Below are 70,872 nucleotides of genomic sequence, written 5' to 3'. Positions count from 1 at the left end.
TGCTGTATTGAAAGCAAGCAATATTTGTTTAAATACTCATAAAAGGCAATTGAAATGAAGAAAATAAGACTTAAACTGATGACTCCAAAGCAGCATGACTGAAACACTTCCCCATTTGTTAAACACTGGAACTTCTCTCAACTGCAAACCAGGATGTAAACCAGGCAGCTTTAATGTCATATAACTGAGTTTCACTAAAAGAATCATCTTAACATTAACATTATTATTTTAGCAAGATATTATTAGTTTGAAGGCTCAATGTTACAAACAAAGATGTTTACTTTGAAAATCTAATTATGATGTGATTTAAACATGTTTCTGTGCAGCTCACGATAATTTATTTGATTGCAAAATACTTCCTGTTAGAGTTCCATCACATCTTGTCAATACATTCAATAATGAATGATTACTTACCTTCAAACTGGATATTTTGGCAGTTTTGGGGAGAGGTGGTGCAGCTATAAATTCTCCCCCTTCGATTTTGTGAATATTGTTCCAATGGGGCACTGACGAGCACACTAAAGAAATAAATCCAGTCAATGATGTAAGTCCAGACAGTGAATTGTAGGTAAATAACAATAATCTCTATGAACAGTTCCAGTCTGGTTTTCGCCCAAGTTTTACTGCTATGCTGATGACACCCAGCTTTATCTGTCCACTAAACCTGATTCCACTCTTCCTCTATCCTCCCTCACCTTCTGCTTAGCTGAACTTAATTCATGGTTTTCTTCCAATTTTTTTAAACTCAACAGTAACAAACCAGAGCTTCTTCTTGTAGGCTCTAAATCAACACTATCCAGAACTAATAGCTTCTCTATTACTATCAACAACCTGCTGTTCTTTCTTCTTCTGTGAAAAGTTTGGGTGTCATCCTTGACAGTACTTTATCCTTTAACTCACACATCAATAATGTCCCTCGCTCTGCATATTTCCAATTGTGTAACACTAATCGTCTCTGTCCCTTTCTGACCCCACATGCCACTGCCATGTTCATAGCCTTGTTACTTCTTGCATCGATTACTGTAATTCACTTCTTTTTGGTCGTACTCAAAAATCCATCAATAAGCTTTAACGTATCCAGAACTCTGCTGCTCGTATTATCACCAGGACCCCTTCTATCCATCACATCACCCCTGTCCTGAAGCAGCTTCACTGGCTTCCGGTCAAACATCGCATCGATTTTAAAATACTTCTGCATACATTCAAGGCTATTCATCTTCTCTCCCCTCCATATCTCTCTGATTTGGTTCAGATCACCATCCCATCTCGGTGCCTCAGATCCTCTTCTTCTCTCTCTCTGTCCGTTCCTTCCCACCGTCTTGTCACTATGGGGGGCAGGGCCTTCAGTTGCTCTGCTCCTTGACTTTGGAATTCCCTACCTCCTGATATGAGAAATAGCACCTAATTTTCTCTTTTTAAGTCTAGACTCAAAACTCACCTATTCAAAATAGCTTATTCCACATAACCTTTCCAATCTGCTAACTTTTAATCTGTTCCTTCTATTATGTTTCTCATTATTGTGTATATTCCCTGCTTTTATGCCTACTTTTACTACTTTGCTCTGTACAGTGTCCTTGAGTGTTCTGAAGGGCGCTTTTAAAATAAAATGTATTATTATTATAATTATTATTATTTTTATTTTATTATTATTATTATTATTATTATTAAATAAACACTGTATGTTTTCTGTTAAGAAGTATTGTTTAATTATCACTGTAAGGCATAACAGAGAGGCCAGTTCAAAAAATGCAAAATCTGTAAAATAATCTTAACTACGCAGGTGCAGACCCACATCCAACATAACAATGCATGTCCTGACTTACTCTGACTGTCTTTGAACCACCTGGTAGCCAAAACCAGCAGAAGAGTTACTCAGGGTCTTCCAAGCCACAGGATCAATATTGAAACAAAGTGCAGCATTTAACACTGAGAATTTTTAAAAAAAAAAAAAAAAAAGAAGAAGAAGAAAAGAAGAAAAAGAAAGAATGACATCAATAATCTTACTTACGGTCATCGAATAATGTAATTATAGCCTTTCTCAATATAATCACATTTAGGAAATTATATGTAGTCTATGTTTTATTTTCATACTATGTCTTGACTACCACTATAGCAGAGATGTCAAAGTCATTTCACACTAGGACCACATACAGCTCACAGACAGGGAAAACGATGTGTTGGTTGATTGGGCTGGACAACTGAAACTCGTCTTTGTGTCAGTATATAGCTGTTTAACTACACACTCTCTGAGTGTGTAGTTAAATACAAAAGAAAAAAGAGTGCAATTTAAACAGTATGTCTCAGTTTGTATACATGATAAAGAAATTTTGCTGTAGTAAATGAAGAACATCTTGTCAGCATGACCCTTTGGGCTTAAATTTTAGATAATCAATGTGTAAAACAACAAAGTTCTTTTAGATCATTGCAGACTGTCCTGTAATTATACAAGAGAACCTTTTGTTGATTCACATAAATAATAATTTCTTTGTTTTCTTTTACTGGACTCATTGTAATAAAAATAAAGATTAAGAGAAGATATTGAAAAAACAGGAACTTTTCTGTAATTTCATTGTTCATCTATTACTTATTTACTTTGGTGTGGTACAGTTCTCTTTCTTTATCAGGAGGAAATGCTGTAAAACCTATGAAAATATATTTAAAAGTCTTAAATTTATGCCCTTTTTCACTTGATCCAAAGCCATCCAGTGGGTCTTATTGGAGTCTTTGCCAGGCATATTCTAGCCCTCTGGCCTTATGTTTGACACCCCTGCCCTACAGTGATTCCTTCATTACCACTACAGTGCTCTAAAGCCAGATATTTTATAAAGCAAAAAAACATCTTGAAGATTAAAATTTAAAATCAGATTCTATCTTTGCTTCTTATATCTTCCCCCATTTAAAAAATACAGACATTTAAAGCTTTAAAGGATGAAAATCATTGCTTAACTCTACAATTAGTTTCAGGATATTCCACAGTATAAAAATAGACAACCTTTTTGTATGCATGTGCTTACTTACAGTGCTAAAAAATAAAATAGAATGGAGAATGCTGCTTGCGTGCACATTCTCCTGTCCTCCCTAACAGCCAGACTCATCAATATGTACCACACCCACATGCAAGTAAAGGAAATGAAGTCTCTGAGGGAAGTAAGTTTGATATCACAAATGTACATCCCCAAAGAAGAAAATCTAAATCAGTAGCGTGCACTTTAGATAATAAAAACAATATAGAGGCACGGAAATTGTATTTTTATATGGTTGCCATTAAGTGAAATTCTGATATTGTTGCAATACTACATAACCCTTGTTCTATACAAGGCTAGACCTGAATTTTTGTGCCAATTATTTTTATGACACAACTTACATTTATCACACTTCCTTTTTGGGGGGGTCATGCTACAAACAATCAATATATTTTTCTGTTCAATAATGAAAGCTTAATTTGATAGTTTTGCAAAAACTAGATGTATTTAGACATAGATATTTTATAATACTGACACCCTCTCAAGTTCCTCTTATCACCACTGTCTCTTTAGATTACTGTAATCTTTTGTATTTAAAGATTTTCAGTACATAGAGAGAATAAGTTGGAAGGAAGAGTATGGTGTGTCATGGTTGTGAAAAGTCTTCAGTTTTGTGTCGCCCTGCATAAAACAAGGAGGCATATATAATGACCGCATAAACTACTAAATCATTTGGGTTCATAAATCCAGTTCTACAGGTTTTGTGGGGTTAATAATTAAGAATGTATTACTTCATGAAATTTTCACAGTGCATTTCTACAACAGAAAACATCAAAACATGTTAGTTATAAAGTTATTTTTAGAGTCAGAAGTTGACTGAGCTCATAACATTTCAGCAGGTAGTTTGATTCACAGAGGATAAAGTGCAAATAAGGAAATGGCCATCACAAAAGAATTTCTAGGTCATATGGTTTCACTTTATATTTTACCGTCAATTTATTTTTTGGTTTTTAATACTAAAAGAAATGTTTTTTAAATAGAAAACTGTGGCTGTGTATACTTACAGTCATTTTTCCACAGGTTGTACTCATTCATAATTAAAGAACTAAAGACAAAATCAGAAGGCATAAACTTGTCTTACCAGATGAAAATAGTGTAATACAAATTATCCAATCCATTGTATTGCTTCCATGAAAAAAACCCAGTCTGTTTGTTTTTTTAATTTGACTGATACAGTGGGTGAGGCATTACTTTTGCTCTGTGTCACAGGAGTTGTTTAATCCAGAATACAACAGTCATAGGGTGACTGATGAAAGGTAAGGCAGGTAACGTTTTCATGGGAGGAGCTACAGTATTGACAGCACTGTCTGTTTTATAAGACACACTGCTGTGGTGATGTTTAATTTTGATCCATTTGTTCAAGTATTTTTTTCTAAGCGAAAAAATTTAAATCAATATAAACTGTTAATGATTAAATAAACTGAATCGCGTTTAGAAGATTAAATGCCTGTGTTCATGAGAAGCTGAGTATCACACTGGAGGGGAAACTGTGGGACAGCAGGTTGAATGAAACACATGCTTTTTGTGAAAGGAGGGAAAATGTTAGTATTGAAAATGTTTGATTTCTTTTTGATTTCTTCTACTAAATAAGTGGTTATAATCATTTTCATACACACATTGCAAATGTGCTCATGAGAGTTGGCACTCAGTCTTCTGAAGGTCATAAGCTTCGTTCGGCGTGACTGTCCGGACTGATATATTGTAGGAAAATGACTTAGAGTGCAGAGGGGTAACTGCAAACACGCTTACAGACATAGATAATAATTAGACTAATTCTCTAGGTCAGAGGGTCCCGGACATGACATTCTAAACCAACTTTGAATCACTAGAAGAACAATGGATAATAACATTAGATTATCTAGGCTAGGCAGAGAGGTGTTTGGTTTTTCTGTCTTTTACAGAGGAAGGAGCAGACACCAGACGAGGTCACGGAGATATGAGGATCCTTCGCAGCAGACACCGAGACTGCCAAGACAGCAATTGGGGTCAAGGGTCATGCCGTTTGGGCTCCTGCTAGTCACCTCAAGAGGATCCCAGAAACACAGCAATAACCGCGAAGGGGTTGGCGGAAATCCAGAAGCACCAGACCAAGGAGGGTGTGACCAAGAAAGGGGGACACGGCTGTGACCCCAAAAGAAACATGGATCCCGGCCAAGGGGCAAAATAAATCCCCTGATCTATGCAACGAACCGAAGGGTAGTCTAACCCCTAACGTTGAAGAAAGAAGAGGAGAAGAGCGCAGAGAAGAGCGCAGAGAAGAGCGCCGAGAAGAGCGCCGAGAAGAGCGCAGAGAGTCGCCGATCCTGGAAGATTAGTTGTTTAACTGTAAAGAAGGTCAAAAGCCCCTTAGACAAAGGTTCTAGTCTGAGCACAAAGGTAGAAGCAGGAAACAACCAGAATGGGGATTGGGGAAGCTGAAAGTAATGGGAGATCTGAGAATTAGCTTTAGTAATGGTCTGTGATTTGTGATTTTTATGTTATGACAATTGCCCAAGCACAGCAGTCATCCCATATGTGGTCCACCCGTTAAAGGGGGACAGAGGGCCAAAGAGGGAAAAGAAGCATAGAGAACTGACACCTAGTGGGTAAAAAGGGTGTGTGTGTAATGTCTGGAGAGATGTGCTGCACTTTCATTCCCAACAACACAATCCCAGATGGTTCTGTAACTAGAGCCCTGGGAAGACTCAGAACATCATGTAAGAAAATTAATAAATGCATGAATATTTGGAATTGATAATCCGTTGGATGACGTCTGTCCTTGGGCAATGGAAGGGGTGTATTAGGTCCATTAGGGTTTCCTTATTCGTTTTTACAGCTAGTTGGGTAATTTGTGGTGGTGTGCCTTCTATCTGAGGATTATTGGTAAGGTTGGTTAACAGGGCTGTTGGGGATCTGAAAACAACATGATGATGCTTGATGACTTTAGTAGTGTTGATCTGATCTGATCAGATCAAAGGAGGGACTGTTGGGATTAAATAATTTGCAGTGCCTCAATAATGCTATGCTTTTTTATTAGTAAGTGTTATAAAGTTAAGATAAGATAAGATAAGACGCAAAAATTTCCCCGTCGTGGGATCAATAAAGTCTTATCTTATCTTATCTTAAAGTTATATAGTGTAGTATTAAGTGGACACAGCCCTGAAAAATAAAGGCATGAGACCATGTGTCCTTGGGGAGTAGAAAGCCGCAGACTCTCGTTCACACTTGCCTGGGAAAATGTAGATAAGAGGGGACGATCTCTAGTGGAAAGTTACTGAGACACTGTTATTTAGACTAGAATGAGAGAGCTTCTGTAATAAAACTGTCAGTTTATATAGGTGGTGTCACACCACCATTTTGAGATCCACGGCAGCGTGTCATGCAGGACGCATCTCCCTTCTAGAAGTAATAAAGTGTTAAATGGTCTACTGAGCAGTGTTTTGTCTTCCATCGGATGCCTCTGAGGAATCAAAAGAACTTGGTGAAGTGTTGATATTTACAAAACACTTGTAAAAAGATTGGTTATTGCATTATTTTATACAATCATATGAAATAACTTGATTCACAAACAAAATAAAACCTGTTTAACTTTAATTTCTTTTCACAGACTTGATGTCACGATCCTGGGTCCTTTTGACCCAGCGTTTTGTGTTTTCTACTAGTGACATTTTGGGTCTGTTCTTCCTCCGGTTTAGTGTTGTTCTGTTCTGCCGTCTACTCCTGTGTTAAGTCCGCGTTTGCTAGTCTGTGTCTTTGTGTGTATGTGTTTCCTGTTTTATTGTGACGGTCTGTGTCTTATCTCAGTGTGTTCAGTTTACTCGTCCCCTGTCTCGTCAGGTCTGATTACTCCCAGCTGTGCCCTCCTTTTGTGTCTCATTCCCTCGTTATCCTTCGGTGTATTTAAACCTCGTGTCTGCCTCTGTTAGTTGCTGTTTCGTCTGTGTTGTTCCCCTAGATGTCCCTGCGTCTCTCCATATGTGTTTCCTCGGACCTCCCTGCATCTTCGTTTCTGGTTTGCTTTGTTAGTTTTCCCAGTTTAGGTTACCTGTTAGTGTCACTCGCCATTTCGGTTTATTTGCCTTTCTGTTAATAAATTCTTACCTGCACTTGAACTGCTGCTGCCCGGTCCTAATTAACTTCCACACGGCTTGCACCCGCAAACCGTGACAGCACGAAACAGCCACCATGGACCCAGCAGCAACAAATCCTTCCGAGGGGCTCCGGGACGACGTCACCTACAATGTGGAGAATCTTCTCGGCCTGTGGCTGGAGCATCCACCGGAAGAGCTTCGCCGCGCAGTGGAAAGCCGGCTACAACGCCTCTTTTCCGGCCTGCCATGGCTATTGGAGTCTCTTTCTCCGACCATGCAGGCTTTTCTCCGGCACACACCTCACCTTCTCTCCGCCACCCCTGCCTCGCTGCCCGACTCGTCGGAGGTGAACTTGCCCGGCCCGTCGGAACCATCTGCGGGGAGAAAACGCCGATCGCGCCGCCGGCACGCCACCCCACAGCCGGACGTTCGGACTTCTAAATCGCCGGCTGTGGTGAGTGAGGACTCTTTTCCATTTTCGGACTGTTTGACTGTTCATTCAGGGGCTGTGTTCTGTGCGGCAGATAACGATAGGAACGGCTTATCGCCTGCTCTGCAGCTCTCAGCTCAGTTAGCTGCCCCGCAGTCATTCTCAGCTCAGTTAGCTGCCCCGCAACCACTCCCAGCTCAGTCTCCAGTGCCACACTGTGCTCAGTCTCCAGTGCCTCACTTAGTTGCCCAGCCTCCAGTGGCTCACTTGGCTGCCCAGCCTCCAGTGGCTCACTTGGCTGCCCAGCCTCCAGTGGCTCACTTGGCTGCCCAGCCTCCAGTGGCTCACTTGGCTGCCCAGCCTCCAGTGGCTCACTTGGCTGCCCAGCCTCCAGTGGCTCACTTGGCTGCCCAGCCTCCAGTGGCTCACTTGGCTGCCCAGCCTCCAGTGGCTCACTTGGCTGCCCAGCCTCCAGTGGCTCACTTGGCTGCCCAGCCTCCAGTGGCTCACTTGGCTGCCCAGCCTCCAGTGGCTCACTTGGCTGCCCAGCCTCCAGTGGCTCACTTGGCTGCCCAGCCTCCAGTGGCTCACTTGGCTGCCCAGCCTCCAGTGGCTCACTTGGCTGCCCAGCCTCCAGTGGCTCACTTGGCTGCCCAGCCTCCAGTGGCTCACTTGGCTGCCCAGCCTCCAGTGGCTCACTTGGCTGCCCAGCCTCCAGTGGCTCACTTGGCTGCCCAGCCTCCAGTGGCTCACTTGGCTGCCCAGCCTCCAGTGGCTCACTTGGCTGCCCAGCCTCCAGTGGCTCACTTGGCTGCCCAGCCTCCAGTGTCCCCCGCAGCTCTGTCGCTCATTCCGTCACCAGTCTCACACACTCACTTCATGCAGGGAGAAGGTCTAAGTTCCTCCCAGGGAGATTCCTGCGCTTTAGCTGCTTCAAGCGAAGTAATGCACTCCAGGGCCTCCCCAGAAGCTAGGTTTCACCCCCCAGCTGTTTCTGGACCCCTGAAGATTAAGCAGCTCTCAGAGAACTCCTCCGTGTCAGTGTTGCCTGGGCAAAACCAGTGCTCGGTGCATTGCCAGTCACCTCTGTGTCAGCTAGTGGCCTCCATGACCGCTGGCTCAGTCATGGCTTCCGCTGGAGGGTCCGAGGGACCGCTCCGGCCTTCGTTTTCTGTCGTCGCTGGAGGGTCCAAGGGACCGCTCCGGCCTTTGCTTCCTGTCGTCGCTGGAGGGTCCGAGGGACCGCTCCGGCCTTTGCTTCCTGTCGTCGCTGGAGGGTCCGAGGGACCGCTCCGGCCTTTGCTTCCTGTCGTCGCTGGAGGGTCCGAGGGATCCGTCCGGCCTTTGCTTCCTGTCGTCGCTGGAGGGTCCGAGGGACCGCTCCGGCCTTTGCTTCCTGTCGTCGCTGGAGGGTCCGAGGGATCCGTCCGGCCTTTGCCTCCTGTCGTCGCTGGAGGGTCCAAGGGATCCGTCCAGCCTGCAGCGCCTCCGTCTCCGGCTTCCACGCCGCCGCCAGCTGCAGCGCCTCCGTCTCCGGCTTCCACGCCGCCGCCAGCTGCAGCGCCGCCGTCTCCGGCTTCCACGCCGCCGCCAGCTGCAGCGCCGCCGTCTCCGGCTTCCACGCCGCCGCCAGCTGCAGCGCCTCCGTCTCCGGCTTCCACGCCGCCGCCAGCTGCAGCGCCGCCGCCAGCTGCAGCGCCTCCGTCTCCGGCTTCCACGCCGCCGCCAGCTGCAGCGCCGCCGCCTCCGGCTTCCACACCAGCTGCCGCCTCTTCATTCACGCCAGCTGCAGCGCCTCCGTCTCCGGCTTCCACGCCGCCGCCAGCTGCAGCGCCTCCGTCTCCGGCTTCCACGCCGCCGCCAGCTGCAGCGCCGCCGCCTCCGGCTTCCACGCCGTCACCTGCGGCCTCTTCGTCTCCGGCTTCCACGCCGTCACCTGCGGCCTCTTCGTCTCCGGCTTCCACGCCGTCACCTGCGGCCTCTTCGTCTCCGGCTTCCTCGCCGTCACCTGCGGCCTCTTCGTCTCCGGCTTCCTCGCCGTCACCTGCGGCCTCGCCGTCTCCGGCTTCCTCGCCGTCACCTGCGGCCTCATCGGCCTCGCCGTCTCCGGCTTCCTCGCCGTCACCTGCGGCCTCATCGGCCTCGCCGTCTCCGGCTTCCTCGCCGTCACCTGCGGCCTCATCGGCCTCGCCGTCTCCGGCTTCCTCGCCGTCACCTGCGGCCTCATCGGCCTCGCCTGGTCCGGCTTCCTCGCCGTCACCTGCGGCCTCATCGGCCTCGCCTGGTCCGGCTTCCTCGCCGTCACCTGCGGCCTCATCGGCCTCGCCTGGTCCGGCCTCCGAGTCTTCAGCGTCGCCTGGTCCGGCCTCCGAGTCTTCAGCGTCGCCTGGTCCGGCCTCCGAGTCTTCAGCGTCGCCTGGTCCGGCCTCCGAGTCTTCAGCGTCGCCTGGTCCGGCCTCCGAGTCTTCAGCGTCGCCTGGTCCGGCCTCCGAGTCTTCAGCGTCGCCTGGTCCGGCCTCCGAGTCTTCAGCGTCGCCTGGTCCTACCCCGTCGGGGTCCGCAGCTGACCGGCCACCTTCCAGGCCACTGGCCAGGCGACATCGCCGTCGTGGGCGGCCCCCGGACCGCCTCCGCCTGGGTCGCCGCCGCTGCCGTCCTCACGGCCGACCCCCTGAACTGTGCCCACGTCGGCGCCGCTGCCGTCCTCACGGCCGGCCCCCTGAACTGTCCGGGCTCCTGGGTTGTCGGCCCCCGGGCCGGCCCCCTGACCTGGGTCCACATCGCCACCGTGGCCTTCCGCACGGTCGGCCCCCGGAACTGTTTGGACTCCTGTGCGGTCGGCCCCCTGGCCGGCCCCCTGAACTTTTCTGTTTTGGACTCTGTTTCCTTGGGCTCCAGTGTGTTTCTTTTGTTGTTTTTTGGTGCTGGCTCGTGTTTTGCTTTTGGGTTTTTGTCCCTCTTGTGCTCCTGTTTTGGTTTTGCCTCGAGCCCTCCGTCCTGGACCCCCACCGCCCGCCCTGGTCGGGTTGTTTGTTGTTTTGTTTTTGTTTTTTCTCTCTGGCTGTTTTGTTTCCTTGTTGGGCTGTCTGGGGCCAGCCTTTGACGGGGGGGTACTGTCACGATCCTGGGTCCTTTTGACCCAGCGTTTTGTGTTTTCTACTAGTGACATTTTGGGTCTGTTCTTCCTCCGGTTTAGTGTTGTTCTGTTCTGCCGTCTACTCCTGTGTTAAGTCCGCGTTTGCTAGTCTGTGTCTTTGTGTGTATGTGTTTCCTGTTTTATTGTGACGGTCTGTGTCTTATCTCAGTGTGTTCAGTTTACTCGTCCCCTGTCTCGTCAGGTCTGATTACTCCCAGCTGTGCCCTCCTTTTGTGTCTCATTCCCTCGTTATCCTTCGGTGTATTTAAACCTCGTGTCTGCCTCTGTTAGTTGCTGTTTCGTCTGTGTTGTTCCCCTAGATGTCCCTGCGTCTCTCCATATGTGTTTCCTCGGACCTCCCTGCATCTTCGTTTCTGGTTTGCTTTGTTAGTTTTCCCAGTTTAGGTTACCTGTTAGTGTCACTCGCCATTTCGGTTTATTTGCCTTTCTGTTAATAAATTCTTACCTGCACTTGAACTGCTGCTGCCCGGTCCTAATTAACTTCCACACGGCTTGCACCCGCAAACCGTGACACTTGAAGCCACATATTTAGCTGAGACGTTGGCTTTACTCAGTTACTGACTTTTGTTTTCAGATGGATCTACTTTAAATTAAAAAATGGGGGGGGGGGGGGGGGAGGTTTAATGAAAATATAGTTTGGGGTTATAATATACACAAAAAGTGACGATACGAAATATTCAGCTATTTTTCTACTAATTTGATGAAAACTGAATAATTTTTGTTTGATTAACATTTACCACAATATAGCTCGTCCAAGCCTGTTCTCTGAACTGTTTCATACCACGTGACAATGTCCAAATTCTGTAAGTGGCAGGCAGTATTATGAGTTGGTCAAGCAAGTCTGGATTAAATATCTAGCTACTTCATTTACATGGTTGTTTGTTTCTATATAATCTTGAAAGAAAGAAAAAAACATTAGATATCTTCTGATATGCACATGTCACAATAGGGGAACCAATTTTATTGAACCATCTTGCCATTGCTGATTCATGTTATCTTCCAGTTTAAGATCTAAACAAAATCCATCTAAAAATAATTCATTTATGTGCCTTGTCTTAGAGTATTTGTTGCTGCATTTAGTTCTAGTTTTTTGTGTTTTTTTTGGGGGGGGGTTGATAGTCTTTGTCTCTTGTTCATTGTATTTACTTTCACTTCCCTTGTCTAATTTTGTAGTATTAGTTACAGCTGAGTTCCCCAAATGTTTCCTCTTTCATCACTTCTAGGATTTATCTTGGTTTCCCCTTGTCCTTTGACAAGTTCTCCTACATAACTGTGTTCTTCCTAGTCCTGGTTTCTCTTGTGGTTTCTAGTGCTTCCCGGGGCTTCCTGGATACTTGTATTCCCTGTGTTTGTGTTCTTTATGTCTCATTCATTTGCTTTACTCCTCATTTTTTAGCTTTGTCTCCATTTGGGATTCAAAAGCATTAAAAGCTTGTCTTTTATTTGCTGCCATTTCCTCCAACACTTTAGCACAGAGGGTATAAGCACTGTCAGCAGATGTGGAGAGACAGCTGGATTTGGACATGAACAGGTGGTCCTTGTATTCAGTTCAGTGTGATGAGTCTGTGGATGAGCTGTTTTCGCACGCATGGTGTCTGACGACTTTTCCACAAAAGAGGAGTTTTTGACGTTACTGTCACTGAAAACCACCACCAAGGGAGTTGACATTTACAATGCAGTGAAGTGGTACTCTTTGGAAAAAAGAAAAAAATCCACTTGGGATTTATTGAACATTGCAAAGCGAACCCAGACTTTCCTAAAGTACTGAAACAGATAAACATTTAAATGCCTCCATTGGTGTGAACCTCAGTGGAAACATTTCTGCATAAAGCTCTCAGGTTGAATCTATGCAGTGCCGCTGACAGAAACTGTGCAACTCATTAGCATTAATAAAAGATGGTGGATTTATGAGCTCAGAAATCTGCACTGTTTGTTGTTAATTTGTTTTCATAAATTGTAAATTTAGAGAAGTTCAAGTCCTCCAAATATGCTGGATCACATGCTGTTGAAATTTATTTATCTGAGTTTTACACATTTTTTGAAGTGTTGCTCAGGAGTACAGTACAGCATAACTATGCTGTTTATTTTTTGTGCATGTTCTCTATATGTTCATGTTCATTTTTACCATTTTGAAGTACAATAAATACAACATTCAGATATTTGTGAATGACAGTTTTTATACACAATATGTGCTCTTGGTTAACATGTTTCAGTGTACTACATGGAAAATAAGCATTCACTTGTTTTTAGAAATTGGCTATATAAATAATTTTTGCTAAGGATGAGTAGCTCTCTAATGCTTTTTTGTGTAAAAGTAACTCACAGAACAAAAAAGGTTGGAGACCCCTGCTCTGTCCTATAATTAACAATATAAATCATTAAATGTTGTGTTGATGGTTCTGAAAGATAAACTTGTAATGTTTAGAGTCCTAAGCTTTTAATCATAAAAAGAAAGAGAATATATAACTATTTATGCATTCAACAATATGTTGTTTTTCTAATAAAATACACTGGAAGATTAGTTATGTATGAAAAATGAATGATAATGATGAAGCAATAACTTTATCTTTTATAAATATTACACATTTTACAATTTATTGAACAACGGCATCCACATTGTTATTGGCACTTTGCACATCTGCAGCAGTTAAGTGCTTTAAAGCATATAAAATATATTAAATTTCATTCATTATACATTACAGGGAGACATGAAAGGTTTTTTACTGTACAATAATGTCTACAAACATACAGTTTGTACAAATATAAATACAGAGGTATTTCATGGTGGACAATTATTATTATTCTTTAAAAAAAAATAGTACAGTCACTCTAAAAACTTTCATACCATAATTCTTTACAGGACTGTTTCAGAATCACTCTACATCTACTCAGGTACTTCACTATATTCAACCTCAACCATTTTATTTGAGTATCCTTTTTCTATATTGTGCATTTGTTACGACTGTTGTCGTAATTTTAATATGTAAATTTGAGTGTGCAGGTGCTCCTCCATGATTGGTGCATCCAGGGTGGACGGATCGTACCGATTGGCTAATGACCGGGAGGCAGCGCATAAGAAGACACCGCCAGGAACTGCCAGGTCATTCATCCTCGGCCCAACCCAACCAGCAGTGTGTTCACTGTTTAACTATGTTGGTTTAATGTAGGAGCATGTAGGGGTGGACCACCTTTTTGTTTAATTAGTTTTCTCCTGTTTTTGTTAGGTAGGGAGGAAATTAATTGTCGTTTGGTTTAGTTCTTTTGACTAGGTAAGTTATTTACTCTTGAGATAGGCTACCTTTTGTTTGTTGTTTTGGCCTTGGGTTCACCCCGAAGTTAGAATTTGCTCCCTTCCTTTGTTTTTTAAATTCACTCATTGTAAATAAATCACTGTCACAAAGTATTAATTGTGTGATGTGCTGCTTGGGGTTGGACGGGGATGAATCACCCTTTATGTTGTGGTCTGGCTGCGCCTAGACGGGCCATAACAGCATTAAATTTAACTTGAAAGCAAATGACTGTATAGCAGACACTTACTACTATAAGTGTCTGTTATACAGGATAGTAATTCACAACCTTTCATATTGTGGCCTCTAAAAACACTGTCTTCAGGTGGTCTTCAGGTGCTTTTGTTAAATGTAAGTATTCTCTGTGCAGACAGTTTAATTTGAACAATTTTATTTACTTTTTGGGTCCAGAAAAAGAGAATAAACAATTTCAGATTTACTTTTCAGATCTCTTCAGTTCATTTCATGTTCCCATTGCGAAGGTTCCACATAGCAGACAGGTCTGGCCCGGATCTGGTGTCAAGCCAGCATTGCTGGCTGACCTCTGGAATGGTAAGTGGTATGTCATCCAGATATGAGCCAGGTTTGGCGTAGATGGCACTGTTTATGTGATAGCATGCCACATCTGGCCCGATTGTGGTTTGGTTTATGTGGCCCAGGCTCATAGAAAACAGGTCTGGCCCGGATCCGGCATCAAGCTGGCACTTCTGACTGACTGGTGTCATGGCAGGGTATATGTCAACCAGATGTGGGCCAGGTCTGGCAATGATGGCACTATTTATGTTCCTATTTTCCTATTTTAGTTAGAAGACCCAAATGCCATGTTGCAATACTATACTGCTATGGTCGCCAACTTTATCCATTTGGGCCATGTGTAAGCACATTGTGTGGGCCAGATCCGGGCCATACCAATTTTGCTATGTTGGGTCCTGCCCACCAGGTAGGAACTTCTATTGTAAGTAAATGGGCGAGCAGGGGAGGGATTTCAGACCTTCTTTGAAGACTAGATAAAGATCTACAAATATGAACCTTTGTTTTTATCCTGTGGGTGCGTCTCCACCTGGACCATCTTCCGGTTCTTCAGTATTTACCTTGCTATATTTACTCTTGAAAAATCCAGCCTAGAAGTGCAAGGAAAAACATAAAAATCAAGCAACTGTGCATAAAAATTATATTAATGAAAAGAAAATTTAATTATTAGTCCATGTTCTCTAATAGCTTTTCTTTTGAAAAAAATTAATTGAAAAAGTGTGATCATCATCTCACCTTATACAGGACAACTGTGAGTAAAATCAGAAAAGCCAACCCTCCCAGACATCCTCCAATGATCTCTTTGATAAAATCTGGCTCAGGGTACACTTCTACCTCTGCCTCAATCTGAAAGATGAAGTGACAGTTTGTGAATAAAATGGAAACTATTATTATTATTATTATCATTATTATCATCAATATTATTATTATTATCATATATTACATCAAAATAACACTATATACTATATATATTACAAGTGCTTACCTTGTGAACAGGAGAATTGTAGTCAGACCCTGTTGAAAAGTAGACGTACTTGCTTTGGTCGTACTCCAGACTGACTTGGCTGGTCAAGAGGAATTTAGCAGATTGAAGTCCAATCTAAGAAAAAATCAAGAGGTATGAGCTAAATTTGAAAATGAAAATAAATATATATAGGAAAATATATGTATGAGTTAGTAGTACCAAGTAAGGAAGAGGTGTGAAATGAAAAAAAAAACACAAAAAACCTAATGTAGCACTTAACATAAACGTCTCATCTGTTACCTGCTCTATCCACTGTGAAGTGAGGTTTCCAGAGATTTCATACGTCCTCTTCTCCTGCCTTTCCAGAGATGTCTTGCACTCAAACACTCTACACATGGCCACAGAGCAGTCCTGTGGATCATTTAAAGAAGACTAAATGCAACAAAAGTTGATCCATTGTAATGTTAAATCTACAATGTTTAGACTAATACTTACCACTACTTTATTTTTTTGGATCTGAGGAACAAAGTCTTTCACATGTGGTTCTTCATAACTTCCTCTCTTACAGCCTGCAATCTATAATACATTTGATTTATGGTCCCAATGTTACCACATGTATGCATTACACTGCTAAGCATGAGCCATTTTTGTAGTCAATACCTAAAACAACATACAATACTGTGTACAATCCTTGAGCCACCCATCATTTTTCCATGTTTTGCAACGAAAATGGAAAATAGTTGCAACAATTTACTGAAAAATGCAAACATACATCGATATATAGTAAATAATACACAGTGTGTAGACTTTGGCTTGAAAATCAATATTTGGTATGGCCTTCTTTAATCTTCAACACAGCAAAACCTTTAGAAAGCCTGAAGAACTATTACTCAAGACCACTTACATACATCTTTGATAGCAAAATATAAAGAAATGAAGGGTGACTTAAGACTTTTGCACACTACTGCATATATATTTACCTGTAGGTTGTTCGGATGCACCCAAATGTCTTTTCCCCCAAGCTTCACTGGAACCTTGATCCACACAGTGAAATTATGAAGTGCTCTGATATCATTTGTTACCTAAACAAGAAAAGAAAACAAGCGCTAAGCATAATAGTTGGATCTAAATCATAGAATTACCTTTACAAAATACAGATATATACACATGTCATGCGCTACCGTGATTGATTGCTGGACTGGTTTCTGCAAATCATTCTTCCCAAATGTGAAATTGTTGTAGCTGGGGGAGCTAAACAGACATATTTTAAAGATTGATTAAATACCATGTATTAGAACAGTTGTCACTTTCTATTTTTTGTTTCCTTTTCTGTTACAAAGAGAACAACACATACCCTTTAATTGTCATAAAAATGCTGTATTTTACATCAATCAATTTCTTTTTGTAGAGTTCACTTGTAGGTGCATGCTCCTGATTTCCACTGAAAGAGAGAAGTGAACATATTTATACTGTATCTGTGGGTCTACTGCTTAAATGAAAAGTACATGTAGCAGAGAAACAGTACCTGGTGGCATTTGCAGTGACAAAGATCTTCCTCTCAAATTGACTGTTGGTGTCAATCCCATAGAAGACAATGAAGGAAGCCTTAATGGAATGAGAGAGATGAGTGACTTCTCTTTGTCCTTAAGTTGTGCAAAAGTCAGAAAAAACAAATTGATAAAAGATTTTTTGTACAAATAAAATTAAAAAACAAACCTTAGTTTGGCTCTTGAAAATTGGCTTGTCAATAGTGCAGTCTGTCCTTCCTCGTGATAAACCATCTTCACTGTCCAAGGACTTGCACTCAATTCTTCCCTTTTATTAGGAAAAAAAGATTCTAGATGCTTTGGAAGAGCAGCAGATCAGTGATGAACTGATACAGACTTGATCCTGATGCCTTACCTGCTGACTCATGAACTTCCTGTAGGAGAGTCCAGCTGGGTACGTGAGAATAACACGGCTGTTGTAGGAGTTTTCTCCTCTGTTCTCCACTGTGACTGTGACATTCAAAAGTTCATCAATGCCCACTTTAACCTCTGAGGATCTGTGGAGTATGAAGCCAGATGAGAATAAAAGGAGAGGAAAACAAGACGACAGCTGAACTAAAAGCACAAAATGCTAAATTTAGGGTAGTTTTTAATTGAATGTTAAAATGGTAACAACTTACAGATCCTAAGGGATGTAGTATATTTACCAAGTTAACTTATTGCATTAAGATGTTAGCATCTACTGATTAGCCATCCATTCACTTTCTACTGCTATCACAGCTAACATTGGGCAAGGGCCAGCAGTATACCCTGGACAGATTGCTAGTCTGACACAGGGTAGGATAATGCTTAAAACTCTTTAGGAGGCAACATGGTGTTTATCAAATTGTACAATATTTCAGCTTATGACCTAGTAAAATTGGAAATAAAATATATAAAACAGGTTCAAATAGAGAAAAGTTAATTTTTGTCTACATTGGGAGGTTTCTTAGCAGATAATCTCAGCTATAATGAGTGATTCTCTGATCAGTTATATTTCTTTATATTGCAGTCCTTTAAATAGCCATGCTTTATTGTGCACCACAACACGATGAAATAGCATAAAAACTCAACCTGACATTTGTACAGTCATCCCACTAACAGGGGAAAGACAAACTGCACTGAGTATCGGTTATTTAATTATCGTAGCAAGCAGAAAAATATTTTTACACATCGACTCTCCAGGCAAATAGACATGAAAGAGTATTAAGGCCACATTACAAAAAATATATATTATTCATTATTAAAAAATTAAGTCTAAATTTCGAGAAACAGTTGAAATACTATTTGGGGAAAGAACAGTTTAAATGTGCAGATAACAGTTGTTGCCACAGCTGCTATACCCTCTACAAGATGCCTTGAGTAGATGAATTAGTGAACCATCGATATCTTTACATCTGTCCATTACCTGCCATTTCATTTTGTACTAATCCACTCTTCCTCTTGGTTCAAGGACTTTTGGACTTCTTTTCGCCTCTTTGTTTCATCGTTTGTTTTTCTTGTTCTTAGTTTCGTATTCTTTTAGTCTGTTTCCTTTTGTGTTCTGTTTGGCGTAGTGTTGCTTCAGTATTTCCTCCCCAATTAGGTCAGTGATGTCTTCATGTTGTGTATCTGCCGGTTTCTCTAGTGATGTCTATGCATGTCTGTTTGTTTGCTCTCGCGCCCTGTCTCCTCCCTTGCTTTCTCTCTCCTCCCTCTGTTACTTGGGTTCCATCATTTTGCGTCGTAGTGTTTGTGTTCCTTGTACTTCCTGTTTTACTTTGATAGTTTTCTGTCTCATGTGCCTCATATTCAGTTTTGCTTCCACCTGTCCCGTCTGTTTGATTGTTGCCAGCCATGTTCCCAAGGTGTTTCCTCTCTGCCCTGATTCCCTCATGTATTTAATGTCTGCATCTCCCTCTGTCTGGGGTCGTGTTCTCCCTCATTCCCCGCTGTGCCTGTTTGTTTGGTTTGTATCCCTGGGGTCCTGCATAAGAGCTGCCTTTTGTTTTGCCTACGACTCTGCATTTTGGGTCCCCCAATCCTGCCAGCTTCACACAGTGCATGACACGATTCTGAAGTACGATTTCATTGACTCAGAGGGTACAGTAGCCATGGCAGTTTGTCTTGAAACAACAATTGTAATCTCTACATTTTGAATTTTCTCAAAATAATAAATTACATTTTTTTCTTCTGTCCCTCATACACCATCGTAAACAGATTTATTATTTGTGTTAGTGTTTTTCACTTTTTTATTTTTGTTTCTTTATTTCTCTTTCCAGCTTTGTTGTGACTTTTTAATCATAAGGAAGGAGAATTTTGACAGAGTAGCTATAAATTTTTAATTTTGGATTATTGTTTTGGTTTTATTTTGGAGTCCAGTCTTGGTTTTATTATTCTTGGAATGCTTTTAAGTTTTGTGACATAATTGTCTTTTTGGTTTTGACTCTAGGTTATTCTCATTCTTGCCTCCCCAGCGTTTCCCTGAGTGTGATTTTTTCTTCTTTCTGTATTTCATTGCACTCTGTTGTTATTTCCTCAAAGAGATTTTTCCATTCCCTTGTGTTTTGGGATTTGGTCTTTTCTTAGGAATGTGTTATAATTTTTAACTTAGCAATTAGCATTAAATTAGGCTTTTTGTTGATCGTGTCTGCTTCCTGTGTTCTACATGTTGGGTCCTTTCAAATCCATGAGCCACACAGTCGCCTGACTGTGACGCAAGTAAAGCTTAACTTTAGTAACTGGGCCTCACCTGGTGAAGTTGAAATCCACCTTCAGGTTATCATTGCAATTCTTGTCAGTGCCACAGTTGATCTCAAAATTTAACTGTGGAAGAGAGCATGGTGTAAAAGAAAAGTATTTACATTATACATTTCACTCATTATAATTTCATTTTATTTTAAAACTAGAAAGAAACTATTTTATTCTACTTAAAGACTCCACCGATTTCTGTCATTTAGCAATGCTGCCATTCTCGTGGTCTTAAGATATAGCAGCGGTCTCTATGCTGCCTGCTAGCAGTGACAGTGGCATTGGCAGAACTTAATACTTTACACACAGTTTCTGTCAGAGATGCCTTATACAGATGGAGATATCAGCACAACAACTGTCCCAGCTATAAAGTTTTACATTTGCATTTGAGTCAATGGTTTTGTAATTATACCTCTGTACACCATTAAAGTCAGTGTTAAATCAAACAATGTGTGACTGAAGTGCAGATATTTAGCTTTAATTCAAAGGGTTGAACAAATGTCTGCATTAATGGTTTAGAAATGACAGATCATTTTTGTACAGTTTCAGAGGCTGAAGAGTAAATGTAATACCTATGGACCTTACTATGTATTACTGTGTATTCCACAGCAACAATGAATGTATTCTCTTTTATAAGTTAGGTGAGTAGTGTTAGCTGGTTATGTCACCAAGCTAAGCAGCTGAATGCTTATTGCTGTGAAATGGACTAACATTAACCAAAACTTTCTGTACTGAAGATAAAATTCTTTCTAACGATATTCTTGATCCACTTCTAAAAAGGATCTTGGTCCTCTGTAGATGCAAGGACTCTAGTTAGAAAGGCTTGAATATTTTTAATTCAGTGTTTTCAGTTAGAGTTTGTCACTACTCTTTGAAGACCTGACAAATGCACAGGTTCTTCTCAATGCCAGAGTTACATAAAAAGTAAAGGTAAAAGTATTAACTGTACACTTATAGTGCACTTTGCTTACAGGATAATTAGTTGCTGTTGGAGCATGCGGGGAAAGACTTGGTGTGAGATTGTTGTCGGAAGGCAAACCATAAAAACTGAATTTAATCTCATTGGAAAGAGGACTGAGAGCATCTTCTGGACAGGCCTGCAAGAAGAGAGCAATGTCAGTGTTGCAGGACTATAAGACTAAAATTTTAATATTTTGTTTACTGACTTGAACATCTGTTGGTTCATTTGATAATTGTTATGTTATTAATAGAATTTACCTCAATAAAAAATGTTACAGTTAAACACTTTTCCCCCAAGGTGACATTAATTGATCCAGACTGCTCTTGTTCTTTCTCACTGAAGTAAGCTCGTTTTTTTGAAGGTTTGCGAGTGGTATCCAGTGTTAACATATAATCAATCCTTGCTTGAGCTGGAATAGATCAGAGTTTGACTTAAATGTTACAAATGCACATGCATACATAAAGTAAACTGATGAATGGTTTAGTGATTTAGAAACAGATAAGAATAATAAACCTGCACGTAGCTCTATTGTAGACAAGCTGCTCATGGTAAAGCAGACTTTAACTGTGTTCTCCAATGGTTTTGAGCAGTCTACATTCTGAGTAGAGATTTGGTTTGGGCTGAACGATACCTCAGACTTTACCTCAACAATGGGTCTTGATCTGGAAATAGACATAATAAGGAAAGGACATGATGAACTAGACATGTGAATGACTATTACCTTTGTAATTAATACTAAGCTGACAGCTAATCTTCATTGTAGATGTTCTGATCAAGACTTCACAACTGTGTACACTATTATATTTCTATCAATATCTCTGCTACTAAAAGTTTGGGGTCAGTGAGAGATGTTAATTTTCTAAGTAAAGAACATTTTCTCTTATTATATGGCATTGACCAGATATGTTTTAAACTAAATTTAATGATTTAAGGAAGCATTCATTATAAATCTGTAATGCTTTCTAAAGAAGTATCTACAATCACCAAGTTTGTTACTGACACCTTGGTAGTACTGGGATGGACCCTCCTTTGCTTTAAACAGAACGGCCTTAATTCTTAGTCGCATAAATTCAATAAGGTGTTGTAGTCCTGTTCAACCACATCCCAAAGGTGCTATTGGACTGAGATCTGCTGACTATGGATACCATTGTTGTTAGACACCAGACTCATCAGAGGAGGCAGTGTTTTTCCAATCTTCTATTGTCCATTTTTGGTGAGTCCTATGCCCTTCTGCATACCCTGGGCCTAACAAGTGGTTATGTGAGCTACTGCTGATTTTCTGTCTGTTCAATTTAGCTTGGCTAATCTCTATGTGTAGCTGCATGTGTGCATCACCCTTTTTTCTTTGCAAAAGAAAAATGCCTTTTTTCCTGTATTCTCCTGTACATTTTGAAGTAAACTGTGTTCTGCAAACGTAATTTCTAATCACATTAATGTGCCTTTTTTATAATTAGAAATTTTTACATTTACACTAAGTTTTGAGCAGTATTGTATTCATTACAATTGCACCTTCACAAAAAAGTACCAGTGACAACAATAACACATGGCTGGACTATCTTTGACTTACCTCAGCAAGACAACTCTACCCTTTGAACCCACCGCTAAGTCGGGCAGTCCATCACCACTCTGGTCAAAAGCCGACTGACTGATTGACAGGCCAAAGAATTTCAGTCCTGACTGGACCTCAGAGCCAGTAATTCTCTGTGTGAATGAACATATTTTAATCAATAAAGCTGCAGGTTGTATAGATACACTTTTACATCACAGATAAGTTTAATAATCTTTGCGAGTACTTTGATGCCGTGTACCTGTGAGTAAGTAGGACTGATTCTTTCGCCTCCTTCACTGTGGAATATGTAGATGCTGCCTTCACCATTATTCTCCAAAGGTGCTCCAACTGCCAAATCCCTGAATCCATCTGAGTTTAGATCAGGCAGTACAGCAAGAGAAGAGCCAAACCTTCCTTTGGCAGCTGCATGTCCTCTTAGTACTAATGGCTCATCAAAGTTACAATCCACAAACTAAAAGCAGGAGAGTGAATATTTTATGATCTTTAAGGAAGTTGACAAATAAACTGATTAATTTAACTGCAGTAGTTAAAATGCAATTTACCAAACCAGTTAATCTGCAAACATAAACTCTTCCCTCTCTATCAGGCTCCATGTACATTGGGGCTGATATGAAGATTAGATCAGTGATGTCATCATTATTTATGTCCATGGTACACACCTCTGCCCCAAAATATTGACCAGTCTGATACTGTGTAAGCAAAAAAATATACATTTTTATTTGAAAAAATAATTTATATATAATTTACAGATCATTCAGATCTGTCTTGCTACAAATTCATACCTGTGATGCCAAGGGCTCAATCATTTGGTTTTCTAAGTTTTCTCTGTTAACAGCGACCACAACTCCTCTGTGTTTATATCTTGGAGCACCAAGAACTGTCAGAGAACCACTTTGGGTTTTAGCAATTGCCATAGAGTAACCTAGAATTTGGTAATCAAAAAAGGAAAGACAACTTATTTCTCCTTTTAAATTTTGTTCATGTGCAAACTGATCCACTTGTTTGTGTAAAAGAATTACAGCAGAGCTGTGTATATACATGATCACATGTGTATGAGTTAGATTGTTAAAGCTGTAATATTCTTACCAAGATAACTGTCAGGCTCAAAAGACACATCCTCATATGTTTTCAGCTTCTGGCCTTCTGTTGTGTATTGCACGTAGCCTCCCCTCCACTGGTTTGCACCAACAATAGACATCTGAATTCCCTACAATGCAGACAGGAAATACATTTAATATACAATAAATTTTTCATTTAAAATCTGGACTCTTTTTCATTATCTGGTTGCCTTCAAGTTACAAAAGGTGGCACATGGGCACATGTGAATCTCTCTTTCTCATCAGACTAGACTGTCTGATGAGTTTCATGTAGTTTTAATTACCTCAGGTGCATACACTGTACTAAATCCCTCTTGAGACATTTCCATTTTCAGTGACTCTCCACTGCTTTCTGTGACAGAAAAAGAAACAAGACAAAAGTTTAATTATCCTTTAAGTTAAGAATTCAAATGACTTTTTGTTGTTTATTATAAATGTGCTGAGTATTTATTGCTCTTTTCATAAAGCAACAAGCTGTTTAACTTAAAATGAGACAAAATTTGTAGCATGCATTAAAAAGAATCTAATTTTCTACGTTTACATGAATTTTAACAAAGCTTTAATGTTGAATTTATATTTGTACCTTCAATGGGAAAAATTTTGTCTTGTAGATTTTGTCTTATTTCTTCAAGTGCGTTGAAGTTCTTCACTTCAAAAACATGTTTTTCTGAGGGAGATGATGCAATGGTGTGCAGTTCTTGTTTTGCTTCAGGTTTATCAAATGCATCCCCGACCTGGAGATTTGAAAAACTATGATTACGTTTTCATACTATTCAAGATCATTTGCTGACTTTGGTAAAATACAGTCCTTAAACTTCACCTGATTAATATTCAAATTTACACACAGATATTATACTCTTTAACAGTGAAAAGTACCCAAATCAACAATAACAGTTATTTGTTGTTGACTGAATGACTGAATTAATTCATAGCATCTTTGACAAGTGACACCGTTATCAATCAATGTGAAACTCAATACTGTGCAAGTTTAAATAACTGAAGTACTAACCCCAATAACAAATCGAGCAATGGTTTTATTTTCTGCTTGCTGGACTGCACCTTCCAGGTTCTCACGGTCATTAGATGCTCCATCAGTAACTACAATCAAGACCTTCTTCACATTTGGTCTGGAGCCACTCTGTGGGCTGAAAACTTTTTCCCTGTCAAATAAAAAAAATAATAAAATGTAATTTTAGCACAAAGTGTCTTTTAAAAGTGCACCTTGTGGTCATCAGGTAAATTATACAATTGATACATACTTTCAATGTCATTAATTTTTTTTATAATCTTTCAAAATACAGATATTTTTGTTCTTTGAACAGCCAGCATTAGATCTTCAAGTATTTCAAAGGCCTCAGGTTGGGTCATCTTGTCCACTTTGTAGAACAAAACACAAATCTATGAACATGCACAGTATTACTGTGGTCAGATTCACTGAAAGAAAATCTGGACAGCAAGTCTTGATAATGCAGTAATATCATTGCATCACTTACACAACTTCTTTGATGGCCCTAGCCGTGAAAGTAGGTCCGCCATGTTGCTTAATTCTATTGATTTTATCCTCCATTTCAGGTAAGTTAAATTTTTGAAAGTTAAAATGAATCTGTGGGGCACTGGAAAACTGGGAAACAGAAAACTGAAAGAAAGAAAAAATATGTGAAACATTTTTAGATAATATTTTATGGAGCTAAATGCAAATATAGATGTAAACTATGTCATGATTTGCTGTTATTTAAGTAGCAGAGGGACAACAGTGTCTCACCTGTGTGTCACTTGAGAGAAATGATTCAATTAGATCTCTCACAAACTTCTTCATTTTTCGAAAATCAGGATCAGTTACGCTGCCTGAACCATCCAACAGAAAGGCAAGGTCGACTTGTGTTTCACAATCTGTCAAAGAAATTGATTCAAAATGAAATATATTTTTATGGGTTGATTTTTATATTTTTCCTCACACGCATATAAAAAGCAAAGGAAAAGGATTTCCACCTCGGTAAATGAACTATCAATAACACATAGACAGTCTATGTAGTATGCATTTACTAGTTAATCACTAAATGTACGTATGTTTGTCTATTTAGTGGCATAGCTCATAGCTCAGTCTTTGTTGTCTATGTTAGTTTAACAAGAGAGACAAGAAGATTAAGGGATTACACGAATTTGGTCCAAAAATGCTTATCAGTGTTTTACCAAAGTTAATGTATAAGATCTCCAACCACAATTATTCTTAGTCTTATTGTTTACATTTACTTTTATTTCTTTAAGAAAATACAGAAAAGCTTGAATTATTTGTCTTGATGCATCGTCAGTCATCCAGGGAATGAAATCCCAGAAGGTTGATTGTGCTCATGTGGATGTTTACAGAAGTCACTCATCCAAGTGACTTCCTCAGTCTCAGGTGACTACAGGATTCTCCAACCTTCTAAACATCCAGATGAACAGAATCGACTCTGTCACTTAGAAGCAAGACAAAACATCTCAGTTTCTTACACAAAAGTCTTGTGAGTTAAAAATATTTGTATAACATGCCTCAAAACAATTAGAGATGTGCTGTAAGACTGCATTGAGGACCCTGAATGAAAAGCAACTACACTTACTTTAATTACTGTGATGAATTACACACTAAAGTTTGTTGACAAATACACTTTTTAACATGGTGATAAGGTTATTCTATTCTGATTAACTGAGAGACAAAGAACTTTATACTTAATAAATTAAGTTTTGATGAATAAAGGGCAAATCACTCCAGAAAAGCTGCAATTCCACTAAATAGTCATTAAACAGATGATCTAAAAGAAGACTTTAAAATCATTAATAAGAATTTATTTTGATGTGGATTATTTCTAATTAATTATGTATTACTTAGAAATAATGACTTGTTATTTAGGGGCATAGCAGTATGAAAGGCATATGCATCCAAGACACCGAAGAGCGCTTTCTCTTTCACTGCAGTGGTGTCACACAAGATGTAAGTTTGACCTCGTCCACCAAACTATTTAGGCCACCAAATCAACCTTAACCTTACCACTGCACCAATCACATCTATGCAATATACACTACTGCGATAAAGTATTTGGCACCTTCCTGATGTCTTGGGTTTTTTTCATAGTCATCACACTTAGATCTTTCAGATCATCAAACTGATTTTAATATCAGACAAGGATAACACAAGTTATTTATATTTATAAATAAATATAAATAATATAAATATACAGTATTTAGTATGATGATTTCATTTATTCAAGAAAAACAGCTATTCAAACCCACCTGGACCTTTGTGAAACAGTAAGCTGGGTGTTTTTAGTTTCAATACAGACTACTAGACCTGTTCAATCAAGAAATAACTTAAGTACAACCTGTATGACAAACTGAAGCATGCTAAAGATCTCAAAAAGCAACGCATCATGCCACGATCTAGAGAAACTCAAGAAGAGATGTGAAATATATCTTTGACATCTATAAGTCATTTCTAAGGTTTCTGGACTCAAGCAAACCATGGTGAGAGCCATTATCTACAAATGGAAAAACTAAGAACAACTAAGAACAGGTGAACCTTCTCAGGAGTGGCCAGCCTACAAAAATTACTCCAAGAGCACATCGGCGATTCATCAAGAAGGTCACAACCAAACCCAGACCAGCATCTAAAGAACTGCAGGCCTCACTTGTCTCAGTTAAGGTCAGAGTTCATGATTCAACAATAGAAAAGAGACTGGGTAAAAATGGCATAAAAATATAAAGTTCAAGGAGAAAATCACCAAAAAAGCATAAAGACTCGTCTCACATTTGCCAAAAAATATCTTGAAGATTTTGGGGAAATATTCTGTAGGCTGAAACAAAACCTGAACTTTTTTAATTGTTTGAGTCCCATTAAATCTGGAGTAAAACCAACACAGCATTTCATTAAAAAAGCATCATACCAACAATCAAACACAGTGATTGCAGTGTGTCTAGGGCTGATTTTGCTGCTTCCTGATGATTTGGTGTAATTGATGGATCTATGAATTATGTTCTCGACCAGAAAATTCCAAATTATCATGTCAAAAGCTCGAGCACATTTGGGTCATGCAACAGGAGAATGATCTAAAACAAACCAGCAAGTTGAACTCAAGTTGAGAGAATAAAGGTTTTGAAGTTGCCTAGTCAAAGTCTGGACCTAACGCAGATTAACATGACATTAAAAAGGGCATTCACAGTCTAAACCCCACCGGCGGGCTGAATTAAAACATTTCTCAAAAAAAAACAAAAACAAAAGTGTGCTGTGGAGGTATGGTACAGACGACATAGGAGCTCTAACTTTCCACTCCAATTTTATTCATCACAACACATAAACTGAACACATCGCGCCACACAACTCGACAAAACCCGTCCTCCCTACTTTGGTGTGAGTGGAGCCCTCTAGTGGGCCGCCACAGGGCCAAATTTTCTCCACAGCCACGTGACACACTCATTGACAAACACTTGATTGCAGTTCTTGCCGCCAAAGACGGCATAACCAGTTATGACAGATGGCAATTACTTTTTCACAAAGGGCCAGGTGGGTTTGAAAAGCTTTTTTCCTTAATAAATGAAATCATCATTTAAAATCTTTTTTTTTCTCAAATACATTATTCATTATAGGTACATTTTCACAAACTCTGTTTACTATTACCTTCAAGAGAAGATGGTATCGGTGGTCCAAATGTATTAGAACTGTCTATCTGAAAGCACACACCATTGTACATGGTGATACTTTTGCAGTGCTTTGGGATGGATGGACAACACACCTAAAAACAGACAAAGACAAGTTCTGATTAGGCTGATTATTTCCTGTCCCTGTTTCCTTTATTCCATATAAAAATCAATCAGATCTGAAAAAAATAAATTCCCACATAAATCTTCAGTATCAGCTAATGTTTTGGGTTTTTTTAAAGAATTTCTGATTCTGCTCTCTTTTAGGAGCATGTGTGTGAATATGTGACAGGTTACTACACCTGTGGGACTCTGGAGGTGTGGTACTCAATCCAGGCTACAGAGCTCACTCAAAATACAAACCTGACTTCTATTCCTTTGTCATCTTTCTACATTCAGAGAGACCTGCTTTTCCACTCTATCTACACCACACTGAACATTATCTGTAACAGTAAATCGTAAACGGTCTGGGTCTTATGTAGCACTTTTCTTATACAACCTCACTCATTCACACCCACTCAAACAAATGATTTTTTTCTATCCTTTTCCTATGTAAGTGCTTTCTATCTAACATTTACATGCATTTATACTCTGACAGATGCATCAGAGTGCAGCTTGGGGTTAGTATCTTGCCCAAGTATATGTGGCATGCATTCTGGTGCAGATGGGACCACTGTCACCCAGTAACATTAAGCTAATATGTAAAATGTGTTGTTGTTGTTTTTAAATTAGCTGATTCTGTGGAGAACCACTGGGAGGTTCAGTGATTTTTCACAATGCAATTTTTAACACAAGACATTTTACATACATAAGACAGTTGAGTTGGATCATCAGTGATTTTATAAAGTACTTAACATAAGGTCTGGAGCTAGCAACTCACCACAGTGTTTTCTGCAGAGGGATCACTTGCCATTGACATACCAAGGGACACATTAGCTGTCAAATCTGGGGCTGTATTGAAAGAATTCAATATTTGTTAAAACACAAAAAACTTCTTGATAATGGATGAAACAGTGAAGACTACAAAGCACCTCAATTAATACACTTCCCTTTTTACATGATCAATTTACACGGCACATTTACAACAGAAAGGAATGCAACACAGAATTCACTTTCACTATAACTTCATTTCATAGCTGTAAAAAATTAAAAAGTAAGTTGATCTCAGTTTTGAAACCTCAATATTAAATAGAAAGATATCTGCTTTAGAGCTCTACTATAACTATAATTTGATTTAACCAAGTTTCTGTGCCAGGGTCTGAGCAGAATTTTTGCGAAGGTAAAATAGTTACTGTTGAAGTTTTAAGACATTTACAAATTAATGGTTACCTACCTTCTAGTTTTACATCTTGACATTTTGGAGGAGAAGTGGTGCAGCTATATATTCCCCCATTCCCCTGTTCAAGTGGGGCACTGACGATCAAACTATGGAGATAAATCCAGACAACGATGTAAGTCTAGAGAGCAAACTGTGGTTAAATACACTACATATCTTTTCTGTTAAGAAATACTGAATGTTTGTTCATTTATTACTAACTAACCTATTATGATGTTTCTTAGAAGAAAATTAGTAATAAATAGCAATATTCTTAAAAAGCAAATAGTCCAATTGCAAGCATACATTTAACAAACATGTATGTGTGTGTACGTGTGATACACTAACATACACACAATTTATCAATGCGTGTTGTGACTTACTCTGATTTTCTTTGAATCACCTTGTACCCAAAACCAGCAGCAGAGCTGCTCAGAGTCTTCCAAGCCCCAGGATCAATATTGAAAGAAAGCGCAGGATTTAACACTGAGAATTAAAGAAGCAAAAAAGAAAAACATTTCTTTTACTATAAACAACTTTATATAGTAATAGAGGTACTCTAATGTGATTATAGCACCTCTGTTGAATACCACATACAGAAAATTGTATAGAGTCTGTGTTTCTCTTTAATTTTGTTGGAGTGTAGCAGTTTGAACTGAGGTCTGCCTCAGTGGGTGATCTTTTATTACAACTAGAGAGCACATAAGCTAGATATTTTTAAATTCTAAGAACTCAGAGCAATTATTCTCTTGTAAAACACACTCAAGACTTCAATTTGGAGTCAATTTTATGTCCTAAATTCCATACATACAGTCAAGTTTGGACACACCTTCTTATTTAATAGTTTTTCTTTATTTTTAGTACTTTCAACATTGTAGAGACATACTAAAGACATCAAATATATACACGATATATGGAATTATATAGCAAAGAAAAAAATTATAAATAACTCTAAATATGTATTATATTTTACATTCCTGAAAGTAGTCACCCTTTGCTTTGTTGACAGTGCTGCAAACCCTTGGCCTTCCCTTAATGAGCTTCATAATGTAGTCACCTGAAATGGTTTTCACTTCACAGGTGTGCCTTGTCAGGTTTCATTTGGGGAAATTCTTGCTTTCTTGATGAGATTGGGACCATCAGTTAGTGTGTTGTGCAGGAGTCAGGTTGGTACACAGCTGACAGTCCTATTTGACAACTGTTAGAATTCATATTATGGAAAGAACCAATCAGCTAAATAAAGAGAAATGACAGTCCATCATTACTTTAAGAACTGAAGGTCAGTCAGTCCGGAAAATTTCTAAAACTTTGAACGTGTCCCCAAGTGCAGTCACAAAAACCATCAAGCGCTACAATGAAACTTGCTCACATGGAGCACCCCAGGAAAGGAAGACCAAGAGTCACTGCTGCTGCTGAGGATACAGTCATTCGAATCACCAGCCTCAGACATCGCAAGTTAACAGCACCTCAGATTTGAGCCTAGATAAATGCCATACAGAGTTCCAGTAGCAGACACATCTCTATATCAACTGTTCAGAGGAGATTGTGCGAATCAGGCCTTTATGGTCAAATAGCTGCTAAGAAACCACGACTAAGGAAAAGAAACAAGGAGAAGAGATTTTTTTGAGCCAAGAAAGACTAGGAATTGACATTGGACCAGTGGAAATCTGTGCTTTGGTTTGATGAGTCCAAATTTGAGAGCTTTGGTTCCACCTGCTGTGTCTTTGGTGAGTGTGAACGGATTGTCTCTACATGCATGGCTTCCACCGTGAAACAGGGAGAAGGAGGTGTGATGGTGTGGGAGAGGCTTTGCTGGTGACACTGTTGGGGATTTATTTAAAATTGAAGGCACACTGAACCAGCATGGCTACCACAGCATCCTGCAGCGACATGCCATCCCATTCAGTTTGCATTTAGTTGGACCATCATTTGTTTGTAAACAGGACCCCAAACACACCTCCAGCTGTGTAAGGGCTATTTGACCAAGAAAGAGATTGATGGAGTGCCGCGCCAGATGGCCTGTCCTCCACAGTCACCTGACCTAAACCCAGGTGAGATGGTTTGGAATGAGATGGACCGCAGAGTGAATGTAAAAGGGCCAACAAGTGCTCAGCATCTCTGGAAACTCCTCCAAGAATGTTGGAAAACCATTTCAGGTGACGACCTCATGAAGCTCATCAAGAGAATTCCAAGAGTGTGCAAAGCAGTAATCAAAGCAAAGGGTGGTGATTTTTGAAGAATCTAAACTTTAAAACATGTTTTTGAGTTATTTCACACTTTTTTGTTTACTACATGATTCCATATGTGTTCATTCATAGTTTTGATGCCTTCATTGAGAATCTAATGTAAATAGTGATGGATATAAAGAAAAAACATTAAATGGTTTCATAACCCCCTGAAAAGTACATTTATTAAAACATTTATTTTATTACAATGCCATGCCCTCAAGTTCAATTCTTGTCAACACAGTGTTAGTTAGATTATTCATCACAGGATCAAAGAGTACAATATGACACTGGAAACAGGCCTCAAGTATGTGATGATTGCATTAGCACAGAATTATTTGTGATTTAGCATTTACATATTTATTATGGATTAATAATCAAGAATTTAATTTTGCAAAATGATTTATGAAAGGGTTTTTTACTCAGCGCATGCTAAAGGTGAAATGCAACTAAAATATTGTACTCATTAAGCTATTTTTACAGTCTGAAACTAACTGGGCTGATCACACGTCTCAGTCAGTTTGATTCACAGAGAAAAAAAAAAGGAAATGAGCACAACACACATACTGCTCCATAATAGGGTGTTACTTATAGCATTCTGCAGGTTTTCAATAAAATCACACTTATACCTAAGTGTGTGATTTTAATTAAAATGAAGGCATATTTTTTGTAGACATTCATAAGTAGACAATGAAAGATAAAAGGCACAAACTGTCTTACCTGACAAGAATATTGTAGCACTAATTATCCAGTTCATTGTGTTACTCCCATGGGAAATAATTGAAATTGTGATATTTGGTTTTATTTTTAATTTTTACAGCTGAGCAAGGTGCTACTTCTGCTGAAAGTATGTAAGAAGGAGATGTTGAAACCAAAAAGCAGAAATAATCAGGTGACTGATCAAAGCCAAGGCATCTGTAGAGGAACTCGATGAAGGAGGAGCTTCAATAGCCGCAGCGCTGCGTTACATAAGACAGACTGTGGTGGTCGGCTGACTTTTAATTTAGTTTAAGCTCTAATTTTCTTAAACAATAGTAAAACAGTGAACAGACTGGATAGTTTATTGATATGTGGACAACCAGATGAAATTCTTTTCCTCACAAATAATAATTAAAATGTTAACATTTAAATAAAACCATCTGCCTCATTAGCAGGTCTAAGATAAAATCTTTGCTGAAAATTTGAGGTCAGTCCCATAAAATTCTTTTTGTTTATCACGTTAAATTGTAAGCAAGAAAAGGGAATGTTATTAAGTTTCAGTTTAAGTTTCCAGTTTATATACAAAAGGAAATGCTAATATAAAGTGTCTGCTGCTCTTTGCATACTCTGAAAAGATGAGCATGTGGTGAAATGTGAAAACATTTGAATTCGTAATCTGTCCTACTTACCATACAGTTCAGACAAGTTTCCTCATTAAGAGACAACTAAAAATAAAAATCAATTTCTCTTTTTCTTTTAAATGACTTCCTCTGAACTGTCTGATCCCATCTATTAGTTAGAAAATTGGATAATGCATACATTTTGAAGGAGTTTGGTAGCAAACCTGTGCTATGTTTTATTCATGAACATCTAACATTATGACTATTACTTTCCCTGTAGTTGACTAACCAGTAGAATTTGCTTGTTCACATTTCTACTTAACACATCTATTCATGTTGCATCGTTCAGCCCACAAGCCCTCCTTTCAGGAAGTTTGCCTTTTTTACGGCAAGTGCGTGCCACTAAAAAAGTGTAGTGTGCACTACAAAACCCACAGTCTGAAGCTGTGAGAACATCCGAGGAGCAAAATTTTATGTCTTTTCATTCTGTCTGTTTCTGCTTTCCCATGAGCTGAGTGAGAGACACGGAAACAGATGCAACGTGCAATGTGCCCCAAAAATATGAACCTGCAACCTTTCCCTAGCTTGGCGGTTGACCTCTTCCTTCAGAGCACAGACGATCATGAAAGGTCGAGAAAAGGTCAAGGATCAGTGTGCTGTGTTGCTGCGTCTGGTTTGGATTTCTAAGGGCAGGTTGGCAATGTTGCAACATGCTCAACCCTCTCTCACTCTCACTCTGTTTCTGTGTGTGTCTGTGTGCACGCAGACACACACATTTAGTGCATTCTACATATACCCCCAAATTTATCTTCCTTCACATATTATTTCAAATGACTTCTGGATATTAGATGTTCTTCTTTGGTGAGGCAGCGCATTTTAAAGTAACTGCAGCTAAATAAAATGTTTCATATAAGACAGAATGTAAAGGATGTGCGTTGCTTGGAAGATGCATAATTTCATTTAAGGAGAGTGTAAGAAACACTTACATAGTAGGCGAATTTGCCCCATGCCCTTCTTCCCTACACATTTCTGGATAATATCGTCTACTCATCACCCATCTATCTGGACTTCACCTAAACCCTAACTGCCTGTTATTCCATCGCATTTTGTGCCATTCACTGAAACACTCTTTGCCCTTTGAGTGGCTGCTCGCTAGCACGTTACTCCAGCCCCAGTCCTGCTGAATGTCACAAGCCATCTCTGGTTGCATCCTGTTCTTTTTATAGTTGGGCAGCTGAAATGTGAGGGGTCACAATGGGAGGATAAATACAAGGGCCAGCAGGCTTGCAGGGGTGTCGCAGACGAAGGCCGGATCTTCTCCCTTCTTCTCTCTTCTCTCAGCTCTCCTCGCAACCTCAAAGGTAAAAGATTGAATTCATGCCCATGAAGAAAACAGCATTTGAAGTGGATTTGTTGGTTAGCTATTGAATGTTATGTTATAAAGCCTTGGCATAATGAGAGACTTATGACCTGTATACCAGAGATAAAATACAAACAGTGTTACGCATCTTCTTGTAGCTTTCACAACTGTGTGGTTAACATGACTAGCTCGAACTATATCAGTGTAACCCGCAGGTTCATGTCTGTTGGTTAAATGCGAGTGTGCGTCTTTCTTTTTTTTTGTTACTTTAACCTCAGTGAACCAGATGCTATACAGATGAAAATATCTCATCATTTCCTATAGTATAACAACACTAAATAATGATTGTGATGAACTGTGAGAATGATTCTCCCTTGACATTAAACAAAGCTGATCATTTTTGGTAAAATTCAGTCACTTACCTTTATCTGATGCAAAGTTTCTATTGAATCGTTGGTCAGTGGTGACTCAATAGTCTGACTAATTTCTTGCTTTACTAGATAAATTCATCTAGACTGCCTTCTGCAATGTGGCATGCCTCATCAACAGCGGGGTGGAACCCTGCACATTTTCTTTTATGCAGCCCATTTATGCTACATGAGCTACAGTGCACTCACTGCCTCATGCAAGCACTATACTGGGTACACTGGGTATATTTAGTCTAACGTATTGATAGTGGCGACAGGGTGACAGTTGGAGGAGGTATGCGATAGGAGGCCAGTCAAGAGGAATGGTGAGGGAAGGGGGGCTGTGGAGGGGAATGGAAAGGTCAGGAATAAGAGGCTAGAAAATGGAATAGGTCACGGACGTGCACACGATTTTTTAAGGGTGGTCAGATGCATGGAGGGTTGGGCATGTGGTGGTGGTGGTGGTGGTGGAGGGGGATCTGTGGGAGTTCTCTGACACTGGATCCTCTGTGAGGCTACATATTGTGCCTGGGGAATAGTGTGAAACCAGTGCACAAGCTACTGCAGCAGTTAAAGCTTAAACAGCTGCTGTCGCATGTAGAACACAAGCTGGTCTGGGTTGTTTTAGCAAAAGATAGTCTGACAGGAAAACATAAAACCATGAGCCAGACGTTTTTGGGGTTTTTTACCACTTCCTTCACACAATGAATGTTCTGTTCTCCTTTCATCTAGCAGTTTCCCACACATATACCCTGAAACCGTTACACTCAAAAGCAGATTTGCAGTGCAGTATAACCTTTCGCCTTGGCACACTGTAAAAATGTATAACCCCTGTGTCCTGTTCATTATTAATTTCTCAAATTTTTGTCTTCCCTCTATTTATATCAAGAGTCAGGATGCCTCACGCATACCCCTTCCTCACTCCTGAGCAAAAGAAGGAGCTCAATGATATTGCTCTGAAGATTGTGGCTCCTGGCAAAGGAATCCTTGCCGCAGATGAGTCAACTGGTAAGAAAATGAACCTATATACTAACAATTAGTCATTTGTGGACAGTCAACTCAACAGTTGCCAAAAACTATGGCTTAAGGATCACAGTTAGGCTACAGTTGAAACTGGTTTCACTGTGTGTGTTTTCTCAGACCTGAACTGAAACATTTCTGCAAACATGCAGACAGACTGTGGTTTCCAACACCTAATTATATACTATGTTTTTATAGTCCATCTGATTTTATATGTTTCTATAACCTCCAGGCAGTGTGGCCAAGCGCTTCCAGAGCATCAATGCTGAGAACACTGAGGAGAACAGGAGGCTGTACCGCCAGCTCCTCTTCACTGCTGACGACCGCATCAATCCCTGTATTGGTGGCGTTATCCTCTTCCACGAGACCATGTACCAGAAGACCGACAATGGCAAGCCTTTCCCTCAATACCTCAAAGAAAGAGGCATGGTGGTGGGTATCAAGGTCGACAAAGGTGTTGTCCCCCTGGCAGGAACAAATGGCGAGACAACCACCCAGGGTGAGCACAGAAAAGATCCAGACATCATCAGTATTACATCATCATCTTTTAATATCTTTATCTAACGTATTGTGTATGGCTTTCCTTCTTAACAGGTCTCGATGGGCTTTATGAGCGTTGCGCCCAGTACAAGAAGGATGGTGCTGACTTCGCCAAGTGGCGTTGTGTTCTGAAGATCACCCCCACCACGCCCTCAAGACTGGCTATCATAGAGAATGCCAATGTCCTGGCTCGCTATGCCAGCATCTGCCAGATGGTAAGACACAACAGACAGATAACCCAGTTTAACTGAATTTTACAAGATCTAGTATTGGGTCTATTTAAAAAAAAATTAAAAAATATATATTTTTGCTGTTTTTGCTTGTTTGTTTTTTGCATGGCATGCATTTGATATGATCATGCCACACACATACTTCCTGCATGGGTAGAAACATACAATGAGTAAACCTCAGAATGTGCCAACAAGCTCAAAAAACTTTTCTCCAAATTAATACTATATCATAGTATTATCAAGGCAGCATAACATTACATTTTTAAAGTCTTCACTTTTGGATTTCATGTCTTGCCTTCCTAATATGAGCTCCTATTTTACACTGTCCTTGTGTCCTGGCCTTTCCTAGCATGGTATTGTCCCCATTGTTGAGCCTGAGATTCTTCCTGATGGTGACCATGACCTGAAGCGTTGTCAGTACATCACTGAGAAGGTCCTGGCTGCCGTCTACAAGGCCCTGTCCGACCACCACGTCTACCTGGAGGGTACCCTGCTCAAACCTAACATGGTTACCGCTGGACACTCTTGCTCACACAAGTACACCAACCAGGAGATTGCCATGGCAACTGTTACTGCCCTGCGCCGCACCGTTCCCCCTGCAGTTCCTGGTAAGCTGAAAGTACATCACACGCTTGCTGATATGCACACTTTTCCACTTTTTTAGACATAATCTTTTATGACTAATCTGCATTAGATCTGCAATCTGGGTTGCTAAACTCTACCTGCTTTGCAGGTATTACCTTCCTGTCTGGTGGTCAGAGTGAGGAGGAGGCCTCTGTCAACCTGAACGCCATGAACCAGTGCCCCCTGCACAAGGCCTGGGCACTCACCTTCTCATATGGCCGTGCACTGCAGGCCTCTGCCCTGAAAGCCTGGGGTGGGAAGAAGGAGAACGGAAAGGCATGCCAAGAGGAGTTTGTAAAGAGAGCTCTGGTATGTCTGAATATGAACTGTGCAACTGAAATATGTAACTATATGAAAGAGTTGTATTATTATTATTAACATCAAACTTATGCTCTAGAGTCCTCTTGTGCAATAAATAATATCATCTTTTCTATCTTACAGGCTAACAGCCAGGCCTCTGTGGGCAAATATGTTTCCTCTGGAGCCAGCGCTGCTGGTGGAGAGTCACTGTTTGTGGCTAATCATGCTTATTAAGCATAACCACCCTTTTTCCACCCCTACCCCTCCATTATTACATCATCACGGAAAAGGACACATCCCTTAAGGCACCACCTATGAAATTCACACTCTACTATTAAACACTACAACAGAAACAGCAGCACTTTTACATCTCAGTAGGAAGCAAAAGAGAAAGAAGGAAAAAAGCTTTGAGTGGTTGCTGCAGCTAGGAGACTAAAACACGTTCTTCCTCCATTCCCTTAGCTTTTATTTTTAAACACCTTTTTTCAGGTGAAGATTCCCACACTGTTTTTACACAACTTGTACTATTTTCCTTGGTCTGCTTCCAGTAAGTTCAGTATATGATTTATACTGTTACCATGGAATAAAGTATTTACCATAGCGTGACGCTTTCCTTCCTTTTTCTGGTTTTACTTTGTGTTTTACTTCTCACTGCTCAACATTTAAGTTCCCATGAAACTAACACTGTCAGTTGCCATAATAATTGTACTTCAAGCAGAAGTAGCCTTACGCGGTTTACTGATCTAGCTTTATTTTTATTAGCAAATGAAGTTTGCTGATGGGACTGTAAGGTAGCAAATTACCAAACAGAAGTAAAATGTGTCCTTGTTACTGTTATTCTAAAACCTCTGTTCTAACTGTTTATGATCCCCAGAAGATTGATTCTTTGTTACAAGTTGAACTGTTTGCACATAAAAAGTAGAAGCATTAAGAAAAACAGTCAACACAGAAACCTTTCCCTTATAGTCAGTAGTACTTTGAAAAAGTACATTAACCAACTTCAACTGCAAGAGATGGAATAAATCATAAATAATAAATAAATAAAATAATAAATGTTATAATGGGGCTTTACGAGGCCCTAATTTAATCCTCGGCTGTCTTCTGACTGGCTGCCCCTCATGTATAAAAGGTTTGAACAGGAGTTTGTCTTTGTTGGTTCTCACTCATCCAGGTCATGATAGTCCAAGGAGCTTTGAAAGAAACTTACTGGACTCCTTTAGGGTCCACGAAGTGGTTTCACCTCTTATCTAAGAATCTTTTTCAGTTCTGAAACCAAATGGTGGAGAGTCCCAGCTATTTAAACATTAATGAGGGTTGTCATAGGGCAGCTGCTTAAAGAAGTCCTATCATTAATTAATCTTTCAATTTTAAATATGATCAAATTGTCTGTATTATCTGGCTATGTACTTTTGTATTAAAAATTCTTGAGTAATTTTAAAACAAGTGATCATCTGCAGAGAAATGGTTTATTTGAAGATTTTCAGTCAGGTTTCAGAGCTCGTCACAGTAAAGAAACAGCTTTAGTGCAGGTTACAAATATCTTGGAGTTGTTGATCCCAAATGTTCCAGCACGAGTACTGACAGGGACTACAAAGAGACATCATCTTTCTCCTATACTGGCTTCCCTTCATTGGCTCCCTGTTAAATCCTGAATTGAATTTAAAATCCTGCTCCTCACATACAAGGTGTTAAATAATCAGGCCACAGCCATCTTATCTTCATGACCTTTAAAAGTATAATGGGAGGCAGAGCCTTCAGACCCCCTCTCTGCTTTTAAGATTAGGCTTAAAACATTCATTTTTGATAAAAGCATATACTTATGGTTGGATAAGGTGATCCTGAATCCTCCCTTAGTTACGCTGCAACAGGTGTAAGCTGCTGCGGGATTCCCATGAGTGTTTCTTCTTCAGTCACCTTTTTCAATCACTATGTTTTTATACACCTCTCTAAATTTAGTTATTAGTTATTATTAAACTCTGGCTTTCTTCCACAGCATGTCTTTGTCCTGTCCTCCTCTCACCTCCCTACCCAGCACCCCTCCCTCAGCCTGGTTCTCCTGGAGGTTTCTTCCTGTTAAAAGGAAGTTTTTTCATTCCCACTGTCGCCAAAGCGCTTGCTCATAGGGAGTCAGTATGATTGTTGGGGTTTTCTTTGTAGTATTGCAGGGTCTTTACCTTACAACATAAAGTGCCACGAGGCAATTGTTGTTGTGATTTGGCGCTATGAGTATTTGATGAGTATCTATTAATGTAACAGGACATACATCAAACATAACAGGAGATAAGCACAACAGATCCACTTTAACGATCCTTGATACATCCGGGTTTATTTAAGAAGCCTGAGTTTAAAATATTGGTTTGTTGATATATCTAATTTCCATTTTCTCAGACTAGATTGGAGCATCGCATAAGAGGAAGAGCTACATGTCAAATTTAAAGGTGTCAGCCGTTCTCTTGGACAAAGAAAACGTCATTGGGCGCATCAGTTGCAGTTTCAGATCAATCCTTTGACCATAAAGTACGGTTTCAAAGAGCATAACTGGTGACAGCTCACAAGCCCGAGACAGAAGTCATTGTGACCACATCCATCAGTGTATCAATGCAGAACCTCTCTTAAAAATTGCTTCCCCAAATGTTCCCACCCACAATTTCCCTGTCTCCTCAAAGACTCAGATCACAAAAATAAAACTCATATTTCAGAGTTCTGGGAAGGTTTAAAATGACACGAGAAGCCTCTGAATTAAAAATCTATAACAGGAAGTAAAAAAAAGCCAAAACCAAAAATCTAGTAGATGTTGTACGTTACGTCCGAACATATGCAACTGAGCATATTTATATATTCATATATATTCTGCACATCTCTTCCAGTCTTGTACATAATGTTCAGTAACACCAGCAAATCAGAATAACCTTTAATTTCAGCTTGTTTCCATATCCAATGTACTCTAGTTTGGCTGAAAACACAAATTGATTTATAAAGTGATTAACAAAAGAAAAAATATTGATGTAGTGAGTGTAGTGAAAGAAAATAAAAGCTGATGCACCCGAGCTGCAGTGCAGTTATGTCAAACTTGACTCAAATGTTTTTTAAAATCAAAATACTTTAAAAAACAATTAATTTACGTAAGTATTTTTTAAGATTATGTAATAGAAAAACACTTTGTTGTTGTACTAAATATACATTGATTAGTGTGCCATTACATCTAACAAATTCATGCATCATCATGAACTTCATTCATTCAGTCATTAAAAATACATAGGAGTGGGTGCCAGTTTACGCACTATACCTTTAAAGACAAAAAGAGCAGAAGAGGAGATATTTTTTGTGTTAAACTAAAATGCGGTCTAGCAACATTTTCACTGAGAAGATAAAAAATCCAAGCTCAGGTGCAAACTTGGCTGAAATTCCAGAGTTTGTGCTGCCAGTGGAGTTGTTGCTGCGACACACAAAGCTGCTGTCTGTGTCAGTGCCACTAGAAGTAAAGGTCACAAAGCCCACATTCGCCCCCGCTACTTGATTTGTGATCCAAGTCTGGAATTCAGACACTCGAGCGTAGACCTCAGGGAAACCTGCCTGGGCGCAAGGTACTCCAAAACTGGTAATACCAGCCTGGATCCACTTGGAACCCTGTTTGCACTGCAAAGGTCCACCTGAGTCCCCCTGAAAAGAGTAGGATAAAACACAAACATTAAGAAGGGGACTGAAACAGCATATTCTCAAAACTAAAAAAGTCTTTACATTATAGGGCTGAAATTGCAAAAAATAAATAAATAAATAAACTTGTTTTTCTGTAAGGGAGAATACATATTACAACAATTTGCTTTTGTTTCAACCTGGCATGCTCCTTTGTTCTGTTGCCCTGCACAAATCATTTGCTGAGTGATGTTCGCATCTTTTGCTGGGATATAATCGCAGCTGCACTGTTTGTTTCCAATAACAGGAATCTGAACTTCTTGGAGGGGTGCATTAGCTGGCAAAGTCTCTGTGAAAGGCAAAGCATGAAATGAGTCCACTCTCATCCAGTCTCACGAATTCAAAAGTATTTTCAATGGATATGTGCAAATGATAACACGAATGATGATGTGATTATTCAATATCTAAACTACCATTCCTGTCAGCAACAAACAGTTTGTGTATCTGTCTAGTAGTTCAGGCACCAAAAAGTATTATGCGAATATGTGAACTGCACACCTTGCAGGGTGAAAAACTTTAATAGCAACAACTTTTAAAGGAAGTAACAAAGAGCGCGTTGTGTGTGACGTCTTCTTTTGCACATGCGGGACACTTTGAGGGCCAATTTGAGAGCCATTTCAGGGGAAGTGGAAACACATGGAGAAACAGCTACTGTAATGGACATAATGACACCACGGGGGAAGTCGAACAAAACACATTGAACATGGAAAATCCTGGCTCTTCAAAATAAAACAGGAAACATTGAGAGACATGACAAAACAAGCTTGACAATAAGAAACACACTGGGTCACAGACCCAGCCCCTGACAGTTGATATGCAAATACAAATTTAAGTGGCAAAGCTTCCACCGCCACCAGCTACACAAATTAAATAAAAATCTCACCATTCTTTGTGAGTTTGCCCCAGCCAGTGGCCCAGCAGGATGTGGAGTTGTAGAACTGACTGGAGCTACTTGCCAGGCAGATAGGTCTGATGTAGTCAGTGAAGCTGACAGGGCTGCTGAGCTTCATCAGGGCAATGTCGTTGTTCAAGTAAGAATTGTTGTAGTTAGGGTGGACAGTGACCTGCGACACACTCTGTTTCACCTCATGAGTGTTAGGCCCAGCCTGAGTCTCTCTCCCGAAGTAGAGCGTCCATGCACTGAGTGAGTTTCTGTATTAAATGAATAATAATGAAATCAATCCATGGATTTAGAATATTTTCTCAAACCTGTCATGCCCTAATTTGTTGGCAATTGGTTTTTATTGTATTTAACCACTAGTAGAAACATACATCCATTATCTCATCCAATTCAGAGTCACATGAGCCTAACCCAGTTGTCATGGGGCAAAAGTCAGGGAACGCCCTGGGCAGGACAACCATTCACATATATGGCCAAATTATAATGACCAATTAATCTAACTCCATGCATGTTTTTGAGCTGTGAGAGTAGACCCAAGTACCACACAGACGGAGGAAGAACGTGCGGACTCCACACAGAAAGGCTTGAACCTGATTTGAACCCATGACCTTCTCGGTGAATAGTGACAGCGGCAACACCGCAACTCCTGATAGAAAAACGTGTGCAAATTTTATTTTATTTTTTTAAAACAGAAGCTTATGCCCAAAGTCAATCAAACCCAAGTGATGAACTAGATAAAAAGTGTGTTTATGGGTCACCCTAACTTATACTAATTTCACAAACCACAGGGTCAGAAGCTAACTGTAAAAAAAAACTTTCTACCTATGTACGCAAAACTTTTAACTATGCATACAATCCATCAATATTTCCTCAACTGAATTTGTACGTGTTGTGTAAACAAATAGAACTGCCACAGTCCTTCCATAACCACTGTTGAGTTAAATTATCTAAGAAACACATTAATATAAAGTTATGAAACAGAAGAGTAGCTTATGTGGGTGGTAATTTTGTACAAAAAAAAAACCTACTTTCTTTGCATGTATACACTAGTAAATAAGGCCCAAAGTAGTTTTTTATGGATAGTAAGAATTAATATGAGTAAACATACAGAGCAAAGAATACATGCAGCATCCTTTGACAGCCTAAACTAAAATCCCCCCCATAATGTGGGGCTGTGTGACGCAGTGTACCATTTGTGTCATGGTCCTTGGTTTTTCTCTTGTGTTGTCCTTGTTCCTTGTTAAATCTAGTGGCTCTATTGTGTTTCTATTTATTTCTTCGGCCTCCTGTATCCTCCTGTTTCCCACACCAGATTTATTGTTAACCTAGAGATCTCAGTGTTTTTGCCTTTTGTTTTTCTGTTTAATTCTAATTTTTTCTCCTTCACTAGTTTCACATCTGTGTATAGAGTATAGAGCCCTGTCTTCCTTTTTGTTGTTGCATTTTTCTCTATGATCTTGTTGCCCGTACTCCTTTATTACTTCCTGGACTTTTGGATTTGCACTTTTGCTTATTTTAACCAGGCTTTATATTTTTGTCGGCTTTTAAAGTTCATTTTTCACTGACTTATTTGGCTTCAAGTTCGTTGCTGGGCTCTCTCTAGAATACAAGTGTCGAACTCCAGGCCTCAAGAGCCGGTGTCCTGCAGGTTTTAGATGTGTCCTTGATCCAACACAGCTGATTTAAATGGCTAAATTACCTCCTCAATGTGTCTTGCAGTTCTCCAAAGGCCTGGTAATAAACTAATGATTTGATGCAGGTGTGTTGACCCAGGGTGAGATCTAAAACCTGCAGGACACCAGCCCTTGAGGCCTGGAGTTCGACACTCCTGCTCTAGAATAACCCAGACATAGCCCTGGTTCTTGTATGCACAGAGGGAAAGATATCTAGCCGAGAGGTGTGCACATGTTCAACAAATGCTCCCAAAACCTGTCCTAATTGAAAAATCCTAAATTTGGAATTTGGCCCAAATTGAAAGATCCAAACACAACACAACATGATCTTTGCATCATCCCTTTCAAATTTGGTGTTCTTGCAACTGTATAACCAAAACCAGCCCACACAGGGACAGTAACTTGTTATTTAAATTATTTACGGTCTATACTTGGCCACGCCTTGGTTTGAACATGAGACTTATATTTATAAAAGTCTATGTATGAGATCTATGTAGAGTGCACTGAGCTCTCTTCAGACTGTAGATGTATCATGCAAGTTTAAAATGAAGAAATGCTTCATTTATGAGACAGTGTGTTATCAAAGTGTGTTACAACAAAGCAAAGTTACAAAGTAAAAGGTTAAAAAGTAATGCATCCCACTTATTACAGCTTCATTACAGCTGTGCAAAACATACTGTGGTCACATTCTGTAATACATTAATGTAGCACATTACTGCACTGAACTGACTAATCGGGTTACAGTTATAATTCTGTGTTTAGTTGTGTTACCCAAGTTGCTCAGTTATCTGCATAATGTAGCCTAAGGTATATATTGGTTATCATGTGACAATGTATATCCGGTCATGTTATGGAGTGATGCAGAAGGAATGTAACAAGTAGTATGACAATTTTTTTTCAAGGAAGTAGTTAGGTAGTGTAATGCATTAGCTTTTTTAAAAAGTAATGAGTAATGTCTAATAGATTACTTTTGTGAGTAACAACCACAATACTGGCTGTAAGAAACTGTCATAGACATGGTAGTAAATCTGTAAATTTCAGTTCTCCAAATAAATAAATTGGCTCTATTGTATAATAATTTCTACCACATGGAAGCAAATACCATTCACGACTCACTTCCCCACTGTGGCATAACTTTTCAGCATATCCTTCTGCTTCCCTGCTTCTCTCTGACTTTCAAGTAAAGCCAAAAATGCTTTTACATAAGTAAGAATAAGCAATAAAACATAAAATTAAAAACCCTTATCTTGCAGCATGCTCATTTATCACCAAGACTGGAAAGACTCGAAGCATATAAATAAGGAATTAGGAGACCTTTATTTGGGTCATCAGTGTATTGGGTGAACCTGTTTCAGTCAAAATTAATTCCTGGTGACTGATCTGAATGCTAATTAAGCAGATATGTTGCTAATTAGGCAGTAAAATGAGCCACCACCACCAAGTTTCAGTTAGGTGTTGACCTGGATATTTGCCTTCTGGCAGAAAGACTAGGAAATCCTTTGAGAGAACAAAAAGACCAGTGTAGTGCAGGTTTTGCCGGATGAATGGGCCAGACACAAGACATTCACCCAGAAGACAAAAGTCAAAACTGAATTCCCACTTGGGTTCATGTTAAGGGAAAGTGGGGCACTTTTATAAATGTAATGTAGAGGCTTTGTTGGATAAAATTACCCAAACTGCACAGAAACACAGAAAAAAATAAGTTTAAAAACGTCTAAAGAAAAAATGTAACTTATTTTACACATGACACAATCTTGTGTGAGTGAGTGAAAGCCTTGTATTTGACCTACTTATGTACCAAGACTCACTTCCTTTACCACATGACTTTTGTATGTGCATTGTAGCAAACACTGTGACAGAACTTACAGCGTGAAGGAACTGAAATAGAAAGTGTGAGTTCCTGCCTCATAATATCCAGCAGTATTTACATAACAGCAAAGTCCATCCAGGAAAAAAGAGCGTTTTTTACAGGACTCTGCGCAGTCCTGTAAAACTTAGCACATCCCACTGATTGGATAGGAATTATGAGGATCAGTAGCAATAGGTGCTTATCTGATCATCAGCAGTTCTGATGTTCTGGCAGTTTGCTGGTCTGAAGCATTCAGGTGTGCGTTCACACGATGGCACAATTTATCCAGGAACGGATGTCCCAGCAAATGTTCACTTTAAAAAAGGGTTAGATCTCAGGGTATAGTGGCCCGGGTAGCGTGCTAAATGTTAGAGCTCATCACAGTACAATTAAAAAAAGACTGAAGAAAGAAGAAAGAGCTGCCAGGAGAAAGTGTCTTCTCTCTAAGAAAGAAACAAAACAAAACATGGAAACATTGTTCATGTTTGCAAAGTTTCATTTGAACAAACCACAAAACCTTTGCAACAGTTTCCTTTGAATTGATAAGATCAAAGTGGAGAAAATGTGTCCATAAGGTACACTGCCATGTACGGTAAAAACCAAACGCAGCATGTCAGCACACACACTTCATACCACCAGTCAATCATGTGGTGTAGGCATGACGATTTTAACGCCCACAGGACCACAGCACCTTGCAGTCAACTGTGAGGTGTTGTGTACATATACATGCTTCTACAAGCTACTTAACTGGATTAATTAGGTCAGCTCACCCACACAGCATCAGTTTTAGCTTATCATGTTATTGTCACTAAAGTCAGGGTGACTAGTCTGAATGTGTGACCTTTAAATTTACTGTGTATGACACGAAATTAAATAGGAAGACATGCTAAGAGGATATTTCTTCATCCGTTGGCAGACGCCTGTCATGGTACAAAATTGTTATCACACAGGTTGACTATTGTGCAACAAGCAAAAATACAAGTTACGAGGAAAACATCTTAAGCGTGGAATTCTTGTTTATCAATCAGATGACAAAGCAAAGCAGTGAAACATCACCAGGTTTGAGGATTGGATGTAAAGGAAAGAGCCACTTCTTGACAAAATCTTTTTTACTGATTACATCTACAAAAGGTACCGCCAGCTAACACTGCTATCAGTGCTGACACCTTATCATTCTGTCTCAGGAACAAACCTGTAGTCACACTTAGACACACACTTCCTTCTGCGTAGTTATGGTTTGTGGCGGCAAGTTAGTAGAAAGAAAGTAGATCCTATGTAAAGCACAAATTGGGGTTTTTTTGTCGCATCAGTTCATTACTATTGTTTGCTTGCCTGTTCAACAGTTTAAGCACCAGAAGACGAGTGCCACTTAGCACCAGTGTATTCAAGTTAACATACAGGAAATAACTAATTTCAACATTTAGAAGTACAAATAGCACTGAAGGCCAGACATGAATATGTTAATTTGATTTTGTATAACCATTCTTTTAATAGTTTATTAACATAAATATTTTTTCTGATGAGCTGGAATCACCATTATTCACTGTAGAAACACCTTCTGCACAATAGTGGACTAGTTGAACTTGTATGTTAGTTATGCTAGTTATCTGTCACCAACAAATATTGATTTGTATCAGCTAACTTTATTAAAACTGCTCCGTGAACGCCGTCTGTCAGGCTATTTTGCCCAACTTTTAATTCACATGCTTCATTTGTTTTCTGAGTCTCTCACTGATGTTTGGTTTCTTTGAGGTCTGCTGGGCAATATAAATAATCTGAAAGCTTTTTCGGGGGGTCTCTAAAATACTGAATTTGAACACAATGTTCCCACATAGGCTTCCGGTAAAAACGTGCAATAGAGAATGAAACAAAGAGTATATCTTACGTTATAATGCAGTGAGCTGCTGTGAGCACCCACTGGTCACTGATGAGGGTGCCTCCACAGATGTGAGATGATTGATAGTGTACGCTCACCTGCCAGGGCCATGACCCAGCTGTGGCATTCTGACCACCCACTATTCTTGTATTGAGAGGTGCCACCCCACAATCTGACAGAGCATAGACAGCTGGGTGTCAGTTGATATGCAATAAAATTTCTCATGCTTGATTCTAGTCACACTGGAATATGAACATTCAGAGTATTTACACAGTTGTATGGTATATATGAAATGTGATGTGCTCACCCTGAGCCTTTGAGCCTGTAAGAATAGGAGAAGACGTTACTAGAAATTATAATATTTGTGAATGTTGCCATATATGTGTAACAACAGCCACATGGGGACACTAGAGTTACAGCTTTTTTTTTTCGTTAACTGTAAATACAGCTAAGTGGCAAATAGTACTGTGATTTCTTACATCGCATATTACTTGCATTATTTCAAGTCAACAAATTTGACTTGATGCAGGCCGTTCTGTATTTCTGTTGAATACATGAAAAACTTTCTGCAATGTGATATTTGTGGTTTGTTCTGACACACTGAAGACTTGTTGTTACTAAGTTACTAAGCAAAAGGTTAAAAAAAATTGTTTAAGCATCGCTGATAACCAACAGTAAGGCTGTTTAATGAAGCAGCATTGCTGTAATTCCTGTTTTCATAAAGTTCATACTGACAGCAGAGGGATTGTTTCACTTTACTTTCCCTTACATTTTTTACACAATACACTTCAATACAAAACCATTATTACCCAGATTCTCACACATTATGCAAAATAGCTCTAAAACAAAACCAAAAAAGCTGTTAAAGATTAGGGCTCACCTTGCAGAGTGATGAGCACACACACCAAGAGGATCCAGGCTGCCATCCTGTGTGCTCACAGTAAAGTTGTATTTACAATAGGCAGAGTTGTCATTGTGATAGTTTTCTTTCACTCCCTATTCTAACCTGTTTCTCAACATTCCAGCATAACCAGCATAAGTGTCACGATCCTGGGTTTTGTACTCAGCGTTTTATATTTGGGACTCTGTTTTCTGTTTGATAGTTCCCATTTGACTTTGTTATAGTTTTCAGTTTAAACTTTACCTTTGCTTTGCTTGGGTTTTTATTCTGATTTTGTATTCATCATATTCTTTGTTATTCTTTTTCCAGCCCTCCTACGTTCCCGATGCCAAGTCTGTGTTTCTGTGTTTCTTCCATGTTTAATGTGTTTTGTCTTTGTGTTTACTTTGGCCTGTCAGGTTCACGTGTGTTAGCCTCAGTCTCAGTGTTACCTGTTATAGTTTGATAGTCTCTTCTCCTGTGTGGGTTGTGTTCAGTTTTGCTTTTTTCTTGCTCATTAATTGATTCTGTTCACCTGTGCCTTCTTTTCCCCAGCTGTGTCTCTTAATCATGTCTATTTAAGTCCTCAGTTTCCCTCTGTTCCTTGTCACACCATTGTCATTCCCTCCTTGTATGTGTGCCCTGTCTGCTCAGTAATCAGTAAGTTCTAATCACATGACAGAACGATGTGACCATAACATGATGATATAATGCTGAAATGGCTTCCCAGCCCACATGCTTTCACTTGGTTTTAGTCGCTTTTGCCATGATTAATAATTGATACTGTTTGAAATGTTAAGGACAATTAGAAGGCATCCTCTATTTTTAAGCTGGCTATCTGGTCTGAGTGCTTCAGATCAGGTTGAGTTTTGTGTTCCACAGTTGTGTCGGTTTGAATCTGTTCTCCATGTTTTTGAGCCAGCTTTCCCAGAAACTGTTTGTGCTGTCCCGCCTTCATCTATAGAAACTTTTTGTAATGTTCAACCAGTCATCAACAAGACTGTTCATGCCTCCCAACCTGTGGCTGTGAAGACTGTTCGTCTTCCTGTGATCATCCCCGAGCATACCCATCCACCTGTTCCTGTTCCCAGGGCGACTAAGGTCCAGCCATTTCCTGCACCCATACCAGTTCCTCGGGTGGGGACAGCTGATGTCCAGCCGTCACTTGGATCATCTGCCCTAACCTGGGCAGGTTTATATTATTGCTCAGGATGTCGGATGTTGCCTATGTTAATAAAAACAAAATGTATACAGTTTTATATGCAAGGCAAGATGGTGAACAAACAATCCAGTTGGACTTCCACTAGGCTACTTAATAATGTAATGGTGCATGGTATTGATGTGGGTATGGAATAAGACTGGGTTGACTATTAAAACCACACCACTTTAAAAAATGAATGTATAAAACCTGTCATGAAAGTGAAACAGAGTGATTCCTATGTTGTGGGTGGTTGCTCACCATCCTATGTACTCATATTTTATCTTCATGCTGCACAGGGTAAGTGCCACAAGATGGGCACAACAGACTTCAGTCTTGCTAGTAGTGGTGAACTTGATTAGGTGATGTGCAAAAAGAACATACAGTTTTTTCTTGCTGAGGACTTCTCTGCACCCACACAACCACAAATATAAAATGTAATTGCGTTATGAGCTTTATCCACAAAAAATGTACAACTTTCAAGCAAGAAATTGTTACATCTAAGTTCTTGTGGGTTACTTATACACAGCAGTCATGTCTGCATAAGCCTGAGTGAGAGCAGGAAAACAAAGACTATAATTTGCAGATCAAATAAAAGGAAGACATAAACAAGGGGTCGGTGTCTGTAGTTAAGACTTTCTGTACACACCACTGAGGTTAACTGGTTATAGTTTTCATATGTCCACAAGTCCACAATGGCCTGTTTTGGTCTAGGTAATGTAAATTTTGTCAACCTATCCACAAACCTATCTGAAACCCTACGCCTTAGCTTACACCATAATCTATCGTGCTGTTTGCTAGAAATGTAACCACACAAAGTGCAGACACAGCATGTAATGACTATTACTGGCACTTTCAGTACCGTCATTTCCTCCTATGCATTCCTCCTTCAAATTGACAGGAAGAGAATAGATCTAATGGAAAAAAATACTTGCTGTGTGCATTTGGAAGCAGTGCTCTAATTTTGTCCTGGGTTAAAAATGCAGCACACCTGTTTCTTTACACTGCTGCACTTTCACCCTGTGACCTCCCACAATGGAAGTCGCAAAACCAGTTTCAAGTCCAAATCGTGACAGTTTTTACCACCATTTTAAGAATAATCCTGCACAGAAGCTCAGAGATGTACAAATACACAGAGTGAGATGTTGCATCTGTTTAGGAGCTTGAGTTTGTGGGAAGAAATTTGCAAAACAACACTTGACACTTAACAAAGTCTTGGTTTCTGGTTTTAACTTTTTATGCTCCCTATTAGCAGGTTTTTTCCACTATTGACTAAATGGCGACACCTATCGTTTAGGACAATACTGCAGTGGCTTCTTGCACCTTGGATGACAGCATCTGTGTGACGACAGCGAGGCTTTGAGCGAAGCGACCACTGCAGAGGGTATATTTGAAGCTCCGGGCTGTTTTCTTGAAACAGAAGAAATGGTTGCTGAGATACCCAGAAACAAACAAATCATCGTATCATTGAGCATGTCTTGATAATGATTCTTAATTATAGAAGTTCTGACAAGCTGGGAATGGGTGTTGTTTTAATAATCACACACAAACCATAAAAGCCTTTATAAAGCTGACTTTTTTTTTTTCTACCTTGTATTCAAATCATAAACATATGTTCCTCATACTTCAGCTTCAAAGGTTTTTGCTGATGTCATGGTCACATATTGAATAAGAGCATAAATGAGACAAAAGCAAAATGTTCACAATAGTTAAATAATTTAATTCCTTCGATCAGCTGGCCCAGACTCACATGCCCCTCCTCTTTACTCAATCTTCCAGCCTGATGAAAGCAGCAAGTGTGTCAAGCTGAGAAAGAAGCTAAAACACAAAGTTCAGTCACAAAGAGTTGGATGTGAGCACAGGTTCAAGACAAACAAGGATTTGGGACACATTAATCACACTTTCAGTTCTTGCTTTTGTTTCCTCCTCATGCAAAGTACAGCAGAAAAATACTGACTGACTACTTCAGCTCAGTGACGCAGATCCCCTCTGGATCAGAAATTAACCCTCGACTGATGTGCGTGTTAAGACCAATTAAAGTGCAAAGTCAAACAATTTAAACTCCTAATCAAGTTAATGACTGTTAAGAGGGGGGATTGAACAGATAACACCTTTTCTTCTCTTCAGACATCAAGCGCTTGTTCTGGTTAAATATTATCAGAGGAGCTGACTGAAGAGACAGGGGGGTTTGTACAGAGGGGCATAAAAGAACCTCCTTTTCTCCACAAAATGCATCGGCACCCTAACCCTTCCACAGACAGAAAAGAGTTGTAGTCTCGCCTGAGTGTTTGCCCACATAAACTCAGTGGGATTACTCACTCTGTTTGTTCGTGGCAACACTGCACCAATGTAAAGTAGCCCCGAAACCTTGGCCTGAGGCCCGTCTGAATTTTAAGTGACCAGTTTCCCCACTTGTGCGTCCCTGCACATCTCCCTCCTTTTTTCCTCTCTCCCGTTTCCACCCTGTTGCTCTTCAGGCCTTGCTTGCTTCTGGAGGAACGTACACATATCAAGGGCCTCCTTTCACTCCCGAGGCCCAGGAACGATATTTCTTATTTCCCCGACTTGCAGGACAATCCCGCCCACTGTCACCTCGTAGCTCTATATAAGACAGGGAAAAGGACCTGATGATAAGAAGTCGGTCTCAAGACAAGCCCAGCCATGCAGTGTAAAGTCCTCGCCTATGTTGTCCTCCTGACTCTGATAAAGCATGGTGAGTATTATGGATGTTTACAGAGGCGGCACTGATCTTACTCTGGCTGATGACAAGGTATGAGGTGGGCTACCTCAGGTGGGCTATATGTGAATCTTTTAGTATGGATGGTGCATATTAAAGACCTTAAGTGTTAGACATTGTGAGCATCCACCTGACCTTTATGTTGTGTTGATTCCTGGGTTAAGTCACAGTGTATGTAACAGAGCGATATGACAGTATGTGAAGTGAGACATGAGTGATTTTTAATATTCATGTAGCTTTTGTTGTTTTCTTTATAGGCCAGTGTGGCCAGTGCTGCCTAATGCGGCTGTTGGGTTTATAATGTCTGGTGAAGTTCAGCCGCTTATTAAGTGGGAATGGCACAGTATTAACAGCCCATCAGACACAATGCATCACAGCTTAACTTCTAGAAAATATGTAATATAAACCTGGTAATGCAGTATAAGTCTCTGACCACCATGTGGAACTTAAAGTGACATCAGTGAGTATAAACGAAAAATAACCTCTTCCTCTTTGGTGCATCAGCACGATGTTTGCTATTAACTGATTCGAGGTGCTTTTCAAAAATAGGCTGTCAAAAGCCACAACAGCACAGTTTGACCTCCATTCTTAGGTTTCTTGTTAATCTGCTTTGATCGGCCCATCATTTAGCGAGAAGCATAAATAAGCGCTTCACGCTGAAGGACATTTTTCCACTGCTTTGTGTTACACCTGCCAAGAAGTGTTTATTGTACTAGTTACTAATTAAGCTGATTGGACGGCAGGACCTGTCTTAAAGGGCTTGTATTTGCACTGAATCAATAAAGTGTAGTCAGATTACTGATTTACTCTCAGGGATGAAAAGAAAGAATGCATTCACTGTTCATTCAATTTAAGTCAACAAACTGGAGCTATTTGCTTTTACGGTTTTACTTTGTTCTCGCTGCTTTCTAATGACATTTATTACATAATTAAGTCAAACACATTACAAAGACAATTTTGTATCTTCCACATGTTTGTGCCCTGGGTTATTTTTGTTTTTAAAAGAACTCAAATGGTTCTGTTTTGCAGCAGCAAAAACAGGAAAATGCCATAAGGTCATCTAACTGGTTCGTCAGTCAGTTTCGCGGCAACGTTTCCACTTGTAAGAGGAAGATTGTGATATTTCTTCTTTCTAAAGAAGAAGTTGTTTCACAAATGTTACACGACAAGAGTTAAACAAAAAAACAACCCAATAACTCAAGAAGTCATGACACTTCTTACCAAGTGCACTGGAAACATTTATTGAATATGTAACAACCTTTTATCATGACATAGGGGGTTTGTTGAAATGCAGACCCCACCACACAAAAAAGGGCACATTGCATCTTACAAGCCTGCATGTGTTGCAGTAAGGAGCCTTAATGAGTTCTGTTTTGTTTTTTCCATTCATCTCTTTCTACTTTCAGTGTCTTTGAGTGAAATTCAGGCCAGTCCAAATACAAACGCAACCCTCCCCTGCAACGTGACGCTCTCTGCTGAGGGGGACAACATAAACCAGTCTCTGATCGCAGTCAGCTGGATAAAAAATGGCTCTGAAATCGCCTCGTTTGGAAAAGCAGCAACGCAAATAAAGGAAGGCTTCAGCTGGGACAACGCTGACTTCGTCAATGGGGACTTCTCGCTGGTCGTCCTCAAAGCCAGTCTTGACCTGCAGGGGATGTATGAATGCACCATCAGCTACAACTTTACTATTCTGCACTATAGTAACGTTACATTTAGTATCGTCGGTACGTCTTGGTTCTGTTCTCGTGGTTTTGATTCCTTTTTCTCACCTATGATCACATCTGAATCTAAAAATTAAGCTCAATTCCATTTCTTCTTCTCCCCTCACCCCCTTCAGTATCTCCCACTCTCTCAGTTCCTCATCAGTGGGTGGTGCTGGAAACTAAGACCCAGCTTAAATGCCATGCAGACAGTTTCTACCCTCCTCCTGTCTCGTTTTCCTGGACCAGAGCGGGGGAAGTGATTCAACCTCCCTACCAGGTTGAAGGTGAACTGACCCCAGATGGGTACTACAGGGCTGTGGGCAACCTGACCTTCTACCCTTCCCATGAGGACCAGAATGTGACATTTGGCTGCAAAGTCTCACACAGTGGAAACTATCAGGAGCTGGATTTTCAGCTCAATATCACCCGTGAGTCACTGAGAGTCACTGTTTCCATATTAGTGGCCTTAATGCCTCATGACCTGTCACAGTACTTCTAATATTACATCCTCTATCACTCCATAACGTCACTTCTGTTCTTTAAATCCTTTAATCTGATGAAGCCCGTGACAAAGCCACAAGCTTTTTTAAAAATACTTTCGTTGCCCTTCTTCAGGTCCTTCCACTCTTAGGCTTTCTGTCCTGCCGACAACCTCCAAAAACTCTCCTCTTACTCTTTACTGTGACGTGGAGAGTTTCTACCCAGAGGAAGTGTCTGTGTCCTGGTATCAAAATGGCACAACCCTCCCTGACCTGCCTGTCACTGAGCAGAAACCAGATGGGAGTTACAGAACCAGACGCTACTATACTTTAAGCCCCGAGCAGAGGGCACAGCGTGGCAAGGTGGAGTGTGCCGTGAACCAGCCTGGTTTAGTGAATCCTGTCAGTAGCTCAGCATACCTGGACAAGCTGGATCCTCAGAGTATGACCCAGTTTTTGATTGTGCAATTCACAAAATTATAATGAAGTAACACAATGCTTTGACTAAAAAAAGGTACCAGAGAAACAACTCTGGCTGCCTAAGAAAAGGATTGCTTGGATTATTTTCTTACTGCCGGTCCTTCTTTGAATCATCTGATAAATTTCTCTCTCTGCTTCCTCTTAGATGAGGCCCCAGTACTGAATAACTCGGCCAAAGCAGCCGTGGCAATGATGTGCATCTCTATTGTGCTGGTCTTCCTGCTTTGCTTTGGCTTTTCTTGGAGGAGAAGAGATGGTGAGTCAGAGCTCACCATGCAGCAACTGCAGCAGGAGATTTGTGATACTCAAGGGATTGAAGAAATGAGGCAAAGTCTATTTTTGTCCTTTGTGACTAAGAAGGAGGAACTAAGTTTGTACAAAACGTTTTTAGAGAGGAAGAAGTTGTAGTTTTTTTAATCTCGGAAAATACACGTACTCGAGAAAAGCCTTAAAAAAATTCTGAATAATAAGAGCGTGACTTCACGTTTGTCATTGGCTCCCACTGTAGTTTTAAGCTTCATCCTTATAGAAAAGCTAAAATCATTACAACACAACAGCGCCCCCTTTTGAATTCTGATCTTTATCAAAAGAGGTCCACCGACACCAAAGAGTTGAATCTGTTCATCTGAATGCTGTGTTTTCACCACTCATCCAAATTTCTGGGATTTCCTTACCCGAATGATTGTGCTTGCATGAAGACATTTTAGTCCACTGATGTTCACTATGGCATTATTCACCATACTTCAAGTGTGGAGCTGTGGATAATGAATTTAAAGGCATATTTGTATGTGAATATATCACCTTATCTCTCTCTCTCTCTCAGTGTCTCTTATTTTATAATTCCTTGTGACCCTGCTCAGAGAAACAGAAATCTCTCAGCGTGTCAGGGATCATCCTCCCTCCCCGAGTGATAGTAGGTCAAAAGGGGAGGGTGTCGCTGAGCATTGAAGGCAGGAGGGTGGACCGGGTGCAGACCGCATGGTTTCTCAATGACACCCCTATTTTTGACAACTCCTTCGCAGGTAGGATGCGTCGCATTCTCCTTTTTTTTCTGTGTTCCAGCTGTTAAACTCATTGTTTGAATGAAGGAATTAATTTACACATATTTAAAGCACAGCAGAATCAATCTTTAAAGCTATTTTTGGTGATGGAAGCTGGTTGTTTAGGGAACAGGGGAAATGAAATGCAAGTGTTGGTGCTACACATGTTGGCTTTTTCTCGCAAACACCCTTTAACGTGCTCTGTTTCCCCCTCTTTAACACGTTGATTCTGCTAACAATTGACCACCTGACACTCACAGGGACTTCCAAAGCTAACTTTAACTGCCTCTGTAACCCCCTAATCACCATCCATCTACCCTATGGTCTAACTCTCACGTCCCCAGTGTCAGAGAAAGGTCCTCTGCTGCCCTCCAGAGGTGAAATTGGTTACTACAAACTGCACACTCAGGGTCCGCTGCACTCCTCCAAAAACGGCACTCAACAGCTGATCTCCTCGCTCACCTTCATCCCCAAGATTTCAGTCCACAAGGGCGCTGTGTTTAAGTGCCAGGTGTCCTACATAGGCAAGGACAAGATCATGGAGGAGAGGGTGTCGGAGAAGTTCACTGTTCTGTGTAAGAACATGTTTTTTTTCTATTATTCAGTTTATTTTTGCAATTCCTGCAGCTGAATCTTTTGTATGTTTTGTTGCCCAGCTCCTCCTGAGGTGTCAGAAATACAGCTGGCAGAAACACAAAAAGACTCGGGTAATTCAAGAAGATTATCCTTTTCTACTGCATATTTAAAGTTAACCTGTTTGTCCATTGATGACATTTCCATCTTCCAGATGTCATCAGCCTGACAGTCCGAGCGTCCCATTTCCATCCAGACGTCATCACTTTCCGCTGGTTCTGCCAGGGCGGTGAGCTCAGCCCCGTGGCGTCTCAGGCCTCGTCCTCCCCTCGGCCAAATTCGGAGGGATTCTTTTCAGCCTACAGCCAGTGTAAACTTCCCCGCGCTGAACTGGAGAAAGGAGCAACTAAAGTGTGGGTTAGCGTCCACCACATTGCCCTGAAGCAGCCCATCACCCGGGAGACCAGAGGTAAGGATGAGGGATGAGAAGGGATTGGGGGAAATGTTGAAAAATCAAAGATGCATTTTTTTATTTTGATCCAAACAGGATTCATCAGGAGGCCGTGCGTGTCTGAAATTGTCAGCTCCACCGTTTCCCAAGATCAAACTCTGGGATGTGAAATCACAGATTTCTACCCTCCGAACATTTCAGTGACTTGGCTCAGATTCAGGGAGGGAGAGCAAGATGATGGAGAGGAGGAGGTGATAGAGGGAGGAGAGATATGGGGCCCCATACAGACTGAATCCAGACGCTACAGGGCGACAGCCACTCTGAAGAGAAGGGCAACAAATCAGGAGAAAATTGACAAAAGAGGAGGGATTATTTGTAGAGTCAGGCACTGTTCCCTACAGGATCCTGTTGAGAAACACTGGAGAAATGCTGACATTGGTAGGACTGACTGACGCACTTTTACCTGCTTTTTAAACTGCATGATTAAAATCTCGAGGACGTTCCAACGGTAACTCTCTGTATCCCTTGTTCCTCAGTCGCTCCATCCATCCCTCCATCAATCTCAGTCTGCTGGAGCAGCGAAGGCGTTGGTGTGTTCTCCCTCTTGTTGAAGGGAGGTCACCCAAAGGCCAAGTTACAGTGGTCAGCAGGAGGACCCACGCTCTTGCCACTGGTGTCCAATGAGACGGAGGAGGTCGGAGATGACAGAGGAAGAGAAATGAAAAGCGTGTGTGCCATGGAGATGTCCACAAGCCTGCCGAGTCAGACAAACGAACCGCTGAAGAGACGAACAAATGGATATGCAATAAGTACTGAGATACACAAATATCTACATGTAAAAAGAGATAGATAGATAGATAGATAGATAGATAGATAGATAGATAGATAGATAGATAGATAGATAGATAGATAGATAGATAGATAGATAGATAGATAGATAGATAGGACAAATTCAGTTGTAACCTTTGTTAGAGTCAAAGATGGTATAAAATACGGACGGAACCCACTGGTTTCTGATGGTTTTGAGTTTAAAACTACACCCACACTGGCTAATGATTTGGGACTGACAGCTCATTAGACAATGGGCTTTTCATATCATAGATAATCCTCCATATTGTGACCAAAATATACGAAACAGACTCAATTTTATTCTTTTTGCCATGCAACTGTCGCCATCTGCTGGCCGTCGGATAGAATGCAGTTTACATACACCTGGAAAGCTGAAAGTCTGAATGCTTTCTACTGTCTGTGGTCTTGTAGACTAAACGTGGAATGCTATCCCCTAGGATTATTTTTAAAGGAAAATAAACACTTAAGTAAATCTTTCTTTGGTGTGCATTAAAATGTCCACTTTCATTTTACAAGCGAGGGTGATTGTAAGAGAGCAAAAACATACAGCTCTGTATGTGTTTTTTGAACTTTCATCACTTTTCAGAAACAAAAGCGGCAGTCACAGACCCCGACATCGAAGGAATACAGTACATCGACGAAAACGTGGATGAGGAGAATAACACCATAGACAGGGACGAGGACTCGACGTCAGACGTGGACGAGGACGGCGAGAAGGACGGAGAGGACGACCCGAGCGCGCTGCACATCAATAAGGTCAACTTGAGCAGGGTTCTCAAAGAAAACGAGAGGGCACGTCTGAGAGTCTGCGTGGAGATCACGCACCCTGCTCTCAAGCTTCCTGTTTACCGGACATGGACAGGTGAACACTTAAGCCCTCCTCCTCTTGAAGTAACCCCAGTAAGGCCAGAAAATCACTTATCGAGTACTTGCTGTTATCTATCCGTGCAGGAAGAGGCTAATTCGATCACATGGAGTAGGGGAGAGTTTTTCTCATGTTTTGCTCTTTTCCTCTTCCAGAGCCCAATGAGGAGAATTCATCTACTGCATGAAAGTCCTGCACCAGTGTATTTCTATTATAATGTATCTAATATTTATCCCCTCAGGAAATATGAACTATTACTGATGTTTTTAGCATATCCAACAGTTTATGATGTGATCATGCATTTATTTATATTCTTAGTCTATTCTTACTCTGACATCCTTTTATTTTTTCCTTCCTGCTTATTTTTACAAATATTAATATTTTTTTTACAAATAATGTTACAACAGTAATTGATTGGCTTTAATCTGCGTTTTGAAATAAAAGCTAAATACTCTAGTCTTTCAAGGCTCTCGTGATAATGAGTTATTAGAAAAGGTTACTGCAGCAAGCCTTGTATGCACAGGAGATATCGGTTGTTGGTCAACCGACGTATCGGAAATTACTTCTCGTTTTAAAAGGCACTTCTGCTTTTGACGCTGGGGTCTTCTTTTTTGTTTTTTTACTCTCCACTCTTGACCACAGGAGCACCGCCTCCGCAGTGCTGCGAGGAGGAGGTGTTGTGCGGTTGAGCCCAATAAATATAACTTCTTAGTTCTTTAGCTTGCAGCTTCTGCCTTTCAGTTCATAGAGCAGCTACTTCTGCTGCAGATATGTTAACAACCTCCCCGTAGCTACTGCAACGCACCGTTTCAGTTCTTTGATTGTAAAAATAACGGTTATCTTACTTCCACCTCTTCCATGTTGTGGAAATTGCATATTATTTCCTACATATAAAAACATAAACAGCTGCTTAACTACCATGAGAAATTGTTCTATATAAAAATAACAAAGCCCTAAAATTTGCCCCAGAGTTACAAACCAAATAAAAAGTGAGAATAATTGTGACTTTGTGAGCATTTGATTCGATGGTGACAGTATGAAGGGCTAAAAACATTTTCACTAAGAGATATCTGCTTAATAATGGAACTTAGAGGCGAGTCACGTCCCATGGGTCAATGACGTCACTGGAAATAAGGTATTTTTTAAGAAGCTAAAATCAGATGAAACCAAATTTGGGACATGCTCTTTTTTAATGCCATACATCCTTGCCCAATGTGACTCATTCGTGCTCAGTTGACCTGACTCTACAGTGTGTCATGAGCCGGGGGGGGGGGCTGGTGGTTTGGAACAGGCCACCTACACACCCCCAGATGTCTTTTTGTTGGTTTTTTAAGACTTGCAGCGATCAGCTGACTCATGTCGCATCAGCTGGAGCTATTTCTGTATTTCTGAGACTTTGCGCAGCTCTCTATGTACCCATAAAAGGCATTGTATTATTATCCTTCATATGCAGCAGCACTCAGCAACAACTGGCTGGTGAAGTCACCCATTTATGATGCACAAAAAGAAGATTCATAAAGTCAAGAAGCTATCTTCAGAAATATTTTATTGCTCGTGCATATGCCTTTTCATTTATTTTTTTTAACTTGTGAAAATAATGACTCTGTCTTGGTTTATGGGTCTCTTTGAATGGTTTCTAATTCAGTCAAAAAGTCTTCTCTGTGTTCCATTTCATTAATGTATTCATGCAAACAATAAAGATGTGCTTATTTATGTGGCGGTCTCAGTCATTTAATCATGAATGCGTGTTCTCAGGTGGATCCTGGCAGCGCCGTTTCAGAGCAGCGCTTCGGTATCTGTCACAAAGTTCTACGAAGGTTTTTTTTTCCTGTGGCTATGCTCATTATTCACATCCGCAAAGTCTGCAACACGTCTGCTTGTGTTAACGTGTGAATGTGTGTGTTAATCTGTCTCTTCCTCATTATCATACCCCGGACATATGTCAGTTCTAGGGGGAGGAAGTGAACGGCCACTAACAGCTGATGTGTTTCCATCCTGGACGCGCTTGGCTGCAACTTTCTGTTGACTTTCTGCCTGGTTGCAAAGACCGCTCAGGGGGGAAAAACTAAAGTGACACGGTGCTTTGGTTTGTCCATGTTTTTTTTTTTTTTTAATAACGAGAACGTCACGTCAGATGGTCAGAGAGTGACCGAGGAGGAAGCGTGAAGATGGACCCTGAAAGTCCCGTGTCCCGCATGGAGAGAACTTTGTGGACAGTCTGGGTGAGAAGCCGTCATCATTTCAATCCAAACCTGTAACAAAGGAAAGATTTGGGTTTTAAACTTTTAAGTCCGTCAAACGTGGATGTAAATAGTCTCTCTTCCTGTGTGTCAGTGGGTCTCTCTCTCTCCCCACATATCCGGCTACGTTATAGCAAAGTCTCTGCTTACCCCCTCCCTTTTTCGGGGAGAGGGAGAGAGAGAGAGAGAGAGGGAGGGAGAGAGGGGATGTCTGTGAATCACTGGCACGTTCACGTCCAAGACAAAGAAGTTTTCTCCATGAATTCTCCAAAGTAATTCTTCAAAAGTAAAAACATTAAGTGCATTGATTTTAACTGTGCAAATCAAAGCTTAACCCAGTTCAAAGATATCTTTTGTCCACCTGTTGGAACAGCTTCTCTGTTTTAGACAGACGCATTTATTAACTGCTGAAACCTTTTCTCCTTCAAAGTGCGCATTAACCTGCTGGATGCTGACTGAGAGATTATTGAGATCTGATTGGTCTGTTGGTCATCAGCTGGAGACAGTCTGTAGTTCTTTCTGAGAACTGATCCTTGTGATATGTGCGCTCCTTGCAGTTGCAGCATTAGTGAGATTCCTCACAATGCATCCCGAAGCGCAGTGACTGTTTGAGACTGTTATTACACAGGAGACAGTCTGACAAACAGGAAACGCAGGTGTACCATTTACTGGGTTTAAATTTCAGAGTCCTGCTGTTATTGTTGTTCACTTCTGCTTAGGGTGCACTGATTTATGTTTCCTGTTTTGGGATTTTGTTTGTTTGGGTTTGTTGTTGTTTTTTTCATCTATCACAGCCATAGACTTTGGAATGATCTGTCTGCCCATGTTAGGATGTCCCACTGGTTGCCTGTTTTTTAAAACACATGTTAAAACAATTTATACTACTTGGCTTTTAACCCAGAATGATAGTGCTGTGTTCTTACCTTGTATTCATCACTGTTTTTATTGTTTTATTGCTGTGTGATGCTTTGCTGCTTCATACAGCACTTCATGAAACTCTGTTTGTTTTTTAACTGCCCTTTAGATTAAAATATAATTGGATTGGATGTTTAATTATTTCACATATCTTGTAGTGATGAACCCACATCAACCAACTACAGTTCCCATGACATCTACAAAAAAATTCAGCTCCTTTCATCTCTTTATTTTGGACTCACATCTGCTTTTAAACCACTCTCGCTTCTCTCATCAACCTGCTTTTCAGACGTGGCAGGTAGTTATTGTCACAGTTTAGTCGCCTGACAGCTGGTCTCAATAGCCAGTGTGACACTTGGTGATATACACTGAAAATAAACAGATTCAGATGTTTTAAAGCCTGTTTCACCAGTTCGAGCAGGTGACCCATATTGTGGAGGCTCGAGTCTCCTTTCTAGGTGCTTGGGTTTGAGTCTGCTTACTCACACTCCTTCTTCCCACTTCTGAGTCTATTGTGTGCACTTCTGTGTCCAATAAAGGACAAGATGCCCACAAACAAATCTTAATACAATCAAACTTTGTCCTAGCTGCTTGATAACAAGCGACACTGGCTACTTGCTGGTGAACACACTGTTCACCAGCAAGTAGTTGGTGAACAGTGTGCACCAGCTACAACATACAAATATGGGAAAGTTGGAGATAAAAGAAACGGCTAAACAAAAGAAAATATCCAACTTGAGATCATCAAAAAAACATAAGTTGAAATAAATGCAGATGTTTCTCAGTGTAAACTAAATGCCATATGTTTGCCATGTTGTATTTATAAAATGTTTGTGTTTTGGTTAATCCTGTAAAGAATGGACCATGATTTTTATTTTTATTTTTTAACAGAAGTGTTTGTTGGACATCTAAACAAATGAAACAAAAATAATACAAATAATTCTTATTCTCATTTTTATGCAATTCCTTCATTTATTTATTTATTTGTTTGTTTGTTTGGTTTTATTTTGGGGGGGGGGCACTGACAGGGTTAAAGTCTATTACATTGAATTTTTTTTTTTTTACTTTACTACATCAGCAGTTAATGTAACTTATAATCAATGAAGTCGGGATTCCATGGGTTCAGGTTCTTCCTGTTCATGGCTGTGTTTTGAGCATGGGAGTATTGTGGTGCTGAAACAGGAAAAGACTTCCACGAAGTTTCTGCAAAGCTGGAAAGAAACTATTGTGTAAATAGTCTTGAATGCAGTGACACTAAGAGTCTTTAAATGCTACTTGTGCATCTTTAAAAAAAAAAAAAACATGGGATATACAAACTGCCTGGAATGACTGAAAATAAATCAACGCGGGGAAAACAAATATATTCACACTTTTGTTGGATTTTACTGATGCTGCAAATTAAAGTGTTACATAATGCAAATTTATTTTTCTTTCCTTTTTTTTCTCAGTACTACATAACTGGAGCTGTAAACAGATTCATCAGGCCACAGCCCGCTGACACTGTCAACAATGACCCAAACACAAATCAGGAATCTGCAGCTGAAATCAAGCACCCTTCCTCTGACTCAGCAGAGGGTGACAGTAGCAGAGGAGGTGTCGAGGAGGAGCAGCTTGTCGCAACATCCTCTCTGCTGAGCTCGTCTCGCCCCGTTGTCGAATGGGAACTTTGCACCACAGAAATCGACTTAGGGGTTGATGAAGAAAACATGCAGTACAAAACCCAGCTGAGAAAAGTCGACGAGAGCAAAGAGGATGGTGAGGGCAAGAGAGAGGAACAGCGCGGCAAGACAGGAAATGATCATTCAAATGGTTCAAGAGCAAAAGAAGACGAACGAGAGACGATGGAGATCGAAAAAATGCACACTTGTGCAGGACTTGCAGGGCCTGGAAATGATGAACATGAACATGCCGCTTCTGGACCACAACATTTTTCCGAGGTTGCAATATGCCAAGAAACAACTGAGGAGGAAACTGATGCTGAGAATGCAACGGTGAGATTAGGGTTGCCTGGTGATCATCCAACAAAGGAGGAAAAAATAAAAGAAACCCAAGTAAAAGAAGAAAAGGATCAAACGCATGATAAAGAGAAGGAAGACCTTGAAGCAGAAGACACTGAGAGAAAAGAAGAAGATGATGATAAACTGCGCAGTGAAGATGAGCGAGAGTTAAAAGCAGAAAACGCTGAGGTAAAAGCATGCATAGCTGCAGGTATAAGTCCAGATGATATGGATCACATGCAGAAAGGAGAGGGAGAGGTACAGGAGCATGATGCAGTGTCATTGGATGATCATTCAGGAAGGGAGGAACTTGTTAAAGAAACCCGACTGAAGGAAGAAAATGCTAAAGCAGATCATGAAGAGGAACAAGATTCAGAAGCAGAAGCCACTGAAGTAACAGAGGAATATAATAACATGCACTGTGATGATGACAATTTGGTAGCAGAAAACAACGCGTTCAAAGTATGCATGACAAAAAGTCCAAAAGAGGAGGATTACGTACACGAAGGGGAAGGAGAGGTACAAAAGATTGATGTGGTGACACCAGATCATCATCCAAGAGAGGACCAAATTATCAAAGACACACAAATAAAGGAAGAAGATGATACACTTCACAATGAAGAAGAGCAAGATTTAGAAGCAGACACAGAGATAAACGTGTGCAGTATCAAAGATATAAGTTCAGAAGATGAGGCTCATACGTACGAAGGAGAGGCAGAGGTACAGAAGAATGATGCAGTGACACTGGATGATCATCCAAAAGAGGATAAAATTACTGAAGAAACTCAATTAGGAGAAGAAGATGATAAAATGCAGCATGAAGATGAACAAGATTTAGAAGCAGAAGACACTGAGATAAAAGTGTGCATAACTACAGATATTAGTCCAGTACTGGATGATCACAAGCAGGAAACAGAAGCAGATTTACAGAAAACTGATACAGCGACACTGGATGATCATCCAAGAGAGGATGAAACCAAAGACACTCAATTAGATGAAGAAGATGATAAACTGCAGCATGAAGATGAACAAGATTTGGAAGCAGAAGACACTGAGATAAAAGTGTGCATTAGCACAACTTTAAGTCTAAATGATGATGATAATGGTCACCTGCAGGAAATAGAGTCTGAAGTACAGAACAATGATGCAGTGACACTGGATGATCATCCAAGAGAGGATAAAATTACTGAAGAAACTCAATTAGAAGAAGAAGATGATAAAATGCAGCATGAAGATGAAAAAGATTTGGAAGCAGAAGACACTGAGATAAAAGCGTGCATTAGCACAAGTTTAAGCCTAAATGATTATGATAATGATCACCTGCAGGAAATAGAGTCTGAAGTACAGAAGAATGATGCAGTGACACTAGATGAACATCCAAGAGAGGATGAAACCAAAGAAACCCAGTTAGAGGAAGAAGATGATAAACTGCAGCATGAAGATGAACAAGATTTAGAAGCAGAAGACACTGAAGTACCAGAAGAAGATGAAAAAACAAACTATGAAGATGAACAGCATTTAGGAGCAGAGGGCACTGAGGTCCAACTGTGCAAAACTACAGATATAAGTTCCGTACTGAATGATCACAAGCAGGAAACAGAGGCTGAGTTACAGAAAACTGATACAGCGACACTGGATGATCATCCAATAGAAGATGAATTGTTCAAAGAAAACAACTTAAAGGAAGAAGATGAAAAAATAGATCATGCAGATGAACGAGATTTGGAAGCAGAAGACACTGAGATAAAAGTGTGCATTAGCATCAGTTTAAGTCCCGATGATGATGATAACCATCGCCTGCAGGAAATAGAGTCTGAAGTACAGAAGAATGATGCAGTGACACTAGATGAACATACAAGAGAGGATGAAATTACTAAAGAAACCCAGTTAGAGGAAGAAGATGATAAAATGCAGCATGAAGATGAACAAGATTTAGAAGCAGAAGACACTGAAGTACCAGAAGAAGATGGTAAAACAAACTATGAAGATAAACAGCATTTAGGAGCAGAGGGCACTGAGGTGGAACTGTGCATAACTACAGATATAAGTTCCGTACTGGATGACCACAAGCAGGAAACAGAGGCTGAGTTACAGAAAACTTATACAGCAACACTGGATGAACATCCAAGAGATGAAAGCAGAGAAACTCAATTAGAGGAAGAATATGGTAAACTGCAGCATGAAGATGAACAAGATTTAGAGTCAGAAACCGTTGAGGCAGCAGAGGACAATGATAAAACCGACACTGAGGTGAAAGTGTGCACAGGTACAGATATAAGTCCAGAAGAGGAGGCAGAGGTACAGAAAAATGATGTAATGACACTGGAAGATCATCCAATGACAGATAACATTAAAGAAACTGAGGTAAAGGAAGAAGATGATAAAATGCAGCATGAAGATGAACAAGTTTTAGAATCAGAAGCCTGTGATGTTATGCTACAGCTGGACTCCGAAAATGTAATCAAGTCAGAGGAGAAAACAAGTCAAGTTGAAAATCAGCTCTCAGCTTTTGGAGATCAGCCAGATACATCAGTGGATACGTTCACTGTTATCACAAAATCTTATGAGATGACTCATAGCAGTGAAAATGATGAAGGTGAGAAAGAGAAGTGGGTTGAGACAGAGCGGCCTGCCGCCAACGAAACAACAGAAGTGCCAGATCTGGACGAGAACATCGGAACAGAAGCAGAAGACACTGAAGGAGAAAATCTTTTAACTGAATATGATTTATCTGGTAGAGAAGCTGCACTGAAGACTGCTTCACAGCTGCACACAGCTGGATTCACAGATAAATACGAGGAGGATATGAGAGTCCCAGGAGTGCAGACCAAAACTAGGCAGACCGGTGTGACAGTAACAGATATTTCAGCAGAAGAGAGACTCATTGACCAAGAAAAAGAGGAGAGCGTCTCCAGTGAATCCTACACCGGGGAATTTTACAACGAAATTATAGATTCAAGCACCTCAGTTACAGTAAAGCCCAAAGGCGAGACTACGCAGGAAACGGACGAAGAATTTAAAAACACTCTCCCGGGGATCAGTGAAGGCCAGTGTGCCGTGCTGCAGGAACTAAATACTCCAACATGTGAGGAAATTCAAGAGGGAGTTTCCAAATATAACAATGAGCTTCAGGGGGCCGATGAAAATATAACACAAAGGTTCCTGGAAGCAGGAGATTGTGAGGAAATCCCGGCAACTCAATTACCAGAAGAGGTGGAGAGCGGAGATCAGGAGAGCCTTGAAAACAGTGGCTACAGGACTGGAGCTGACTATTTACTGCTGAAGGAGTCCATGGAAGAGAAACAAGAAAGCAAAGAAGAGACTGAGACGAGCTTTGGTTTGTTTGTGGAGGAGCACGAAGGAACACCGGACCTTGAACTAGAGGCAGAGAGAAAAATTGTTGAAGGAGTAATTCAAGAATCGGGACTTGACAAAGAAGAAGGAAAATTACTGACAAGTTCAATGAAGACAGAGGTGACTGGAACACATGTTGGTTTAGTGGACGAGACTGAAAGGAGATCAGAAGGGCTGCATGATGGTGGCAGAGGATCTACAGGAGGTGAAACAAGAGAAGCGGTTGCAGCAGCAGAAGTGGTTGGATTCGTCATTCAGGAGTCAGTAGCAGCCATAAAGTTGGACCAAAGCATCAGCAGGCCGTTAAGTTTACAAGAAGACACGAGTGAGTATGGGTTTGTGAGACCCTTAGCTGAAACTGAGCCTATATCAGTTGATGATAGCTCTGTTGAAATGCGAGATAAAGCCATTGAAAGAGAAGGAAGGGGTTGTGAAGATGAAGAGGAGGAAGCAGAAGATGGAATCCAGACCTTAAATGAAATGGATCTACAGATAACTAAAGAAACAGCAGGTGAGCTAATCACAGAAAGAGGAGGAAAAGAGATTCCTCTGAATGCAGAATTGGAAATATCTCAACACTCTGAGACTCTGGAGATAAACAATCAGTCGCCACACAGAGCACTTGAGATAAGTGAGACACAAATAATAGTAGCTGAAACAGCTGACGAGCCCAGACCAGAGGATTTGCCAGTGATGTCATCAGAGGAAAAAGGTGGTTCAGTCAGTGGACATCAAGATGTGATTGATGAAGAAATCCTTGACTTGTGGATTGAGGCAGTGATGTCAGAGGACACTGATGAGATTAAACAAGAAGAGCCCAAGCCAGGGCAGCTATTGGACGCCAAAACAGACACTTTAAATAAAGAGCGAGGTGAAATATCAACAGAGAATGAGAAAGTGTCACTAGCAGAGGCCATTTGTAAGGAATCTGAGGCAGTAAGTGACACAGAAATGTCTTCATCAACTGTGGAATCTGGATTTTTGGACCAGTCTCTCAGCCAATCGTGTATTCAGAGTAGCGAGACTCAGCTGCTGGAATCAACGAGCACTGACTCACTCCAGGGGATCCATGACCTGGTGGCTAGCGTGTCCACAGACATCTTTGGTGTTATCGCACAGCCTCAAACTCAGGACTTACTGACAGAGGAATCAGCCGAGGCAGAGAAAGAATCGGTCGCTGATATAGAAGCTCAATCACATCTGAATCAGGAATCTCAAGAAAAAGCAGAAGAAAGAGCTGAAACATTAGAGACTGAAAGTGGATCACAGAAAGCGTATGAGGATGTTGAAGAAGCAGATGTAACAACAATGACAACACAGAGCGCTCCTTCGCATGACAAGAAGGTAGAAGCTGAGGAGGAGCATCTTGAGGTAACTGCGTCTGATTCTTCAGATGAACTCAAACCCGCTGAGTCTGAAGAATCTGAAAGCGACTCACAAAGTGAACCTGAGAAGGACCCACTGAACTTGTCCTCACTGAATAGACCACAGCCTGCACATTCATCCTTATTCCCTGTGCTAAACGAGGCCCAGGTAGCCGAAGAGCCAACAATCGAATATGAGAATAAGGTATTGTTTCTATATGGCATAAAAAAATTTTTTGATTAAAATCAAACGATGTTCATAACAGACTTTTGGGGCATTACAGGTGGATGGCCCTGTGCTGGACTTTGCTGTGCAAAGGTCACGAATTGCTGTTAAGAACCCTCGTGTAAGGCCACCTAAAAATCCCCGCTCCCTGCTCCATATGCCCTCGGAGGAACCCACACCCACACCTACACCATCTTCACGTTTTCCGGTCAAACTCCCTGGAGGTGTGCCTTTAGGAGGCATAGGTATTGGAATAAAACTCCCTGGTAGGTCACTCATGATACATGAATCACAGTATCTTAGTCTTGATAGTCTATTAAGACTTTCTCTGGTCTTTATATCCTATTATTTTCACAACTTTCAAATAATTTCACACGTTTGTTTTTCTTAGGGCTCGGTGCTGGATTTCCTGTTTTAAAAAAGACACAGCGGGCAGTGAGAGACGAAAATACCCAAGAAACAGTGTCACAGGTACTGCTAAGAGTGTTTAAATACCTGTTTTTTTCCTCTTAAGTTAAGATATATATATGTATCATTAAAATGACGGAATTACCACAGGAACCTGAAACAAAGCCAGAGGAGAAGAACAACGATCCCCCACAGGAGGAGGAGGAGGCACCGAAGAAGCCTAAATGGATGCCACCAAAACATCCCGGGTAAGGATGGCAACAGGGGAAAAAAAAAACAGTCACCAGAAAAGAGACGTCCTGTTTCTGACTTTTTAAAAATGTATTTATTTATTTTTCTTCTGCGTCCACAGAGGATTTGGAAATCCCCTAATGGCAGAGCTAAAGACCAAACTGAAGAAAACACCAAAGGAGTGAGAAGCTCAATGGCTGCGTGCAAATACCTGAATGTAATATACATATGGTTTTATTTTTGTGTACCGAGAAATTGTTCTTTATGTCCCCTACTTGTTCAGTGTAATTTGTAAAATAAAGATAAACTTTCTTGCATGAAAACAGTGTTGATACAATTAATCTCAATTTAAAAAAAACAAAACAAAACAAAGAAACACGAGTTCCCTTGTATGAGCAGTCAGGAAAAAATTTCTTCTTCAAACCGTTCAACCTGAGTTGCCACTCTAATAAACTCATTTCTAACCCCTACTCTATTTCTTTTCCTAAATGTCTATTCAAACATGGTAGAACAGTTTGAATTGACATACCTATTATGCACAGTATAGAAAACTAAAGGGGAATCTAAAAAGAAACAGATCAGAGAGCTGCGCATAATGTTATAATGAATGCTGTTTTAAACCTCCTGGAGCAGTGGTGTCAAACATAATGTCTGGAAGCCAAAATCGCCACGACAAAGACTTCAATGCAGCCCACTGGATGACTTTTATTAAGTTGTACAACTTTTCCTACTGATAAAGAGCTTCCCCCGCAGTCATATATATTACACTAAAGTAATCAGGTGATACATTTAATCATTTAAATGACAGGGAAGTTCCTTATACTATAAAAATGTATGTGTTTTTACAGTGTGTCCATGGTTAAAAAGGAATTAAATGACAGAAGCAGTTAAATGCTATTATATGACCGCTAAATCATACAGACATTTCTGGGGGGGTTTTTTGGGGGGGGGGGGGTGGGTTCTATAATTTTACATATGTATTTCTTCTCGTTTAAGCCCAAATGCCCAAATAGTCATACTGGCACATTTCTTTCATTTGCTATAGCAGCATTTTTTCTATGATGTAGAAAAACTGAGACATACTGTTGAAATTGCATTCCTTTTTTACATTAAGATGGATTACATGTGTAGTCAACCTTATTTACACACTGATTGAAAGGAGCGTTTCACTGGCCCAGCCCACTTAAGCACACTTTAAGGTCACGAAATGTTTTCAAAACAACGTTAGATGGCACTGTAACGCTATCGTCTGTGCATGAACACTAATTCACGATTAAACACAGAAGAAGAATACTTGCGTTATGATTGGTGTAAATCATCCAATGAGCGTGAAGGAAACTGACATTTTGAACTAGAGAGGCGCTTCGTTGGTTAACAAGATAAAAGTTTCAGAGTTTATGCTGATACTTATTTTGTAGTATCCGTGTTTGTCTTATCAAACCAGAATCTCGTTGAGACTAAAACAGTTTCACATCTATAAACATCCGCTAAGAAGTTCGTGTTTACAGGTAAGCAGAGCTGGTTCCGTTCTTC

General features: G+C 40.4%; 5 protein-coding genes across 5 annotated transcripts in view; 2 read left to right on the top strand and 3 right to left on the bottom strand.

The window, feature by feature from the left end:
* LOC134633522 (integrin alpha-M-like) overlaps positions 1 to 4,141 on the bottom strand; it is a 17,553-nt gene extending 13,412 nt beyond the window's left edge. The window contains exons 1-4 of the mRNA XM_063482351.1: positions 4,105 to 4,141; positions 1,824 to 1,926; positions 415 to 518; positions 1 to 2 (exon numbers count right to left, since the gene is read on the bottom strand). The exon at positions 1 to 2 is cut by the window's left edge and continues 69 nt beyond it. Of these exons, the coding sequence (XP_063338421.1) occupies positions 1 to 2; positions 415 to 518; positions 1,824 to 1,926; positions 4,105 to 4,141 (246 nt within the window). The remainder of the gene's footprint in view (positions 3 to 414; positions 519 to 1,823; positions 1,927 to 4,104) is intronic.
* A 10,863-nt stretch (positions 4,142 to 15,004) lies between these two features.
* On the bottom strand, positions 15,005 to 32,311 carry LOC134633521 (integrin alpha-M-like). Its single transcript, XM_063482350.1, has 30 exons — positions 32,275 to 32,311; positions 29,713 to 29,815; positions 29,348 to 29,439; positions 28,895 to 28,965; positions 27,995 to 28,109; positions 25,109 to 25,236; positions 24,840 to 24,982; positions 24,356 to 24,506; positions 23,929 to 24,080; positions 23,631 to 23,703; positions 23,336 to 23,456; positions 23,032 to 23,171; positions 22,792 to 22,938; positions 22,488 to 22,700; positions 22,247 to 22,380; positions 21,199 to 21,341; positions 20,937 to 21,088; positions 20,690 to 20,815; positions 19,720 to 19,793; positions 17,365 to 17,506; positions 17,179 to 17,277; positions 16,988 to 17,067; positions 16,817 to 16,903; positions 16,644 to 16,713; positions 16,443 to 16,544; positions 15,958 to 16,038; positions 15,763 to 15,873; positions 15,484 to 15,597; positions 15,234 to 15,344; positions 15,005 to 15,088 (listed from the first exon to the last, which is right to left on the bottom strand). The coding sequence occupies exons 1-30, from the start codon at positions 32,309 to 32,311 to the stop codon at positions 15,005 to 15,007; spliced, it is 3,396 nt and encodes a 1,131-aa protein (XP_063338420.1).
* Positions 32,312 to 34,158: 1,847 nt separating this feature from the next.
* Positions 34,159 to 37,885, top strand: aldoab (aldolase a, fructose-bisphosphate, b). The gene is made up of 7 exons (XM_063482038.1): positions 34,159 to 34,234; positions 35,530 to 35,648; positions 35,893 to 36,159; positions 36,255 to 36,415; positions 36,780 to 37,038; positions 37,164 to 37,363; positions 37,496 to 37,885. The coding sequence occupies exons 2-7, from the start codon at positions 35,537 to 35,539 to the stop codon at positions 37,586 to 37,588; spliced, it is 1,092 nt and encodes a 363-aa protein (XP_063338108.1). The 5' UTR covers positions 34,159 to 34,234; positions 35,530 to 35,536; the 3' UTR covers positions 37,589 to 37,885.
* Positions 37,886 to 40,681: 2,796 nt separating this feature from the next.
* LOC134633520 (polyserase-2-like) lies at positions 40,682 to 48,272 on the bottom strand. Its single transcript, XM_063482349.1, has 6 exons — positions 48,227 to 48,272; positions 47,654 to 47,668; positions 47,356 to 47,518; positions 41,931 to 42,199; positions 41,188 to 41,336; positions 40,682 to 41,014 (listed from the first exon to the last, which is right to left on the bottom strand). Exons 1-6 carry the CDS (start codon positions 48,270 to 48,272, stop codon positions 40,682 to 40,684), a joined length of 975 nt encoding a protein of 324 aa, XP_063338419.1.
* Positions 48,273 to 52,085: 3,813 nt separating this feature from the next.
* On the top strand, positions 52,086 to 69,641 carry si:ch211-180a12.2 (uncharacterized). The gene is given in 17 exon segments (XM_063482348.1): positions 52,086 to 52,137; positions 53,568 to 53,888; positions 54,002 to 54,295; positions 54,483 to 54,788; positions 54,972 to 55,082; positions 55,687 to 55,848; positions 56,211 to 56,441; positions 56,615 to 56,908; positions 56,987 to 57,328; positions 58,326 to 58,639; positions 60,360 to 60,421; positions 60,739 to 60,826; positions 63,208 to 68,679; positions 68,759 to 68,966; positions 69,092 to 69,171; positions 69,259 to 69,356; positions 69,461 to 69,641. Coding segments are annotated over 17 exon segments (8,499 nt in total). The 3' UTR covers positions 69,525 to 69,641.
* The last annotated feature ends 1,231 nt before the right edge of the window (positions 69,642 to 70,872 follow it).

Source organism: Pelmatolapia mariae, linkage group LG8 (genome assembly GCF_036321145.2).
Source record: "Pelmatolapia mariae isolate MD_Pm_ZW linkage group LG8, Pm_UMD_F_2, whole genome shotgun sequence".
Taxonomy (NCBI): Eukaryota; Metazoa; Chordata; class Actinopteri; order Cichliformes; family Cichlidae; genus Pelmatolapia; species Pelmatolapia mariae.
Note: the sequence above shows the minus strand (reverse complement) of the source record. Positions and strands in the feature narration are given on the sequence as shown.

Bases quoted from the DNA above. Each gene is read 5' to 3' on its own strand.
- LOC134633521 (XM_063482350.1), bottom strand. From the start codon at position 32,311: ATGAACTGGATAATTAGTGCTACAATATTCTTGTCAG. The intron at 24,983-25,108 runs GTGAGACACTGT...TCTTTCTTTCAG, and splicing joins TTCTCTCAAGTGACACACAG to TTTTCTGTTTCCCAGTTTTC. The intron at 21,342-22,246 runs GTAAGTCAAAGA...GTCTATTTCCAG, and splicing joins GGTAGAGTTGTCTTGCTGAG to ATCAAGACCCATTGTTGAGG.
- aldoab (XM_063482038.1), top strand. From the start codon at position 35,537: ATGCCTCACGCATACCCCTTCCTCACTCCTGAGCAAAAGAAGGAGCTC. The intron at 36,160-36,254 runs GTGAGCACAGAA...CCTTCTTAACAG, and splicing joins TGGCGAGACAACCACCCAGG to GTCTCGATGGGCTTTATGAG. The intron at 37,039-37,163 runs GTAAGCTGAAAG...CCTGCTTTGCAG, and splicing joins CGTTCCCCCTGCAGTTCCTG to GTATTACCTTCCTGTCTGGT.
- LOC134633520 (XM_063482349.1), bottom strand. From the start codon at position 48,272: ATGGCAGCCTGGATCCTCTTGGTGTGTGTGCTCATCACTCTGCAAG. The intron at 42,200-47,355 runs GTAAGATATACT...CATTTAATACAG, and splicing joins GCAGCTCACTGCATTATAAC to AAACTCACTCAGTGCATGGA. The intron at 41,015-41,187 runs GTTGAAACAAAA...TACTCTTTTCAG, and splicing joins AGAACAAAGGAGCATGCCAG to GGGGACTCAGGTGGACCTTT.